The following is a 70,291-nucleotide window of genomic DNA, read 5'->3' as shown; positions in this document are numbered from 1 at the left end:
CCGGCTAATTTTTGTATTTTTAGTAGAGACGGGGTTTCACCATGTTGGCCGGGCTGGTCTCAAACTCTTGACCTTGTGATCTGCCTGCCTTGGCCTCCCAAAGTGCTGGGATTACAGACGTAAGCCACCGTGCCCAGCCCACCACTCTTTCATGATAAAGCAAACAAATGAAAACAAGAACAGAAGAGGACTTCTACCAAAAATAGAAGAGAGCTTCCTCCTCAACACAGTAAAGGGGTTTATGAAAAACCCACAGCTAAAATCATATATGTATATTTTGAGACAAAGTCTCACTCTGTAGCCCAGGCTTGGAGTGCAGTGTTGCTATCCTGGCTCACTGCAGCCTTGACTCCCTGGACCCAAGTGATCCTCCCTCGCCTCAGCCTCCGAAGTAGCTGGGACTACAGACAGGTGCATGCCACCATGCTTTGCTAATTTTTTTTTTTTTTTTGTAGAGACAGGATCTCCTTATGTTGCTTATGCTGGTCTTGAACTCCCGGGCTCAAGTAATCCTTCTGCCTCGGCTTCCAAAAGTGCTGAGATTACAGGTGTGAGTCACCATGTGTGTCCTAAAATCATGTTTAATGACGAAAGACTGTATGCTTTCAGCCTATGATCAGGAGCATGACAAGGATGTCTGCTCTTTCCACTTCTAGTTTCTAACCAGGGACAATAGGCAAGAAAAAGAAAAGGCATCAAGATTGGAAGAAATGAAGTAACACTACCCTCTGTTTGCAGATGACATGGTCTTGTGTACAGAACAGTCTAAGGAATTTCCAAGAAAGCACTGGAATTAACAAGTACAGCAGGATTTTAGGGTACAAGATTAATATGCAAAATTTATTTATGTTTCTATATGCCAGCAGTCATAATCTGAAAAGGAAATTAAGAGAACAATTGCATTTGCAATCATATCAAAAGGAGTAAAATACTTAGGAATGATTTATCTAAAGGAGTACAAGACTTACACTGAAAACCACAAAACATTGTTCAGTGGAATTAAGGAAAATCTAAATAAATGGAAAGACATCCTATGTTAATGGATAAGAATGCTCCTTTATAGTCACACTCACTCCCGTACTGCAACCATTCCCAGTCTCTGGCAACCACTAATCTATTTGTCATCTCTATAATTTTGTCACTTGAAGGATATTATATGAGTAGAATCATACAGTATGTGATCTTTACAGGTTGCCTTTTTTCACTCAGCATAATGCCCTTGAGATATATCTGAGTCGTTGTGTGTATCTTACCCTGCCTTGTTATGTAAGCCTTGAACATTTTTTAGAATTCCGTTTTTACTTATCTATACTGTTTTGGGGGTATATCTGTTTGTATAGATTTTTTGTGGTTGTTCTAAAAAGCCATACATATGTAACTTATGCATAGCCTACTGGTGGCAACATATTACCAGTTCAAATAAAGTGTAGAAAATTTACCTCCTGTTAATTCCCTGTATATAGTCAGGAGTCTCCAGAGAAATGGAACCAATAAGATACGCATATATATAAAAATACAAAAGGAGATTTATCATGAGGAATTGTCTTGTATGACTATGGAGGCCAAGATGTCCCATGATCTGCCACCTGCAAGGGGAAAATACAAGAAAGATGGTATAATTCAGGCTGAGTCAGAAAGGCTGAGAACCAGGGGAGCTGATGGTATAAACCACAATGCAAGGGCAAGAAAAGATGAGATGAGATATCCCAGCTCAAGCAGGCAAGAAGGAAAAAGGATGAATTCCTCCTTCCTCTGCCTTTTGTTCTATACAAGTCCTCAGGGCATTGGATGGTGCCCACCCACGCTGGGGAGGGCAGTGTACTTTGCTGAGTGAGTCCACAGATTCAAATGCTAACCTCACCCAGAAACACAGCAGCAGACACAGCAGAAACAATATTTAATCTGGGCAGACAACGGCCTGTCAAGTTGACATGTAAAATTAGCCAGCACCGTCAATCCGTTTCCCTCTCCCATGTATAATCCTCTTAAATATTTCTTTCCTGGCCCACGACAGTTTCATCACACACACGTGCTTATCAGCATTCAGTGGAATACTTGGGGGAGCCCTCTAGAGATCTGTGTCTGCTCTCTGTGCAGCCTCCTCCTGTCTGGTATCCAGTCCTGTGGCGTCTGGCTGCCTTGGTCTCCCTGTACTCTCAGACCCACAACTCGAGGAGTCTTCTCAGCCCCAACTGGCTTTCCCCTCCCTGGGCGAGGCCTTGGAAGTACTCTCACAGCAGAACGCTGGGGCAATCATGGCTTCCTTTGTTTCCTATCTCTTACAGATCACTGTCCCTTGCTGCCTGATGTTCAGTATCTCAGAAACAATTGTTTCATGTATTTTGTCTGGCTCTTGCTACTCCATCTTGGCTGGATACAGAAGTCTTAGTAATTATTTCTTGTTTTAGAAAACAAAGTTTTTTAAATAAAGATATGTCATTGTATTCATATTGCGTTCATATGTAATAGTTTTCTTATTGATTTGTAAACTAATAATGAAATATTCTTGGCCAGGCACAGTGGCTCACGTCTGCAATCCCAGCACTTTGGGAAGCCGAGGCGGGCAGATCATCTGAGGTCAGGAGTTCGAGACCAGCCTGGCCAATATGGTGAAACCCTGTCTTTACTAAAAATACAAAAATTAGCTGGGTGTGGTGGCACGTGCCTGCAATACCAGCTACTCAGGAGGCTGAGGCAGGAAAATTGCTTGAACCCGGGAGGCAGAGGTTGCAGTGAGCCGAGGTCGCCATTGTACTCCAGCCTGGGCGACAAGAGTGAAACTCTGCCTCAAAAGGAAAAAAAAAAGAAATAGTTTAGTTTATTTATTGTTTTTGAGACAGAGTCTCGCTCTGTTGTCCAAGCTGGAGTGCAGTGGCACCATCTTGGCTCACTGCAACCTCTGCCTCCAGGGTTCAAAAAATTTTCCTGCCTCAGCCTCCTGAGTAGCTGAGACTACAGGTGTCCACCACCATGCCTGACTAATTTTTGTATTTTTAGTAGAGACAGAGTTTCACCATATTGGCCAGGCTGGTCTTGAACTTCTGACCTTAGGTGATCCACCCGCCTCTGCCTCCCAAAGTGCTGGGATTACAGACCTTAGCCACTGTGCCCGGCCATAAATTAATAATGAAATATTCTTAACATGTATCATTTAAATTTCTATTATGGTAAATATTGATAGATATAGCCCATATAAATAAATGCTCTTTGATATAGTCAACACTCCTTAAGAGTATAAGACAGGGGTGTTGAGACCAAAAAGTCTGAGAACCACTTTCACATACGAGTTTTCTTGCCCCTTACAACATTCTTATGAGGAAGGCACTGTTGTCAACCTTATTTTATAGATGAGGAGACTGAAGCCGAGAGAAGTGAAGGAGTGTTGTCCAAGATCATACAGTGAGTGTGAGACAGTATCTGAACCCAAGTAGCCCGGCTCTGTAGTCTACGTTCCAGGATCCACCATGCCACACTGCCTCCATTAGCATATGTTTTCAGACTGTTACAACACTTTTAAGCTTCACAGAGTAAACATCAGATGCAGGCCCAGCCCTGTTCTTCCCCAGCACCTGCACCCACTTCTTGTCCAGCAGAGACCATGGGCTCCAAGTGTCTTTGCATTGCCCACATCTGGCAGAAGGTGTGTGGTTGATCTCCCTCACCCTTTGACCTCACACCAATGGGCTGGATCCACATGGACAGAAGCGCAGTGGGGTTGCAGCTTCTCTTGGGGGTACTTGGCAGAGGCGGTGGGCCTGCCCGTAGCTGGTCAGCTCTGTGCACGTGCACATTTGGCAGAACGTTAGTGCCGGGCCAACTTACTGTGCTGTGGGCTTCCCAGGCTGCCTCTACTGGGGCAGATCTCGGGCTAGTATGCAGCCATAACATCTGGAATATGAAAAATGCGTTTGAGAGTGAATTGGTTTTCAAACAGAGTCTGTTATTATTTTTCTTTCTTTGAAAAAAAATATTTGTATGAGAGACAGGGTGTCGCTCTGACACTCAGGCTGGAGTGCAGTGGTGCAATCATAGCTCTCTGCAGGCTAGATCTCCTGGGCTCAAGCGATTCTTCTGCCTGGGCCTGCCAAGTAGTTAGAGCTACAGGTACTGGTCAAACTGTTTTTTATTTATACAAATCCAGTTCAGGAATAGATATGTTGGGTAAAGTGATATTTGAGATTCTTTGAGCAAAATAGGATGATATACACTCTACATTAGGCAGCTCCTCATATGAGTGTGAAACTTACCAAGAATGTTTACAACAACATGCTGTAAATATTTACTGAGCAGTTTACACTCTGGCGTATAGCATATTTATAACATGCGGATAGGTTATTTTTTAAAATGTAACAATACATGGGGCTGGGCATTGTGGCTCACACCTGTGGTCCCAACTACCCAGGAGGCTGAGGCAGGAGGATTGCTTGAGCCCAGGAGTTTGAGGCTGCAGGGAGCTATAATCAGGCCAGTTTACTCCAGAATGGGAAACAGAGTGAGACTCTGTCTCTAAAAAATCCAAAGTGGCTATAGAGTAATACATCACTGGTTTCAACACATCTTCTGGTGCCTGCTTTATCTCTAGCTGGCTCTCTGTTGGGCTCCGTGTTGTGTAAAAGCAAACAGTTCCACCCCGGAGGGGTGTAAAATTTGACTGAAAATGCAAACCAGTTGTGCTAATAAAAGTTAGACACAGAAATCATGTACACAGTTTACATAAATCCCGGCACTCCTTCTTCCAAATAGCACAAGACCAGGGAGATCCTGGGGTGGGGCACAGCACATTGTGAGTGGTGCCTCTCAGCTACAAGACCCAGGGCAGCCCTGAGGCACACTGATACGATGCAGAGGCAGACAGCTGCCATTTACTTATGAAGAAACTGATATGAAATTGCAAACAGAGGCCAGGTGCTGCCCAGTGGCTCTCACCCATCACCCCAGCACTTTGGGAAGCCAAGGCGGGAAGACGGCTTGAGCCTGGGAGGTCAAGGCTGCAGTGAGCTGTGATCCTGCCACTGCATTCCAGCCTGGGTGACAGAGTAAGACTCTGTTTCAAAAAAAAAAAGAAAGAAAGAAAGAGAGGGAGAGGGAGAAAGAAAAGAAAGAGAGAGAGAGAGAGAAAGAAAGAAAGAAAGAAAGAAAGAAAGAAAGAGAAATAAAGAAAGACAAAGAAAAGAAAGGAAGGAAGAAAGGAAGGAAAGATTGCAAACCACAAAATGATCACAATCAGGCAAAAAATGAATGTACGTGGTTAAAAGTGAACAAAATGTAGCAGTACCCATCTTTTGGAGGTGATTTTCTTCTTTCTTCTTCTGGGCATTTCTAATACAATGACAGTTTTATAGCAGAAAATTATAAAATAATTCATTTATGTTATTTTAATATAAATAATCCTGAGATGTTCCTCTTTTCAGGGAAAATAGTACTTGGCAAGACAGCATCCTAGTAGCTGTTCTTGGGTTATTGACGTAGTTAGTTGTCCGGATTCTTTTCACTGTGGGGCTTCTTTTGCCGTCCGTCCGTGGACACTGTGAACATCAGACTGCCCGGCGGGGCTCCTGCGCTCAGGGCTTCAGGAAATGCTCATTTTGGGGCTGCCCCTCTGCCGGCCTCTCTGGATTCAGAGGGCAGCCGCTGCTCCTTTTGTTCTGTGGGCCTGGCTTTGGGCCCTGAGCAGCACCTCCCCGGGGAGGCCGCCTTTCCTTCCGCGGCTTCTTCCGTCTCCTCCTGACCCCAAAGTGCCTCCGGCCTCTGCCTCCAGCTAAGGACCTCTGGCCAAGCCTCCTGCCCAGGGAGAGGTGAAGCTGCCGTGCCTGGGTGCCCCGTGGTGGCCGGCCACTCCTGGCGGCTGCTCAGTCTTGCACGTGGCTGTGCCAAGCGGGCCAGGCAGCTGCTATTTCCCTCAGAGAAGTTGCTGGCAGCACTCAGGGAAGGAAGCACCCGAGGAGGCGGAGCGGTGTCTCAGCCACCAAGGTAAAGACCCTGTGATGGGCACGGGGCCCCGGGGGGCTCCTTTCTACCTGCCAATCGCTGCGCTGCCCCTGCAATTCCCTGTACTCTGAGTGGTTGTGCTAATGTTGCTCATTTGGGGTCAAGGAACAGCCTTGGAGGGGCTGCCCTCAGTCAGGCGGCATGGGGACGGTGAAGGTTCAGCCCACCGTGGCCGCACGTGGGGCCTTCTGCGGGCGAGGCCAAGTCTGGACAGGCTGGGCTTGGGATGGGCAGCGGCTCTTTCCCCTGGACAGAGTGGGACAAGCTCCAGTGGGAAGGTCACAATGGGAAAAAAGAAGCAAAGTGACCCTCGGTATGTGGAAGAGATACTCTCAGAGGCAGGGAGAGGCAGGGAGAGGCAGGTGCCCCGCAGGTGAGGAACTCTGCACCCAGGAGGCTTCTTGCTGGATACTCCACGGCATGATGTGTTGAGGTGTAAAAATGCAGCATTCCTGGATATGTGGTGGGGGCTGCCCTCGGGTAGTCAAACCCGTGAGATGAATGGAGTCTGTCCCAGAGCAAAGGCAAGAGTGAGATGGCCTTTTCCTCCCAAACTCCAAGGCCAGGTCATCTTTGGAAAATTGTGAAGCTCGATGGTCCACCTCCACTCCTGAGTAAATCAGACTTTCAAGAAGGGCACTGTGTTCCCCTCAGACTGAAAAGAATCCCCGGGTCTCTTGTGTGTTCTGCAAATGTTGAGAGAATTGTGGATCGACATTCCACCAGCTTCTCTCACTGAGCTGCCGTGTGTCACAGGGAGAAGTAAGGCCATTTAGTGCTGGTCAGAGGGTGTGTGTAATGACAGTTCTGAGGACAGACTCATATTTTTATTTTTATTTATTATGATTATTTTTAGAAGACAGGAGATTGCTCTGCTGCCCAGGCTAGAGTGCAGTGATACAATCATAGCTCACCGTAACCTCGAAATCCTGGGCTCAAGCGATCCTCCCACCTCAGCCTCATGAAGAGCTAGGCCCACAGGCACGCACCATCCTGCCCAGCTAGTTGTATGCTCATATTTTTAAAAAGAGACATTTACTTTTCAATGTGTTGTGAAGCCTGTGGGTGCCAGGGGCGGTGTGCTACTCACTATTCTTCCTTTGGCCCAGGGAGCAGCCCGGGAGGGCTCTGGCCATGCAGGTGCTTCCCTGCTCCCTCCCGGAGGGTTCTCACAGCCACTTCCCGAGTTAACTTTGGTCTCGCAGGAGGCGGCTGACGGCTTTGAGCTTTGTGTTGATATTCGGCAGGTCTCTGTTTTACCAGTTCCCAGTGCCCTGAAAGGGACAGGCCTTAATCAGATTTGGGGCAGAGGCCTTGTAGAGTGGCCGTCTGGGTGGCCTCGCATCACACGGGGCCATCCTTAAACAGGCAGGATTAACAGCCTACCTGTTGGGAAGGCATGCTGGCTCCTGCCCCAGGACCTGGGCTGTGGCAGGAGACCCTGAGGCCTCTTGAGAGCTGCAAGGCCTTCTCCATTCCCTGTGGTCACATGGGACGGGGCTGTGGCTCTGGATATTGGAGGAGGCTCCTTGAGGCACTTTGAGACCCTGGGTTCTCCTCAGCCTCCTGCTGCTGATTAGCCACGCTGACCAAGCCCAGCCCCTCTCTTGGCCCTGGGTCCCAGCTCCCATGAGCGCTGGGCCCCGGGCTGTCACAGGTAGCTGTCCCCTGGAGTAGGGAAGGGAGAAAGTAGGGGGTGGAGAAACTCGGGTACTTGCCCAGCAAAGGGGGTGCCCACCTGCCCTGAGCCCCAGAGGGCAGAAGGTCGTGCTGGGAGAGATGCTGCACCTCTTTCACCTTCTAGGACAGCTGTCATGTCACTCTGTGGCCCAGCCTCAGCCTCAGAGCCCCATCTGTCCCCCAATGAAGACTGTGTGTGATTCAAGCCACTCTCTGAATGTCCCTCAGTGACACCATCCTATAAGACCTGGGCATGGACACTGCGTTCTCACCTTTCCTCCCCTTCCCCTCCCCACTTCCAACTGCTGTCCCTTCTCTGCCCCCTTTCAGAGCATTCTCCCCCCAGGGGCACCGTGTGCAGCACTCTGGGGAGACCGTCTGCACAGACCCCAGGGAGGGGTGCTCCTTGGGGAGGCATTGCAGGGGCTCTGCCTGCCCCTCTGCAGCTGGACTCAGGCCCCTCACTCCCATGGACCGGCTCTTGACCCAAACCCAGATGCCTCCCTGGCCTCTGCACGCAGCGGTGTGCACACGGGGCAGTGGCGCACCTCCTCCCTGGAGCTCTTTCCCTCCGGGCTTCTGTGGCACCTCACACTCTCCTTCTCTCCCCATCACTTCCTGCCAGTCCCACCTCTTACCCTTGGAGGGCTCCTGACTGGCACAGACACCCCAGGGTCTCCATGGAGCCCTAGAGTTGAAATTCCATTTGCACCAAGCCTTCCGCATCTACGCCAGAGAATGGACCTCTCTTCCCTGCTCCAGGTTCACAGTGCCCCGCCCACCATCTCCCCTGGGATGCCTGGGGAGGGCCCAGTGCAACGTCACCCCTCGCTGACCTGCCCAGACTGTCCCACTGCCACCAATATCTAGGAAATCAAGGCCACCTGCAAGTCCTATTGACTCCCACAGCTGTACATTCACACCTGCCACACACACACCTGCCCCACAACCACCACACCTGTGCTGACCACGCCCGCACTGGCCACACACACACGTCCAGATTCCCAGCAAATCCTGTTGGTTGTAAAATAGATCCTGTATTTGACGCCTTCTCAACGTCCCTACTGTCGCACGGCCCAAGGCACCAGTCCCTCCTGGAGGCTCACCATAGTCTCTAATCAGACTGTCCCTGAGACCACTCTGTCCCTCACACAGTGGCCACATAGCAGCTAGGGACACTTCCCCCTTTTGCTATGAAAAAGTTCAAGCACTCATCAAAGTTGAAAACCCAGATACCCACCACCTGGATTCTCCCATTAATATCGTCGTACACTCACGTTACCAGCTCTCTGTCCATCCCTTTACCCATCTCCCCATCTTGAGTTCAATTTTTAGAGGCAGAGTCGTGCTATGTTGCTCAAGCTGGTTTTGAATTCCTGGCCTCAAGTGATCCTCCCTCCTCAGCCTCTCCGTAGCTAAGGACTAGCTGGGACTACAGGGATCCACCACACCGGCTCATCTTAATTTAAAGAATGTATTTCAAAGTAAGTTGTAGACATCAGTACCTTTCTACCTAAACACTTCAGCACTGTACGTCATTAACTAGAGTTCAGTATCGTTTACAGTATATTTGTTTTGAGGTAAAATGTACATATAATGAAATGTGCAAATCCTGGCCATATATTCCATGAGTTTTAACAGAGGCATATACACTTGTGTGACCCAAACTCCTACTAAAATATTGCCCATTACCTCCCTCACGTTCCTTCCTAGTCAACCCCTGTCCTGCCGCCCCAGGGCAGTCTGGGATGTAATAGACCAGCCTGAGGCAGCCACTGTTCTGATTTTTTCTACCACAGACAAATGTTGCCTATTCCAGAACTTGATATAGATGGAGAAGGTGCTCTTTTTTCTTTTTTTTTTTTTTTTTTTTGAGACAGAGTCTCGCTCTGTCACCCAGGCTGGAGTGCAGTGGCGCGATCTCAGCTCACTGCAAGCTCCGCCTCCCGGGTTCACGCCATTCTCCTGCCTCAGCCTCTCCGAGTAGCTGGGACTACAGGCGCCCGCCACCACGCCCGGCTAATTTTTTGTATTTGTTTTTTTTTTAGTAGAGACGGGGTTTTACCGTGGTCTCGATCTCCTGACCTCGTGATCCGCCCGCCTCGGCCTCCCAAAGTGCTGGGATTACAAGCGTGAGCCACCGCGCCCGGCTCTTTTTTCATTCAGTCAGTATTTTTGAGATTCACCCCTGCTGATGCTAGAGTGTTGTGTCTGTCTGTGCTTAGAACTCTCCATCTAAGGGTGGAATCCTACTTCTGCTGTGGCCCTGCTGCTCTGCCCTGGGCCCTGTCCTTTATTTCCCGTGCCCCTCCACCTGCCACCTCCCTGTTTTCCAGACCCACTGGTCTTCTTTCTGGCCTTGTGTACCCCAAGCTCATGCCACCTCAGGGCTGTTGCACTTGCTACTCTTCTGCCGGAATGCTTTTCCTGCAGATGGCTGAGGGCTGGCTCTTTCCCTCATTCCGGTTTAGCTTGAACGTCACCTGCTCAGAAACTTTCCCTCACTCTTCACTCTAAAGCAGCCACCACCATTGTCCTTTTCTTTGCAGCACTTACCCTTGTCTAAAATCTAGTTTGCGTATTTATTTGTTTATTGCCCATCCTCCACCCCCTGCTAAATTCCATGAGAGCCTGGTCCATGGCTTCTTGCTCCCCGTAGTACTTCCAGTGGCCATGCGGTATAAATACTCTTGAAGGAATAAGTGGATAAGTGTGTGAATGTGTGATTGCCAGCTCTTTCCTGCAACTCTGCCCTCTTGGCTGAACTGTGGGAGGCTGGCCCTGGCTCCTTGAAGCCTCTGCATCTCCAGCAGGGCTAAGCCATGCCCACAGCCCCTACCAGCTGTCACTGAGCTTGCCCTGGCCCAGGGATGAGGCACACTGGAAGCTGCATAGGGTTCTGGTTTGGCCACATACAGATCCGTGTGTGCTCAGCTATCATATGCAGGGAGGCTTTTGGGCTAAAAGGCAGGAACGTGGTCTCCTCTGTGGAGAGCATGGGCCTCTGGTGTAATGCTTTCAACTTTTCATCCTCTTTGGTTCCCACAGGACCCCGATATTCAATTAACCGTCCAGCAGTGGATTTCTGGTGCACGGCCCCAGCATGCCTATATACCTCTGGGTCAGTAATGGTGGAAAGCCTTTCTCCCTTTATGGGCAGATGAGCCAAGAAATTATCCATACTTATGCTTAATCAACCATCAAATTACAGTTAAGCCGAATCAGCTGAGACACACTTGCACCAAGAAGTAATAACTCGAGGCAGTCGGATCACCTGAGGCAAGGAGTTTGCAACCAGCCTGACCAACATGGTGAAACCCATCTCTATCGAAAATACAAAATTAGCTGGGCGTGGTGGCGTACGCCTGTAATCCCAGCTACTTGGGAGGCTGAGGCAACAGAATCGCTTGAACCTGGGAGGCGGAGGTTGCAGTGAGCCGAGATTGCACCATTGCACTCCAGCCTGGGCAACAAGAGCGAAACTCCGTCTCAAAAAAAAAAAAAAAAAAAAAAAAAGTAACAACTGCAAAGGCACTCCACAATACCAGCCACTTAGGAACAGGTGTCTTTTCCCAGCTTATTTCTGCAGCTGGAACTGCAGGATACTATCAACTCATCTTTCTCAACAGCACCAGTTTATTTGTGGGTTGCTAATTCACACCGTCATTTCTAGATCATCTTTCTCTGCTGCCAAGACTGGAGTAGCACCACATTTACACATCAGGCCGCCCAGCTCCCAACCCTCAGTGTGACATCTGGGCTGCTTCCAAAGATGAGCTGCACGCCACTGTCCAGCTGGAAATATCTGCCTTTAGGCAGGAGGAGGGTTTTTTGTTTTGTTTTGTTTGTTTGAAAATTTCCTCCGAAGAGATTCCCTAAATAGTTTGTATCACCCCTTCATCTTAACGCCTCTAATGGTAGCTTCTCAGCGCTTCATTATATAGAGGAGTGCCTGGTTCCCGTGGAAACCTGGGAGCTGGGCATATGGTTTTGTCGTTTAAGAAATATCTTTCGCCAAGTTAGGGTGATAGCCCCGCATTGGGGGATGAAATGGGAATTTCCCGGGGAAAGCAGCCTTGCGACTGAAGAGGGACGCCTCTCGACTTTAGCCTCCCTGGGGGCGGGACTGCGTGGACTCGGGGGTCCCGGGTGCCTCGGGAGGGAGTCAGTGCCCAGATCCGCGGTGGGAACTCGGGGCTTCGAAAGCCCGGGAGGGAGGTGGTCTCAGCATCGCCCCCACGCCTACCATCTTCTGCACGCGTCTGCGATTGGCGCGGCCCAGGGACTGCAGAGGGGGCGCCGGGCGGGGCGTCCCGGCGGGGCTGTGGGGGTGGGGGTGCTTGTTCGCGTTTATTATAACTTTACTCCCTTTAAAAGGAAAACTATGCCCGGAATCCGGGAGGTGGCGAGCAGAGCCCGGGTGGGAAGGACGTGACCCGCGCCCGCCGCTGGCGGCGTTCGGTGTCCGTGGAGCTGGGGCTGTGCGGGTGGCGGGGCCCACCCTCAACCTTTACCCCGACTTTTACTCCCACTGCCACCCCCACCGCACTCCCACCCCCACCGCACTCTCACGCCTCCAACCCCACCGTCACCCCCACCTCTAACCCCCACTCCTCCAACCCTACCCACCGCCACCCCACCTGCCACCCCCACCCCCACCTCCACCTATACGCTCGCAACCTCCCACCGTCACCTCCCCAACACCCCCACCACCCTTAGCCTTGACGTCCCCATCCCACCCCGCCCCACGGGCCCCACCCTGCCACCCCTGCCCACCCCTCTCGCGGGCGGAGCGGCTCTTGGCCTTTTTTGGGCGTCTCCCTGCTCCGCGGCCCGGGCTGGCGGGCGGGCGCTCGGCTGGCGGCTGCGGCGGCAGAGGGAGACCCGCGGCAACCCCGGCAACCCCGGGCTCGGCGTCGCTGCCACCATGACGGGAAGGTAACGGCCCCCACCCACGTCCCCGGACCGGGGAGGCGGGACTGTGGGACCCCTGGCCGAGGCGCGGCTCGCCCTCGGACAGCCCCGCGGCGCCACGGTCCCCGCTCCGCCCTGGCGCGTCGGATTCTCGCAGCTCCCGGGGCGGCAGCGCCCGTCGGGGCAGGGGTCCCCCAGCCCCCGCGCCTCTTCCTCTGGGCGAGCGCCTGCAGCGGAAGGTGGAGCTCCTGCCCACCCGCCCGCTGCAAGATGGGACAGCCCTCGGCTCACAACCGACTCCCAGGGCTGCGGGAGGGGGTCTTGTCCAAGGTCGGACACCAACCACGGGCAAAAGGTTCAAAGGTTGTGTGCTTCCCCCAACTTCCCCTAGCCCGCGCTGTGCGATCCCCGATCCCCGATCCCGGTGAGTGTCATCTCTGGAGCCTTCCGTTTCCTCCTCTGTAAACCTGGGGTGGTAAAAAATCTTAAAAATGATGAAGGGTATGTGGTGACTTGGCCAGAGCTGCGCCCAAGCACCAGCTGTGCAGGGGTTGGTTGGGGACAGGGCGCTCCCCTGGGCCTGGTCCACCCTCTGCTCTCAGGCCCCTCCTTGCCATTTCACAGATGAGGTCACCAGAGGCCACAGAGGCTGAGCCACTCAGGAGGCCAGTCACAGGTCCACCAGTGTCCGGCCAGTGTTTGTCCCTGCAGCCCTTTTTGGAACCTAGCTGGGTACAAGTGCATGACTCAGGGCTGGGTGGGAGGGGCTGTCCCTGAGGCCCTGGGCTCCCCCAGCCAAGTCCTGGCAGGGGGATGCTCTTCTTCAGGATCCCATGACCTGGGGCTCTGGGGGAGCCCCAGCCTCAAGAGTGACCTGTGGCTTTGCTGGGAAAAGGGGCTTGGAGGGTACAGGGCAGTGTCCAGGGTTGCAGTCCCAAATCCCAGGCCCACAGGGGAGCTGCCTGTGATTGCCATTAAGGCTGTATCCTGGGGTCTCAGGGCAGCCCCAGGAACCAAAAATAGCCTGTAACTTGTCACTTTGTAAGTCCTGCCCTCCAGACACACTTCCCTTTTTTCTCCCCAAGCCTCTCTTCCCAGTCAGCTCCCCTGACTTGGAGTCACCCCTAAGCCTTGGCCCAGGGCCCCAGGAGAGTGGCATCTGCAGGCCCACTGGCTGCCTGTGGTCACCCCCCAGGGTGCTAGCAGGGCTGCCTCCCATTTTCCTCAGAGAGTCCCTGCCAGCTGGCTGGTTCTCACCCTCCGTTTTCTAGGAAAAGAAAGTGGGGAGAGACAGGAACAGGGTCAGGAGCAGCCCCAGCAGCAGCGTTGAGGTGGAGGTGGGTGAGAGGCGGTTCCTTCAGGCAGAGGAGGGATGGCGAGGAGAACAGAGCCGTGAAGGGTGTGGGGCTGGAATGGGAGGCCCCGAGGTGCCACTGCTCCCTGGCAAAGGTCGTCTTGCCCCTGAGTCCCTTGGGCCTTTCCTTGGAGACAGAGGCCGTCAGGTGAGCCCGGCCGGAACCGCTGGGAAGGTAGGTGGTGGCGAGCAGTGGTCAGCCTGCCCTTGCTGCTGTGGGCTCCAAGGGCCCGAGAAACTCATCCTCAAATGACACAGGGATGACAGTCAGCCTTTGGCAGACACTGTGTAGGGCGTTCCTCGTCCAGGCAATACTGCTCGTCTTAGAGAATAAGGAGAAACCTGGAAACATAAAAGATAACAGAAATATAAAGAGAAGGAAACAGCCACAGTTCCACTCCCAAGAGCCTCCCTGTATGCAGTTTGGTGGCTCCCCGCAGTTCCTTTCTCCTGGAGTGTTTGTTTGACACAGCTGTGAGTGATCTGAGTGTAACGCACCTGCTCCTTCAAAGGCGGCCCTGCTGCCCGAAGTGCTGGTGCCTCACCGGCTTCCCTGCCTTCCATACACAGGGATTGGGCCGGGCCAGCCTATGAGGAACAGACATCCAACCCGGCCTTCGGAGTGGGCGAGAGTTTTCCTGTCCCAGAAGCAGTGGAGTTTCATTTCCACCATTTCATGCTGGGTGCCCTTCCCCATGTCCACTGTCCCTGTGTGATCCCAGGCAGCTCCTCGTGCCTGGATCCTGGTTCTCTCAGGATCCCCCATGCTGCCCAGAGCCAGGCCGCTTTTGGAAAACACCCTCTCTGCTCGCATACCTTCAGGGCTTCCCCCTGCCAGCTCTCCTAGGACCTCACCAGGCAAGAGCAGAGGGAGGGCTGTGGGGAGCCACCAAAGTGACCTGGAGTGGCATGTGTGGCCATGCTCTCTGCAGATGAACCCATGGGTGCTGTGTGGAGAAAGGGCTGCGGGGAAGGAGATGGGGAAGGAGACAGAAGGCAGCCACTAGGGAGGCCTCTCCTGGGTGGCTGAGGGGGTGGAGGAGAGGAGGCTGACTCAGGGTTCTGGGAGGTGGAGTGGACAGGACCCAAATGACTGGCTGTGAGGTTGGCCACAGAGGGTGGGGCTGGGGAGGATGCCCCTCCTGTGATGACAGGTGGGGGTGGATGGCATGCTTGGTGTGGTTGTGGAGTGCCCGAAGAGCTGTGGCAAGTCTGAGGGGGAGCCGTGGGAGGCACCTGGGCATGGAGGGGCTGAAGCCCAGGAGTAAGCCAGCTGGGCAGGGAGTGAAGGCAGCCCGGAGCATGGGGTGGCATGCTGTGGGAAGAGAGGAGGCTTGGCCTCAGCAGCAACCCAGGGACTTTGGAACTTACAACCACAAGATCTTTGACCATCACAGCTGAAGGGACCTCTGGCATCACCATTGTTCTACAGGGAGGATATTAAGGCCACCTACCTAGGGACCCAGCTGTCCCTGGCATTCCTGGAAATGGAGCCTGGGATGTTGACACCCACGGCCACGTGAGCTCAGTGACTCACTTTAGTGGAGTCCCACCCACCATGTGACCGTCGTGTGTCACGTGTGAGGCTGTCGTATGCCTGATTGTGTGCTGAGCCCATGCTTAGTACAGCACAGAGTAGGCTGCTAGACCCCTGCCCTCATATCCACCAATCTTGCCCCTTCTCCAGGTGAGGAGTGTGCCCAGTGGTCCCCTAGGCAGAAGGAGTCGGCCAAGGGGCAGCTGAGTGCAGCCAGAGCCCTCAGCACAGCACATGAGGCTGCAGTGGCGTCAGGGGCTTAAGCACACTGTGAAGTAGGTAACAAGTGATGTGGCTTGTGATATGGCACCACTGAGCCCTGAGCCCCAGACTGGGCCAGGTGGGCACTGCCATGATCCCTCACCTCCTTCCTTTTTCTTCTACTTCTGGTGCTGACTGGCCCCTTCTAGCCAGCCAGTGGCATAATAGGGATGAGGGACTGATCTGCAGGGTGTCCGGTCCCGTGGTGTGAATACCCCCGCCTGGGCTCATTTCAAGCCACCAACATGGCATTAACGCTTTACAGAATTCCTGAATAGTTAACAGCCAGCACTTGTGAGCTGGCAAGGGACAGCCCAGGGAGCCACTGGGGAGAGGAGCCCAGGCTTTCCACCCACAGCAGGTCATCCTTCTTCTGTCTGTCCCTATCTGTGCTGTGCTGCATGCAGGCTCTTTTTTTTTTTTTTTTTGAGATGGAGTCTCGCTCTGTCACCCAAGCTGGAGTGCAGTGGCGTGATCTCAGCTCACTGCAACCTCTGCCTCCCAGGTTCAAGCAATTCTCTTGCCTCAGCCTCCCGAGTAACTGGGACTACAGGTGCACACCACCACAACCGGCTATTTTTTTTGTATTTTTAGTGGAGATGGGGTTTTACTGTGTTGGCCAGGGTGGTCTTGATCTTCTGACCTCGTGATCCACCCACCTTGGCCTCCCAAAGTGCTGTGATTACAGGTGTGAGCCACCGTGCGCAGCCTGCGTGCAGGCTTAACCATCCCTTAGGTCTTCATTTCCAGGTGGGGAAGGGGCCAAGGGAGGCACTGTCACTGTCCTCCTTGTTCTGTTTAGGTGTAGCGTGTACATTTCTGAAGGTGAATATTTACCTAGATGACTTAGCAGGATGACCACCCTAGTGAGATACGTCTATGGGTGAATGCATATGTCTTGCTGAGATGAGGTGACTGAGTACACATATGAACGTAAAACCTACTGTGTCCTCACCCATGTCCTTGGAGGAATACACGGGAAACTCATGGAGTTGTCTTCAGCCTCCCAGTGAGGAGTCTGGTGGAGGAGCTGGCTCTGGAGGACAGCCTGTTTGTGGCATCTCTGCCTTTGCCCGTCTCTGCCTCTGCCCACTGGGCTGAGGGCACGTGCGCCAGGGCGTTGGGGAGGCAGCCCTGCCTCATAGCTTGGGGCCTCAGTTCCAGCCTCTAAGAAGCCATGTAGTTGCATTCTTCATTACTTATGTGTTTTTTAAAATTTGAGACGTAGTTCACATATTATTAAATTCACCGTTTTAGATTGTAAAATTCAGTGGTTTTTAGTGCATTCACAAGGTTGTGCAACCATCACCATTAATTCCAGAACATTTTAATCATTCCTATTCCTAAAAAAAACCTTGTACTCATTTGCAGACAACATTTCCCCGTCCTCCCAGCCCTGGCCACCAGTAACCTGCCTTCTGTCTCTACAGATTTGCCTGTTCTGGACATTTCACATAAATGGAACCATATACGGCCTTTTGTGCCTGGCTTCTTTCATTTATTAATAACATATTTCCAAGGTTCATCTATATATTGTAGCATGAATCAGTACTTCATTCCTTTTTCTGGGTAAATAATATTCCATTGTGCCATAGTTTGTTTCTTCATTCATCCGTGGTAGACATTTGAATTGTTTCCACTTTTTGGCTACCGTGAATAATACTGCTATGAACATTCCTATACAAGTTTTTGTGTGAACATACATTTTCTCCTTGAATATATACTCAGGACTGGAATTGCTGGCATATGGTAACTCTATGTTAAAATTTTTGAGGAATTACCAAGCTGTTTTCCAAGTAATTGAACAATTTTACATTTATTAAATTTTACACCAGGAATGTATGAAGGTTCCAATTTCCCGACATCCTTGCTCATGCCTGTTACTGTTGTCTGGTTTAGTAGGTGTGAAGTGGTGTCATATTGTGGTTTTGATTTCCATTTCCCTAATGACTGATAATGTTGAGCATCTTTTCCTGTGTCTGTTGGCCACTTGTAAGTCCTCTTTGGAAAAATGTCCATTCAAACTCTTTGCCCTTTTTTAAATTGGGTTGCCTTTTTATTGTTGAATTGTAAGAGTTCCTTATTTATTTGGATACTAGACACTTCTCAGACATATGATTTGCAAATTTTTTTTTAAGATGGAGTCTCGTTCTGTCACCCAGGCTGGAGTGCAGTGGTGCAATCTCAGCTCACTGCAACCTCCGCCTCCCGGGTTCAAGTGATTCTTCTGCCTCAACCTCCCCAGTAGCTGGGACTACAGGCGTGTGCCACCATGCCTGCCTATTTTTTTTTTTAGTAGAGATGGGGTTTCACCATGTTGGCCAGGCTGGTCTCAAACTCCTGACCTCAGGTGATCCTCCCGCCTCAGCCTCCCAAACTGCTGGGATTACAGGCATGAACCACCATGCCCAGCCGATTTACAAATATTTTTTCCTTTTCTGTGGATCATCTTTTCACTTTCTTGATTGTGTCATTTGATACACGCAAGTTTTAAATTTTAATGAAATGCAATTTATTTCCTTATTCTTTAGTTGCTTGAGTTTTTGTTGTAATGTTTAAGAAACTATTGCCTTATCCTGGCTCATGAAATGAAAACATATGTTTTCTTCTAGGAGTTTTATACTTTTAGCTTTAACATTTAGGTTTTTGATCTATTGTGAGTCAATTTTTTTTATATGGCATGAATTAAGGGTTTAAACTCAATCTTTTGCCTGTAGCTATCCAGTTTTCCTAGCATCATTTGTTGATAAGACTACTCTTTGCCCCATTGAATGGTCTTGGCGATCTTGTCAAAAATCAGTTGACCACAGATATACGGGATTATTTTTGGACTCTTTGGAGACAGGGTTTCACTCTTTCACCCAGGCTGGAGTGCAGTGGCAAGATCTTGGTACATTGCAGTCTCAACCTCCCTGGGCTCAGGTGATCCTCCTACCTGAGCCTCCTGAGTAGCTGGAACCACAGGTACATGCCACCACACCTGGCTACTTTCTGTATTTTTTGTACAGACGAGATTTTGCCATGTTGCCCAGGCTAGTCTTGAACTCCTGGGCTCTGCCCGCCTCAGCCTTCCAAAGTACTGGGATTACAGGCATGAGCCACTGCACCCAGCCTATTTCTGGACTCTTGGTTCTGTTCTATAGGTGTATATGTCTATCCTTACACCACCGCCACACTTGTAATTTTTTAGTAAGGAAATTGTAATTTTTAAGTAAGTTTTTTTTTTTTTTTGAGACAGAGTCTCACTCTGTCACCCAGGGTGGAATGCAGTGGCCTGATCTCAGCTCACCGCAACCTCCACCTCCTGGGTTCAAGCGATTCTCCTGCCTCAGCCTGGGTTCAAGCGGTTCTCCTGCCTCAGCCTTCCGAGTAGCTGGGACTACAGGTATGTGCCACCACACCTGGCTAATTTTTATATTTGTAGTAGAGATGGGGTTTCACCATGTTGGCCAGGGTAGTCTTGAACTCCTGACCTCAAGTGATCCATCTGCCTTGGCCTCCCAAAGTGCTAGGATTACAGGTGTGAGCCACTGCATCTGGCCTCTTTGTTTTTTTTTAAGTTGTTTTGATATTCTGTGTCACTTGCATTTTCATATAAATTTTAGGAATGCCTTGTCTATTTCTTTAAAAAAGGCAGGAATTTTAATGGAGATTGTATTGAATCTATAGGTCAATTTGATGTAGTGTTGTATTGCCATCTTAACAATATTAAGTTTTCCAATCCGTGAACATGGGATATCTTTATCTTTATTTAGGTCTTTTTAAATTTATTTCAATAATGTTTTATAGTTTTCAGTGAATAAGAAGTCTTGCACTTATTTTGTTAAACTTACTCCTAAGTATTTTATTCTTTTTGATGCTGTCCCAGATGGGGTTGTTTTATTTCATATTCAGATTTCTCATTGCTAGTGATTCTTGTATATTGATCGTATACCTTGCAGACTTACTGAACTCATTTCTTAGCTGTAAATAGGGTTTCTTTTTTTTTGAGGGGGGATTCTTCAGGGTTTTCTATATATGAATATGTAATATGCAAATAAAAATAGTTTTACTCTTCCTTCTCAAACTAGATGTCTTTTATTTCTTTTTCTTGTCTAACTGTCCTTGATAGACTCTCCAGTGCAATGTTGAAAACAAATAGCGAGCTGGAAATCCCCCTGACCTTAGGAGGAAAGCATTCATTTTCTCATCACTAAGTATGATGTTAGCTATGGGTTTTTGGTAGATGCCCCTTATCAAATTGAAGAAGTTCCCTTCTATTCCCAGTTTGCTGGGTGCTTTCATTATGAAAAGGTGTTGGATTTTGCCAAATGTGTTTTCTCTATCTATTGAGATGGTCATAGAGTGTCCTGCCTTTATTCTATTGATATGGTATATTACATTGAATTTTGGATGTGAAACCAACCCTATATTCTTGGGATAAACCCCATTTGTTTACAGTGTATAATACTTTATATAGAGTGTTAGATTTAGTTTATTGTATTTTATCGAGGATATTTGCATCTATGTGACCTTCGTGTTTTATTTTGATATCAAGATAATACTTACAGAATGAGTTGTGAAGTGTTCCCTCCTAGTCTTTCTTTTCTTTTTTTTTGGAAAGATTTTGTGAAGCTTTGGTGTTTTGTTTTTTTTTCTCTTTTTGAGACAAGATCTTACTCTGTCACCCAGGCTGGAGTGCAGTGGCGTGATCTCAGCTCACTGCAACCTCCGCCTTCCAGGTTCAAGTGATTTTCCTGCCTCAGCCTCCTGAGTAGCTGGGATTATAGGCATGTGCCACCACCACACTGGTGTTTTGTATGTTTGTTTGAAGGTTTGGTGTTAATTCTAGTTAAACCTTTGATATAATTCACCAGTGAAGCCATGTAGCTCTGGCTTTACTTCGTGGCAAGTTTTTTGGTTACTATCTCAGTCTCTTTACATGTTACTGGCCTTACTTGGTGATTTGGTTAGGCTTTGTGTCCCCACCCAAATCTCATCTTGAATTGTAATCCCTATAATCCCCACATGTCAAGGGAGAGACCAGGTGGAGGTCATTCAATCATGCGGGTGTTTCTCCCCATGCTGTTCTTGTGATAGTGAGTTCTCACAAGATCTGCTGGTTTTATAAAGGGGCTCATCCCCCTTCGCTTGGTATTTCTTCCTGCCACCTTGTGAAGAAGGTGCCTTGATTCCCCTTTGCCTTCTGCCTTGACTATACGTTTCCTGAGTCCTCCCCAGCCCTGTTAAGCTGTGAGTCGATTAAACCTCTTTCCTTTAAAATTTACCGAGTCTCATGCAGCTCTTAATAGCAGTATGAAAATTTAGACTGATACATTTGGATTTTCTATTTCTTCTTGAGTCCGCTTTGGTAGTGTCCTTCTAGGAATCTCTCCATTTCAGGTAGGTTATTTCATTTATTGGCATACAGTTGTTCATAATATTCTATTCTGCTACCTCCTTACTGGGAACACGAGCTATTATTTTTCAAGGCAGCCATGGAGTTACGGAGCAGGAATAAGGGACTAGGATAAGTTAAAACAACGCAAACCTCACTGGTTTGTGTTTGTTTGTTTGTTTGTTTTACCAAGATTCATCTCTTTTTCTTGACCAAATGTTCCTAGGGTTACTGAAAACCTTTGGTGGATTTGCAGAGTTCTTAAAGAGTAGATTCTGATAATTTTTGCTAGGTTTTTCATTGCTTTTATGGAGGGATGAACTTCTAGAGGTCCTTACTCCACCACGTTTTGCTGACATCACTCAATGTTTTTGCAAATGTCTAGAGCCAGAGCACTGACCCAAATCCCATTTGGTCATGGTGTGTAATACTTTGTATAGAGTTCTAGATTCAGTTTACAGTATCTGTGGCTCCCAATCCCATCCCTGCAGCAGGACAGGCTGCAGAATGGGTGGTAAAGTTGTGCAGAGATTTGGGATTTAGGCTCAATCAGACTCTAAGCGTCTCTCAATTTCTAGCCTTCGATGTCTGCTTTTATAGTAAATATTTGTTGAATTGATTAGTACTTGGTAAACTTGTGCTTGAACTTCATTTACAAATTATGTTGTACAAAACACTTGTGGCTGTAGCCTCCTTTCCAGTGCTATATGTGACCCTCGGAGCCCTAAATAAATGTTTCCTCCTTACAGAAAACTGTGGGTCTGCATGAGAGTCCTGGATTCTAGTGTTGAGGATTTCCACATGGATGGGCTGAGTCGGGAGTGGTGAGACAGCCTGGGCCCTATGGCATTGACTTGTAGCTGCTTTAAGAACATTTTCTGCATAAGTTTTCTTAAGCATTCAGCTACCTACATCAGAGAGTCAGCGGTATTCCTTATTCATTTTGGCTCCTCTGGGCTCAGCTTCTCCATGCCCTTTAGCCCCTGGGGCCACCTTTAAAAACTATTTGTTGAATTGATCAGTGTTGGGCAACTTTGGAATTGGGCTACATTTAAAAATTATATTGTACCCAATGCTTGTCGTCACTTGACTGCCAGGGTGCTTCACGAGTACCTCCTTCTGTTGGGTGAGTGTGTTCCTCGGTGGCCTGTGGGCCTGGTATCTGAGTGCCAGTGAGCCCCTCCAAGGCTTTCTCCCACCCTAGTTTGGGAGGATCGGTGCCCTGCTGTCTTTAGTGATGGCTGCCAGCTCTTGCTTTCGGAAGGCAGAAGAAGATACTGCTCAAGCTTTCTGATCTTTCTAGAAAGGTCTTTCAGGGAAACGGAATCAATGCTAAAGATTTCCGTGAGTGCTCCGGATCTTTATTGTACTGCTGACCAGGCTCACCTTGGCCACAGTTTGGATGCCGACCGCGGGTGTTTATGAATCACAAGTAACTTTGCCAGTCTCTCTGGGTAAAAATGTGGGGGACATGGTGCCTTCCTGGTGGTTTCCACCAGGTCCCTCTGCGTCTGCTCCCCTGGAAGCTGGAGGATTGCCTTTTCTCTAAAATATGGACCTCTTTTGGGGTACCTGACCATTTGTTGGCCAGATCCAGAGGATCGGCTCTGCCCTGGTCTGGGTGCCCCAGGGTGATGTTTGTGGCAGAGGCTCTCAGAGAAGGGAGCAAAGCAGAATGTGGGCCTGTGTGGCTCCGGTCCTTGGTTTCCTAACTGTTGGCAGGGATCGTAAAGGCGCCAGGTCCTCGCCGTCCTCCTCAGCTGACTCTGCCCTCCTCAGTGTGTCCACAGGCACAGGCTTTCCTCCTGGCAGGTGGCAGCTGGAGACCTCCTGGGTGTCCTGCCGCCACTGTGGACTTCACCTCAGTGCTGTCTGGGGCCTTCCCAGACCAGTCCCCTCCCAGCGAGACCCTGCCAGCCTCAGCTTTCAGGAGCAGCCTCCGCGGCGCGAACAATATCCTTTCTATTTGGAGTTGACTCCGCTGCCCTTTGGAGATCCCAGCGCGTAACGTGAGCTCGCGACCAGCGCGGGGGAGGCGCCCACACGCCCGTCCCGTCGCGGTGTCTGGCCCGAGGCGGCCGTGCCTCCCCTCCGAGGTGGTCCCACGGCCCCTGCACCAGGCGGCCCGCGCCCGCGCCATGGCGGCCCGGCTGGGTGCGCTGGCCGCGTCGGGGCTGTACCGGCGGCGCCAGCACCGGCAGAGCCCACCGCCCGCCGCGGGGTAGGTGGCCAGGGGCGGGGCGGGTGACGGGGACAATGGCCGGAAAGCTGCGGCGGCAGGGCAGGCCTTCCCTCGGAAACCCGGCCGGGGCCCTCCGACGCCGTGGGCTCTCTCCCCGGGCGTCGGATGGGCCCTGGGTTGGCGACAGGGTGGGCGCGTGCGACTTTATCTAACAGGGTTGGATGTCACCTGTCATCAGCTCTCCTGGCAGGGTGCGCCCAGGGACCTGTGTTAGCGACTAGGGAGCCTGTGTACCCCCGGCACTGCTTTCAGACTGGGGTGATCATACCGCACTTTACAGATGAGCAGACAGGCTCTGAGAGGAGCAGGCAGCTGCTGGACTCACCCACCCAAAACATGGCCAGGCTGTGATTTGAACCCAGGTTAGACTGACTCCAGCAGTGGGGTTGAGGATGGTCCTCAGGGCATCTCAGAGGAGGAGTTGGCTCTGGATGGGGAGGTTGGGAGGGGCACGGGGATGGTGGTGGAGCCACCTCCCCTCACTCTTGGGGTCAGGGGAATGAGGAGGAGCTCCTGGACATTGTTGTCTTTGCAGTGCCGAGGGGCCAGCGGGGAAGAGAGAGCAATAGGGCTGTGAGCTTGGGGTCCTTGGCATCAAAGTGACAGATGGGGACCCTGGGGAAGAGGCCAAGGCTGGGCAGAAGGGCTGGGGGGGCAGGGGGGTAGCCAGGAGCATAAGTCGCAGAGGTAGGGGAGGGCCTGGAGAACCAAGGAGCAGAGGAAGGCCAGTGCCACCCAGGGCAAGCACAGACCACTCTCAGCTCCTTGTGGGTGGTCAGGGAAGACTCCCAGAGTGGCAATTAGAGGACTGGGGCATCAAAGATATCTTCTGCTGAGAACAGAAGAGGAAGGAGGGCACCGAGTGGAGGGCGGGAACTGCAGGCCGGCAGCACCGCCATCTGTGGAGTCCCTGCTGCACGCTGGGCTCCCACTTGTGCTGGCATGGCAGGTCTGGTGCAGCCTGCTATTCAGGTGGGGACCCCCAGACTCAGGAGGCCAAGTCACTCACCTGAGTGTGGCAGAGCTGGAGCAGGCACCCTCCCTGGTCAGCCTCTGGACAGCCCTGGATGCGTGTGGCACAACTGTGGTACCAGGCTGCGAGTGGCCAGGGCACTGATGGCCCCAAGGCCATTCTGGAGAGTGATTTTCACGGTACCGATACCACAGCTGAGATGCAGGCAGGACAGGAACGATGATGAGAGGCTTGGGGCAGCCCTGAGCATGCACGCGCATGTGACTATTCACACTGCTTTTCTTTGAACTTCTGGTTCATGTCCTCTGTCAGTTCTCTGTTGTTAGTGTGACATGTTTCAGGTGTACCTGCTTAAAAGTAAAGCCGCTAGGGCAAAGAAATATGGCAAGGGCTTCAAAAAAAGCTCTAATGTCAGAAAGGTTTCATACTGATTTGGAGTCTGTTTCTGATGGTGTCAATGCATCTCGTGTATAGCAGCCCAAGGCAGCATGTTAATTTTCTAGCGTCCCCATGGTGGGCTGGCTTTGTGTACATTTTTGTTAACCTCGTGTAGCCAGGTGACCTGACACTGGCCTTTGCCTGGCTTCATGGAGGCGGGGCGGGGAGGAGGCCCAGGCAGTGCTGAGGGACTGAAGCTGCTCCCTGGGCTGTGCTGCAGTAGGGTCCCTCCCCAAAACCGTCTGCATCTGGAATAGTGCCTATCAGTGCGGGAGCTCAGTGAAGACTTCGTTGCATGAAGGACAGAAGCATGGGCTGTGCTTGCAGGAATCGCCTCACTGAACCCTCCCAACAGCCCCTGGAGGTAGCTATTCCTGGCCCATTTTATAGATAAGGAATTTGAGGTTCAGAGTCCTCTGCTGCAGGTCACACAGACAGGGGGCGTCCCGGCCAGGGTTGCAGCCTGGTGTGCCTGGCTATAGGGGACACACCCTTGGCCTGAATGCTGCTCAGGCTGATGTGGCCTCAGCAACACTGGCTCATCTTGGGTGTGACCAGACTCCTTGTGGCTGGCCCCCAACCCTTCCCAGATCCTTACACACTCTTCCTAGACTCAGGTATTGGGGAGGCTGGGAAAGAGGAAGGTCTGGGGTTGTTGAAGAAACAGAATGCGGAATGGGGGATGCCAGGAGGATATGAGGGGGAGCATGAGTCCAATCCTGTGTGACCCTCAGCTGGTTACTGACCCTCTCTGTGCTTCAATCTCCTTATCTGGAACCAGCCTTCTCCCCTTACAAAGGCCTGGAACAGAGCAGGCTCCTCTGATCCTACCCCAGACTGAGGGCCATCTTGCAACAAATTGGCTTGTGTTGGCTGTCAAGACAGAGCATTCTGGGGTGCCGGAGAGGGCTGGGGAAGGGCACGAGATGGTGTGCTCTCCCCCAGCTCTGGGGTTTGGCTTCCAGGCTGGGCGTGCGCTGGGCAGTATGTTCTACGTAGTCCAGCTGGGGGGTGGGTAATGGTGTCTCCTGGGGGATAACTGGGCAGACTCTGTGTTCTCTATCTCGAGGGAATGTGCAGAGGAGGACATGGAATGTCCACGTCTCTGACTCTTTGACCTCTCGCAGGGACCGCAGGCAGCCTGCAGGCCTTCCCCTGGGCTGGGCCATGCAGAGGGACTCTGGAAGGCTCCCAGAGTTGCTGGAAAACAACAGTTCTCTTCATCCAGCGCTTTGCCCTCCCTGGCCTGGTGCTCTGTGCTGGACATGTGGGTGCCATTCATTCTTCACTTCAGCTCCTCCATGTGGCTGTTTCTCTGGTGCGCCTCTTTACAGAAGAGAACGCGAGGCCTAGAGAAACGAGCATCTCTCTCCAGGTCCCAGGCTGCTGGCTGGGGCTATCAGGTGTAGAGCTGGGCGGGTGGGCCCAGGCCTCTGCCGGCCTCTCCACGTCACACTGCCTCTCTTCCTCCCCTGCAGGAGCCCGCGTGTTCTCTCATGGTGCTGAGTCTCCGTTGTCTCTGCTGTCTCTGCATTCTTCTGTCTGTCCCGTCTTTGCCCTTGGCTCAGAATGTTCCCTCACAGAGCTGCTGTTAGGGGCTCTGCTGCCTGACTTGGGCTGGGGCACCCCCTGGGCCCAGGAAGGAGGTGGCCACCCTCACCCCCCCACCCCCCACCTATGCCAGGCTTTGTGCAAAGCCTGTCGGCCACAGGCAGCAATGATTCATGGGAGGCGTCCAGGAACCAGCCGTGGAACTGGTTACGGACTGGCTGCCAGGTCTAACTGGAAAATGAGCGGGAAAGTAGTGTGTGTGGGTGGCCAGGCTGCTGTTAGGGCCCTGGTGGTGTTTCCAGCATCGGCTCCTTTTGGTGGGTTCTTGGTCTCGCTGACTTCAAGAATGAAGCTGCAGACCCTCACCGTGTTACAGTTCTTAAAGACTGTATGTCTGGAGTTTGATCTTTCAGATGTTCAGATATGTCTGGAGTTTCTTCCTTCTTGTGGGGTTGTGGTCTTACTGACTTCAGAAGTGAAGGCTCAGACCCTCGCAGTGAGTGTTACAATTCTTAAAAGTGGCACGTCTGGAATCTTTTGTTCCTCCAAACGATTCCTCCCAGTCGGTTCATGGTCTAGCTGGCTTCAGGATTGAAGCTGCCAGACCTTTGCAGTGACCGTTACCGCTCATAAACATAGTGCGGACCCAAAGAGCCACCAGCAGCAAAAGCCACTACAAAGAAACAAAGAGCAAAAAAACAGAGCTTCCGCACCACCAAAAACAACCCCAGCACGTTACTGCTGCAGACGCTGGTGGCCTGCATTTATTCCCTTATTTGGCCCCACCCACATCCTGCTGATTGGTCCATTTTACAGAGTGCTGATTGGTCCGTTTTACAGAGTGCTGATTGGTCAGTTTTTACCAAGTGCTGATCGGTGTGTTTACAAACCTTTAGCTAGACACAGAGCAGTGATTGGTGCATTTACAATCCTTTAGCTAGACAGAAAAGTTCTCCAAGTCCCCATCCGAACCAGAAACCCAGCCAGCTTCCCCTTTCAGTGGGAAGCAAGGTAACTGGGGAGTGCTAACTGACGGTCTGTTTATGAAACGGGGAGGGAGGAAGAGTGGTGAAGCAGCTGGGCTAGCAGGGCAGGAGTGCCCATAACCACAAGGAAAGGCATGGGTCCCAGCAGCACCTGGCCCATGGGATTAGGGTCGTCAGCACACCCGGAAGCCAGATGGGGCAGGCGTGTGGGTGCAGGCCCTAAACAGCAGCTCCTGGGGCAGAGAACAGGAGACTGGAGGGGGTGCGAGGGGTGTGTGCTCACTCACTGGGGTCTAGAGGTCTGGCTTTAAGGTGGAATCTGAAAGGCTGGGGCTGGGTGGAAGTCCTTAATTTGGCTTCGTTTTCTGGGTCCTTGGAGTGAGGAATTCCAGGCCCAGAGTCATGGGATTTCCTGTTGATTTCCGACTTCTCTGAGACTCCCAAGGTCTCGCTCATGGTCAGGCACTGGAACGTCCTCTCTGCCACCTTGGGTGTGTGTTTCCGAAGAGGAGGTTCACAGTGTTCTCCCGGAAGGAAACCAAGCCTATCCTAGTGAAGCCCAGCCCAGCCCTTGAGGGTGGCTTGGGGTGGCCAGCCTCCACCCTGGTGGCCTGCCTGGCCCGCCCCGTGGAGACCAGCAGGGAGCTGGGAGGACTGAGGAGCAGCCGCTGGGTGCCGAGGCCTCCTTTCTTCTTGGTTTCTTCCCAACTCTTGTTGCCATCATCTCCGCTTCCTTGCTCCTCTGGCCTAGATGTGAGCTCACATGGTGGCTTTGGTCTCCTAAGCATCCCAGAGGGCAGGCCAAGGTGGACAGAAGCCCAGCATGCCCAGAAAGCCTCGTTGAACGGCCTTCCAGACAGCCTCTGCCACATGGGTCCCTAAGCAGAGAAGAAAGGACATCAGCCTGGGTGCCCCTTCCAAGTTTCCAGTCCATCTCCATGTGGCAGCAGCCTCCTGTGAGACCCTCTGCCCACAGCCCATGCCCAGACCCTGAGCGCAGCCCTGTCCTCCACCCCTGGGCTCATCCTGTCTAAGGCTCCTCTTCTCTGTGATTGACACTTTTCAGGCTGGCCCTGCCCAGATTGCAGGCCGCAGAACAACCCAACAGGAGCCTCACTCACCAAGCATTTCCCTCATGATGCCATGGCAGTGAGTGACTACTGGGTGGGATTCATCCTGGGAGGCAGAGCAGGCAAAGAGGTATTCCCAAAGGCACTGCACTCGAGTCCTGCCACACCCCGGCTGCAACCAGGCAGACGTTACCAGCTGGTTGCATCACTCCCCAGCGAGCCTGACGATGATCCCTCTCTGCCCAGCCTTCCAGGAATCCACTGGAGTTGACACTTGAGACAGAACCCATGTTCTTCCTTCCTAGCAAAAGGTGTGGGATATCCAGTTCTCTGAAGGTCGTAGAGGCAGTTGGGGTGTTTAGGACTACATTCTAACCCTGTTTTTGAGTCTAAAAGGCCCATCCTGGCCGTGCCGAAGGGCCTTGGGGCTGGACTGACTGTGGGCCTGGCTCTCTGTGGGCTTTTCCCCTGTAGTTTGCATTTCACCCCTCCCAGAAGGAAACCCACCACTGACTCTGGGGACAGGCAGTGCCCAGCATGGATGAGATTTGCTCCCCTCACCGCACTCCCGTCTCGTCTCAAAGATTCATACTCTCGTCTTTTTTTTTTTTATTTTTTATTTTGAGACAGGGTTTTGCTCTGTCACCCAGGCTGGAGTGCAGTGGCATGGTCACAGCTCACTGCAGCCTCGGCCTCCCAGGCTCAAGCCATCCTCCTGCTTCAGCCTCCAGAGTAGCTGGGACTACAGGCTTGCACCACCACACCTGGCTAATTTTTTTGTTTTTTTTTTGTATTTTTATTAGACATCGGTTCTTGCCATATTGCCCAGGCTGGTTTCGAACTCCTGGGCTCAAGGGATCCGCCCACCTTGGCCTCCCACAGTGCTCTGGATGACAGGCTTGAGCCACTGCACGCGCACCTGGCTACCCTCTTGCCTTCTCCGTGGTTGGGTAGTTATGTGTTTATTGGAGGCAGTCGATTTGAAACTAACTCATGGTGCAGAGGATGGAACCATGGAAGACTGAGCAGTCTGGGTTCAAGTGTGGACCCCGCTCTGCTATGTGAGCTTGGGCAAGTTACTCAACCTCTCTGAGGCTTAGGTCCCTTTTCTGGAAGAGGCCGTAATAATAGTAGCTGCAGTATTGCCTTGGGGATTAAATAAGAGTGCGAATACAGAGCCGCTCATCTGTGCTGGGTGGTGTTCTGTGCGTGAGACTCTGGTCCCTGAAGAGGGGGTAATAGGGGCCCAAGTGGGAGTTGACTGGGCCCCTGACACCCCAAGGGGTGGGCACTACAAGCACTGAGCAGCCTGGACCCTGGGTTAGAGCGATTTTCCTGATCCCGTAGAGCGTCTTCACTTTTTAATACGAGGTGTGTCTGTTGGGTGCAGGCCTCCGCGTTTGCCCCATCTGCACCCCTGACCAGCTCTGACTCAACCCTCCTGTCTCCTGCCCCCAGCAATATGTCGGACGCCTTGGCCAACGCCGTGTGCCAGCGCTGCCAGGCCCGCTTCGCCCCTGCCGAGCGCATCGTCAACAGCAATGGGGAGCTGTACCATGAGCACTGCTTCGTGTGTGCCCAGTGCTTCCGGCCCTTCCCCGAGGGGCTCTTCTATGAGGTGAGGACACTACTGAGGGCTTTCTCAGACCCAGCTCGGAGTCTGCCCTCTACGAGTGGGTGGGCCGGGCTCCATGCAGTGGTCCTGACTGGTGACAGGGCCAGGTCTGGAGCCAGCCCAGAACCAGGCTTGAGCTCCTGCACGGGCCCATCCTTCACCTGTGAGATGTGAACAGTGCCCTGGGTGCCCTGGGTGCTAACGGAGAGCCACCTTTCACCAGCCTCGTCTGGGCAGATGCTGGGCAGGCTCTGGGGACAGGAAGAACCTGCCCTGGTGGTGCTTGCCCTCCCTGGGGACCAGACAGTGAGCACAGCAACTGCACGGCCCACCAGCTGGGGCTGATGCCCTGGGGGTCAGGGCTCACGGGGTGGGGTGGGGTGGTGCTCAGGGAAGGTGAGGTTGGGGCACACCTGAGGGGAGGGAGCCATACACATCTCTGAAGGAAGAGCACTGGGCAGAGGGCACAGCACATTCACAGACCCTGTGGTGGGAGAACATGGGGTGTATGGAGAGCAGTAGGGAGGCTGGTGTGATGGAAGCCGAGGGCATGAGAGGGAGAGGGCCAGGAGCTGAGGACAGGGAGGTGGCTGTCCTCCCTGGGCCTCTACAGAGCCGCAGGCTTCCGCTCTGCGAGAGACAGGAGCCACCCCGGGGTGTGGAGCAGAGGAGTCACACTATCTGCTGACATTTGAAAAGGTGCCCTGGCCAGGCGCGGTGGCTCATGCCTGTAACCCCAGCACTTTGGGAGGTGGAGGCGGATGGATCACCTGAGGTCAGGAGTTCAAGACCAGCCTGGCCAACATGGTGAAACCCTGTCTGTACTAAAAATACAAAAAATTAGCCTGGCATGGTGGCAGGTGCCTGTAATCCCAGCTACTCGGGAGGCTGAGGCAGGAGAATCACTTGAACCTGGGAGGCAGAGGTTGCAGTGAGCCAAGATCGCACCATTGCACTCCAGCCTGGGGGACAGAGCAAGACTCCTTCTAAAAAAAAAAGAAAAAAGAAAAAAAAAAGGAGGCTTGTGGCCGCTGTGCTGAGGAGAGGATGTAAGGCGGGGCAGGAACCAGAGGCTGGGCCAGGAGGCCGGGGGGACCAGGAGCTGAATTAGCGCAGTCACCCAGATGAAAGTGAAGGGGCCCCCACCAGCTCACAAGAGCAGTCTTTAAATCATCAACAATCTTGCAAGCTGGCTGGGCAACAGAGTTATTGTTTAAAAATTAAATTATATCAACGTACAATGGGATATAATTTTATTAAAACAGAAGTAACAAATACTCAAAGCATACTACTTGCTAATTATTTTGTTCGACTTTACTATTGTCTATGCTGCTGGGGTTATTTCTGTCCATTGTGCTGGTGTGGCCACTGCACATCTCCCCTCAAGTCCACATCGATGTCATCATGGGAATATTCACACCATGGACACTGGCAAATGCCCCACAGCAGGGCCTGCCTCTGCCCCCTAGAGAGCTGGCTGTCCAACATTTACCAGCACATCACTGGTGGTTGCGGTGGTGGTGGTGGCCAGGGGTCAGATGCTGGCTCTGTTTCAAGGTAGAGCTGATGGGACTGGCTGGTGGATGGATGTGGGGCCTGTGGTCCGCCTGGCAGAGCAAGAGCTGCTGTTCCTCATGGTGCCTTCAGCCTCCTGAGAAATGCTGTCTAAGTGTAGAGGCAGCAGGAGGGGTGGGCAAAGCTCTGGGAGGGGTGGCCATATGCCCAGAAGAAAGCCTCTCACACAGTAGGTGCCCAGAAGATTTTCGTTGCTGAAAGAGTTTAAGCCCTTCCTGCCCCTACAGGTCACTGGGTAGGGCTATATCCAGTTCAGTCTAATAAGACACTCATTTTAGAGAACAGGGAAAAACCAAATTAAAAAATAGAAAATACAATTGTTAGAGGAAAGCAGAGGCAGGCTTTGGCCCCGCTTGTGGCCAGCACAGGGGCCCTCGCTGGCAGCTGCCGCCTGGAAGGTGTGCACACTGGCTCCTGCTGACCACAGTCCTGAGCTCTTCCCACTCCCCCATGCCCAGGCCCTTCCTGCGTTCCCTTCCTTCTGTCTCCCGTACCTGGGTCTTCATGGCCTCTGGGAGAGCTGGACTACTCCCACAGAGAAGGTATAGGAAATAGGACCAAGTGACACTACCCTTCAAACTGGATCTCATCCCTCCTGGCTTAAAACCCCCTCGCCCCCAGCCTGTTCTCTGGACCAACAGGGTCCAGATCCTCAGTAGACACCAGTGGCCCGTTGACAGGTGGCCTTGCCGACCTCTCCAGCTTCCACAGGGGCACCTCCCTTTGCACCCCACCATCCAAAAGGGCCAGTGTCCTCTCTGGCCAGGCCTGGGACCTGCTGCTCCAGCCTCAGCCTGGCATGTCCCTGTCTCAGTGCCTCATCCCCTGCTGTCAGGTCCTGACCCGACAAGGGCCTGGGCAGCTCGTGGGGATGATGGGTGGTTTGCTTGTCCTCTCTCTGCGACCCCTTTGCAGTTTGAAGGCCGGAAGTACTGCGAACACGACTTCCAAATGCTGTTTGCTCCGTGCTGCGGATCCTGCGGTAAGGCTGGTGACAGTACACATCCTGGGCTGCCTGGGAAGTGGGCAGCAGTGGCAGGGGGCAGGGGGCAGGGGGCCGAGGGGGCACACAGAACTGGCCCAGCTCTTTCCTAACTGCCCACCTTGCCTCTCTGAGCGGGAGCCCTCAGGCCCTCTATAGGCATCACCATCCCAGTGGGGGAGCCCATGGGCCAGGCAGAGAGCAGGGAAAGTGCCAGGTGGATAGGGCTTTGGAGGGTCCGAAGAGGGAATGGGCACGCGCCCCCTGGCCAGCAGGGACCTGTCCTTTTCCAGGTGAGTTCATCATTGGCCGCGTCATCAAGGCCATGAACACCAACTGGCACCCGGGCTGCTTCCGCTGCGAGCTGTGTGATGTGGAGCTGGCTGACCTGGGCTTTGTGAAGAATGCCGGCAGGTGAGGTGGCCGCGTCGGGCCAGAGAGGACTGGGCCACAGCCCTTCCCAGCACACCTGCCACCCCTCCTGTGTGCTACCCACTTGCTGAGGGCCCAGCAGGGTCCCGGTGCTGCAGCCTGCACTGATGTAGCTGCCCTCCCTCCAGGTCACCTTGGGGCGGATAGTCCAGCTCCCAGTTTACAGGGTCCCACGCTCAGCGTGCTCCTGGCAGCCTCTCAGGAGCCATGAGAAATCCTCACACTCCACCATAACCCTGGCCACCCCGTCTGCTGACCCCAGCTGTCTACCTTCTCCTGCCTGTACCTGTGCAGCTCAGTGTGGCTGGAGGGAGAGGCCCACATTTACTCTAAATTCAGGGCCACAGACCTCATGGGTACTCCGGAAGTTCCCACCTTCTGCGAACCCTTGGTCTCTCATCCTCCGTTCCCAAGCACTGTCCCTATAGCAGGTGGCCTTGTCTCCCACCTCCCCTGGCCCTAGCTCTGAGATCCCGTGCAGCCCCGCCTCTGTCTGTGAGCCCTGTTCATCCCCATGCTTTCTCCAGGGCTCCCTTCTCCACGCCACTCTCTCGTCCTTTCCGAAGGACTGGGCTGGGGAGCTGGGTTAAAAACACTGCCTGGCCTTCCTCCCCAGCTTCTCCCAGCACACCTGCCGCCCCTCGCTTGTGCTACCCTGGCCTCATCTGCCCAGGGACCCACATCTCCTCTTGACCCCTCAGCAGCCCTCTCTACAGCTGCTGAGGTGCAGAAACGTCCCCCTTCTGGCACCCAGGGCCCTGAGTTCCTGTGGTTCTGCCCGCCCCCACTGCTACACCTGCCCACTCCCCTCCTCTAAGCCACCTTCCTCCCTGTCTCTCCGTGGGGGGTCGTCTGGGGCTCCGTGCCCGGCCCTCATGGCTGCCCTTGCAGACAGAATCCTAGAGCCCTAAATGGCACATTTGTCTGGACAATTCCGGGCTCCACTTCGGGCCCCTCTCTCGCTGTCCTCAGCTGCCCACATGCCACCTCCACTTGGTGTCCACCAGGCATCCCAAACGCAGTGGAGCACAAGCAGTTTGGGATTCTCCTCTGCTGACCACCAAGGCTGCCTCTGCATGCGTCCCCTGTATCAGTGAGAGGCAGCGCCGCCCCCCAGAGGCCATAGCCATGCCTCCCCTGCCACACTCTCTCTGTCCGAGCACTCTGCTCCCTCCCGCAGCTCCTCCGAGATGCTTCCCCGACACTGAACTCTTGTCCGTGTGCTGCCCACGAGAGAGGCACATGGCCTGGTGCCTGGTGTCCAGCCCACTGTCCTCGGAGCCGGGTGGTGCCTGGCATTGAGCAACTTGTCTAAATGAAGGGCTGAGGGGCAGATGGTGCAGTGCAGGGGCCAAGGGACAGCACCAGGGGCTCGTGCTGACCAGCAACGTCACCGACAGGGTGTGTGGAGTGAGCCCAATCTCCTTCCTGAGCCAAGGTTTGCACAGGGCCACTGCCCCAAGGGCTGGTTGGGGAAATCCGAAAGATGCTGGAAACGTTTTGCAAAGTCAGACGTGCTACGAAGCGTATTGCCGTAAGGACGGTGCAGGGCGGCAGCTAGAGTGAGGAATGAGGGCCCCCACTCGGCCCTCCCAGCCCCACGGTGCAGAACCTCAGAATCTGGGCAGATGTGCTGTGAGCTGCCAGAGCCCCAGCAAGAGAGCCCACGAGGCTGCCTCTGCCACTGTACCACCACTTCGCCATTCTTGGGTCAGAGAGAGAAGTTCTGGGAAATGCTTCATGTTGACCAAACACAATAACCTGTGTAGTCTTAAAGCTACAGTTATATTTATGGTCTGTACAAACAAATACAAAAAAGGACATGTTAGGGAAATATCTGCACACTAGCAAGGGAAATAGCTCAGGCAGAGGGAGGCCTCTCTGGAGGAAGTGGGTCTGGGTCAGTGGGAGGCAGGTTCACAGCCCAGCCCTGGCCTGAGCTGAGCTCCCGTGACTGCACAGGACATGCTTGTCCAGGACTGGGAGGCCCAGGAGCCTGTCAAAGAGCTCTGGGGGTTGCAGGCTTGTGCGTGGGGTTACAGCAGGAGAGATCCAGAATCCAGAGCTGTGCTGTGTCCCTGCAGGCTGTGAGTGCTGACGTTCGCTGGCAACCAGCCTGAAATGTGTGGCCTGTGTCCCTTCAACTCAGGCAGTGTGTGTCTGGCAGAGGCACTACAGAGGGGACTCAGAGTACCTTGCACTGCAAAGGAATATTGAGACTCCCTCTCTGCCCCCACCAGGACTCCCAGGTCCCTCTTCTGGGTCATTTGCAGCCTGCCTTCCGGGTCTTTCTGCTGAGCCTCCCTGCTGACCGATTCTGTAGTGGGAAGGAGGCGGGGAGCCTAGCAGGAAAGAAAGGCCTCCATTGTTGAGGGGACGTTCTTCCGGCCTCCTCTCTCCCTGCCACAGATGAAGTCGTTGAGTGTCTAGGAGCCGTTGTAAGCATCACAAGCCCCTGCAGAAGGGTGGCCGATGGATCCCCTTTGTCAGTCCTCCCTTTTTAGGGGTTGAGACTAGGCGATCTAGAGAAATGGTGGGCATCTGCTGAGATTTCAGGTTGCCTTCTGGGGAGGTGGCTGGGGAAAGGGCAGATGCCTCTTGCTGAATCTGCTGAGTCCTAGACAGTCTGCGCTCGGCCTGGATGGTGCCCCCTGCTCACAGCTCTGACTTGGCACTCAGCGAGCTCTCGTTGGTTTTCCCTTCGAAGCTGGGGGGCGGGCCCTTGAGCCTTTTGCCACAGAGCAAGTTGCACAGGGCGTGGCGGAACTTCTCAGCCACGAAGAAATAAATGATGGGGTCGAGCGCCCCGTTGAGGCTGGTGAGGCAGGAGGTGATGCGGTTTCCCAGGGCCAGGATGCGCTGGGTGGCGCAGGAGGCCCCACGGCTGCGGTAGTGCAGCACGTAGACGGAGCGGTTGACGTGGTAGGGCACGAAGCAGACCAGGAAGATGGCCAGCACTATGGCGATCGTGCGCACTGCCTTGGTCTTGAGGCGCTTCTCCACACGCAGGCCCTGCCTCAGGCTGCGGATGATCAGCAGGTAGCAGGTGACTGTGGTGACGAATGGGAAGGTGAAGGCCACGGCCAGGGACACCAGGGCATGGTGGGAGGCCTTCTCCCGGTACAGCTGCAGGCAGACCACCGTGTGGTTGGTCTGCACGGTCTGCGGACTCGCCAGCAGCGGGGCCATGGCCACGGCCACCACCACCCACAGGAAGGCACAGGCCAGGTGTGCGTAGAGGGGCCTGCGGAGCTTGAGGGACTTGACCGGGTGCACGATGGCCAGGAAGCGGTCGGCGCTGATGCAGGTGAGGAAGTAGATGCTGGCGTACATGTTGAGGTAGAAGAGGAAGCCGGTGAGACGGCATGCGATTTCCCCAAACGGCCAGTGGTTCCCAGAGAAGTGGTAGACCAGGCGGGTGGGCAGGACCAGCACGCACGACAAGTCGGCCACGGCCAGATGCATCAGGAACACGTTGGCCGGGGTCCCGGACTTGTGGTCTCGGATGAAAAGCCACAGGGCCAGGGTATTGCCAACGAAAGCCAGGATAAAATCCAGAAGGTAGAAGGAGGCAAACAGCATGTTCTCCAGTGGCGTCTCCTGGCCACATTGCTCTGCCGTGGCCAGGGAGAAGTTGGTGATCAGACCTGGGGGGGCCACTTCAAGGCCATTCATGCTTTGGCTGGAGTCAGAGCCTGGAGGGAACAAGCAAACAGTTCACAATGAGCTTGTGACCTGGGCAGCTTCACGCTCTCCGAAGTCCAGAAGTCAGGCCTCTGATGCCTTCAGAACCTCCCACTTCCAAGCTCAGCACTGCCCACGGGGCTGCTGAGGGGACCTCCTTGTCCATTTGGGGTGCGTGAGCGTCAGAGGCATTCTGAACTTCAGCACAAGGCAAACGCAGAACCAGGGCTTGGAATTTCGCCACTACGCAGCTGCACCTCTGCCACCCGGGAGATCCGCGGCTTCTCTGAGCTGAGAGGATGGGGTCAGTGCCATGGCGGGGAATGGGACGTGAGCCTTGCCTGGGTGAGGCTCTGGGTTTTCTGTTCTGTCCCTGAGGTGTGTTGTCTGAGTGACGGGTGGTGAGGGGCGGGGGCAGTGTGTCTCCGGGATTCCAGCTCCTCCTCAGCCCAAGCCTTGGCAGGTGAGTTCTGCTCATCCTGAGTGCCTGGACCCTCCCTGAGCCACCTGCCCACAGGTGCAGTGGCCGGGGTGTCACCACTTTCTGCTTCCCCTGACCATGGCTTCCCCGGCACTTAGGAGGGTGTCCCCAGGATGGCAGCAAGGGCTGTGCCCTGGGACGTCAGAGGTCTGCTCTTTTTACCCACCTGAGAGTCTCAGCATCTCTCTTGGGGGCTTTCTGGACCCAGCCCATCAACTCCGTTTGGACATCCTGACAGGTGGGGAGACCTGTGTTTAGGAGAAGCCTGTGTCTGGGTATCAGGCCAGCTGGGAGTATTTTCTCTCCCAGAGTAGATCCACCACCAGGGGGCAGCATCTCTTCCAGGAGGGGAAGACCCCTTTTACCCAGAGTCAGAGACACTGACCAGCGCTGTTCAGGTCAGATCTGCAGCCCCAGAGAGGCCTGGAGGCCCCGTGGCTTGCCCACGTTTGAAGGCCAAGTACAGAGCCCTGTGACAGTCCTGGGTAAGAAGTCATGTCCATCTGGTGAACCCTAGGTCTGGATAGGGTTCTCCCCACCCTCAGCAGACACAAAATCACACCTGTTTTGATTTTAGTCAACTCAGAAGATTCAAGAAGGAGAGTGAGGGGCCCAAACACCCCTTTTTCCCAACCCAGGCCTGCGAGTGGGGGTGTGGGCAGGAGGTGGGGCCAGAGCAGCCCACAGCCTGGAACCAGGGCAGGACAGCGGGCCTGGCCTGCCTTTGAATTGGGGTCACCAGTGGGCTTTGGCCAGGTGGGTGCTGATGATGGCACAGCTTCTGGGGCTCCTTTGGTTACCCGGCTTCCCAGTATCCACAATCCCCACCCTGCACAGCCAGGCTGAAGCAGAGGCTGGAGAGGGGTTTGCAGAAGAGAAGCTGGCATCCCGCCTGTGCCCATTGCAGGATGGCAGCAGGAGGGGATGAGGCACGGGACACAGCCCTGGCAGGGTCTTCATCCTGGGCGAGCCTCGCTCTGCACTGAGCAGCTGGGGTCCTGCCTGCAGCAAGTTCACTCTGCACACTTCTTCCCGCCTGTTTCTCCCTTCCTTCCTTCCTTCCTTCCTTCCTTCCTTCCTTCCTTCCTTCCTTCCTTCCTTCCTTCCTTCCTCTCCTTCCTTCCTTTCTTCTCTCTTTCTCTCGCTTTCACTTTCTTTCTTTCTTTCTTTCTTTCTTTCTTCCTAATTTCTTCCCCTTCCCTCCCCTCCCCTCCCCTCCCTCCTCCCCACCCCTCCCCACCTCTCTTTTTCTTTCTTTTTTTCAGGGTCTCGCTCTGTCACCCAGGCTGGAGTGCAGTGGTGCAATTATCTCACTGCAGCTTCAACCTCCAGGGCTCAAGTAATCCTCCCACCTCAGCCTCCTGAGTAGCTGGGACTACAGGCGCACACCACCACACCCGGCTAATTTTTGTATTTTTTGGTAGAGACGGGGTTTTGCCATGTTGCCCAGGCTGGTCTCAAACTCCTGGGCTCAAGTGATCCTCGCTCCTTGGCCTCCCAAAGTGCTGGGATTATAGGCATGAGTCACTATGCCCAGCTCCTCTCCTCTTACTCCACAGGGCTGTGTCAGGATGCTGGTGGCACAGGCAGAGAGGGCATGGTGACTGTTCATGGGCACAGCAGCCCCTCGAGGAGGAGGTTAGAACCATCCTCACATGGAGGAAAAGCAGGCATGGTGGTGGCCCTAGCCCTAGGGAAGGGTGGGCTGCACCCTTCCTTCAGGAGAGCGAGTGGCCAGCTGCTGTGGCCCTCACACGGAGGGTGAGAGCTGGCCCGAGCACCTGGCCATCAGTGTCCTCAAGCAAAGGGGAGGGCAACTCTAGCTATTTCTCTAGGCGGGTTCCCCTACCTGAAAAGATTGCCCCTGGCTTCAGAGTGTTTCAAGATGCCTGAAGTTCTAACACCAGAGATGGCTTCCTGCTGCTTCCAGGAACAGGGTCTGTTCTTAGTCCAATGTGGACTTCCTCATGGAGACCCCATTCCCCAGGAATCCAGGTTCCACAGCCCTCTGACTTGGGCTGGATGGTCTCGGCTGGTGCTTTCCCTAGGACTGCTAAAACCACGGTGAGGGCGGAGAACTAAGGGCCAAAGAAGGCGGGGTGAGTGATCCTTGGGAGAGGGAGACAGGCTTGGCTGGAGCCCTGGGGAAGGGCTGAGGGCTCTGAAGGGGGCTGTGGAGGAGAGGTAAAAGGAGGGAGGGACACAGCCCTTGACAGGGCCTGTGAGGCAGGGGAGGACAGGGAGCAGGTGTCAGTGGGACGGTGGGGGGGAGGGGGGCCCATGACTTTGAGGGTGTCATGTTGCGTGTGCTGGGGGTGAGGACCCGGAGACTGGAGGAACAGGGCTCCAGGGCAGGCGCATGGGCAAGCAGAGAGGACAGCCCATGGTAGACGGGAGGGGCACACAAGTGTGCTATTTTCAGGTTGGCAGGAGAGGAGGAAGGTGTGTGCGGGGAGGCCCTGGAGACTGGAAGAGGAGAGGGGGCCCAGTGAGTGAGGGGCCCTTGTTAGAACCTGGGGATGGGAAGGGGCCAAGGTGGGTGCCCTCCACCCCAGGCTGTCTATCGGGCCTGTACTGTGCCCCACAGCACAGGCATCACCTGGCCCCATGAGAGAGCAGCTCATAGGTACGACTGACCACTCTGCCTGGCATGGTGGGGGCCTGCCTGTGCTGGCTCAAACCAGTTTTAGCCCCATGTTACAGGTTAGGGAATCAAGGCTGAGTGTCTGCTAACTTGCTCTAGGTCACTTGACCAGAGGACATTGGCCCTGGACCTGGAAGTGAGACCAGGGAAACCGTCTCACTTCCTGGAAGACCGCCAGGGCGCCTCGGCCAGGGCAGGGAGTGTGAGTCTCAGAGCTTGCCATGGAGTTGTCTCCCAGGCTCAGCACCTCCTGGCCTGAGACCCCTCCCTAATTTTAGGGGCCCATGTGTGAAATGAGAATGTGCAGCCGCTTGCTCAAAAAGGAAGAGTTTCAGGACAGTGACAGCAGAGCGTTACTGGGCTCAGGGTCCTGAGTGACAGCAGGGGTAGCATATCTCATGGCACTAGGTGGGCCTGTGGTGCCTCCTGGGGTCCAGCCTGGGGGCCTCAGCCTGGGCACTGCCCTCTGCTTCCTGCCCGGGCCGAAGGGCGTGCCCCTCGCTCTCTCTGGGACTGAGACTCCATTTTAAACCGCTTTCTGGTTTGTTTCAGGTTTGCTGAGGTTTCTCCTCCCTTTCTATCCCCCGTTTGAGGAGTTCTCATACTGATTGTTGCAGTTTGGTCTGAGATGGACCTCGCTTCGCTCTCCATTGCCCTTTAGAAACAAATTTCAGCCTAGACTCGCTAGTTCCTCATGGCTCACTGCTCAGATGGCCACCGAACGGGTGTCCCTAAGAGGAAAGGGTGTGGAATGGGCCGGGGCCTGGGCAGTGTTGGGTCCTGTGGCTGTGGGTGAGTTGAGCATCTAGGACAGGTCTTAGGCCTCTGTAGAGGTGGCAGGTGGGCATGCATGGCCTCAGGGAGGGCCTGTGGTGGCAGCACCATGGCCAGGTGGTGGCAGTTTCCTTTGCATTAGCGCCACTCCATCCCTGGCCTGAGCCCTCTCCCAGGCATCTGGCTCCTCTATGGGTCAAGGCTGCCTAATGGTTAGGGGCAGGGGTGCTGTCATTGCAGCCTGGACTGCGGGCAAGCCACTTCCGCTCTGCAAGCCCCCATCAGAGGGACAAAACACCACTTTGTGGGCTGCTGTGAGGTCAGCCTTCAATGCACAGGTCAGACCATCACCAAAGAGATGGGACGAGACAGGCTGCTGCCTGTCTCCCTGAGCAGGGTTCCCCGCTGAGTGTTTACTCTGCTTAGCCCCGGGCTCCCAGTCCACCCCACCCAGCCTGCCCCTTACCTCTAGCTGCTGGTCCGGGAGGAAGGGACAGGGGTCTGTGGGGCAGCAGGTGATCTCCGCCCGTGGGTGTCAGTGGTGGCAGGGGGCTCCGTGCCGCTGTGGGTGGAACGCTGGCTATTTAAGGAGAGGAAGGGAGACCACAGCCCCTCTGGCCCTGAAAGGCTGCTTCATTCCTGAGGGGTCCCTTGTGTGTCGAGCCTCTCCTCTGGCTGCTGCTGCTGCCACCGGAGCGTGAATATTCTAGTGTGTCCCTAGCCTGTGCCCCCTGCCCCCAGCTTGGCCACAGAGGCTGAGTGTGTGACTGTCTCAGAGACTCAGAGCAGGCGGGGGCTGGGTGGGGGGCTTGGGCTGGAGCTGAGGGACACAACAGGACGTTTCAGAAGGGGATGATTTCCTACTGATGGGGGGCAGGGAGGGGCCGGCTGCCATGGCAACAGGCAGCGCTCCCAGGCCTGTGCCCGCAGACAGTGGAGGGGGCCTGTGAACGGAGGGTGGGAGGCTGAGGAGTCTTGCTCACCAAGTGAGAGGCAACTCTTTGAGGACACTTGCTGTAGGGTCCTTGTGTCCTGCCCTGTATAATGAGGCCCCATTTGGGCACACAGAATAAATCATGGCCTTTATCTAGAGCAAGGCACAGCTGCAGGAGCCTCATAATGGGGCGCTGTCCTGTCCGTGGGGATGCGGTTCAGCTCAGGGGCCGGGTGCCCGCCGGTGCAGCTCCCCTTCTGCACGGGAGCCCATGAATCCGACCGCTGGCCCTGGGGCTCCTCCCTGGGGTGGCCCCGGGCTGGGGTGCCTTTGAATGCTGCTGGCGGCCGCCTCTGAGACTGAGTGAACAAAGTTCATTTCTCTCTTTCTAAAAATGATACATCCAGCAACATGGGAAACCAGATCACCCTTCCTGGTTTCGAAAGACTTTAAATTTTGTTGTTTAAACATTGAAAACTGTATGTATGTGGCTAGCATTTAAGGGGCAGTATCTTAAATTTGTTCACGTCACCCTGTGCAGCTGGGATTATTGCCCCATTTTACAGACAAGGAAACTGAGGCTCAGGCAAATGAAGAAACGCACCCATCAGCAAACAGTAGGAAGCAACAGAGCCAGGATTTGAACCCAAGCACGCGTCACTCCAGAACTTAGGCTTCGTGTGTGTTTGTTTTGTTTTTGTGCTGCATTTTGAATTTAGAATTCTTAGATTTGATCCTAATTCAACCTGAAAAAGAATTCTGAAGGTCACCTTTAGATCTGGAGCTGTGATCTGGTCTGTTGAGAAGCTGTTTCCCATTTGGACTTCCTTCAAGAGAGATGGGCTTCCCAGTTTGTCTGGCCTGAGAGCCAGCCGGGTGTGAGGTGTCTGAGCTGGGGCACAGGTCTCTTTCTTGTTGTGCCCGCAGGCGGCTATCTGGAAGAATTGGCCCAGGCTGGTTGAAAAGGTGGCGGCTTGAAGCTAACCACCCTGAGCAGGGCATTTCTGGGCTCACAGACCTTCTGTTATTGGGGTGATCACTGTCGATGGCTTCAAGGGCATTGACCGTGGTGATGGAGTTTTGAGGCATTGAGCTGATTCCTGTATCTTTGAAACAGAAGTAATTCCTCGTGGGTTGAGTGTTGTCCTGACTCTCAGGAGGAGTCACCAGAATGTGGAGTGGGATCATGAGGCCTAAATGCCGAGTCTGGGACAGAGGCACCGCAGGGGGCATGGGCTGTCCGCCATAGGCGCCAGCTAGGGCAGCTCAGCCCCAGACCTGCTGAGGAGGTGGCCTGGGGTTGGGCCTGGGGCATAGGTGTCTGGGCAAGGGTGGGCTTCAGGGATTGTGGTGATGAAGACTGAAGTTACAGGCCACAATTGCTTCCCATCGCTGGGGCGTAAGAGCCAGGGCCCTGGCCAGTTGTCGAGGGGAGATGATGCCCATCGTGGCTCCCTTCCTCTCTTGCACAATCATTCATTCACCCAGGCATTCAATCAACTGCCCCTGAGCTGCTGCCCCCTGCTGGGCACATAGGGTCTTGAGGAGGCACAGAGAGCCAGTCGGCAGCTTAGCAAGTGGCGGCTGGGCCTTTGCTTGGGCCCTTTGCCCTGCACACAGCTGAGGCACCCCAGGGCAGATGGAGCACAGTGCTGTGCAGGATGGAGTCTAGACCCAGCAGTAGCAGGTCCTGGGGTCCAGGGAGGGATGCTGAACGGGTGGCCCTGGCATCTGGGGTCTGCCCACCATAACCTGGGTGGGGATCTTGGGTCTGAGATTGGATCTCTTCAATATCCTCCCTGACCAGCCTGTCAGAGGGGCCAACAATGGGCGTCGGGCAGCTGTGGAGGCTGGTGAGGGGTGGAGAGGGCCCCTGGGGCTGGGGGGCCTGGGAAGGGAGGCCTGGGTGCAGCAGGAGCACCAGAGAGAGATTTGGGTGGCAGGTGGAGACAGGGACCAGGGGTGTTGGATTGGGGCCTTTGTGTATCTTTGCCTGGGGACTCTGAATCTAGATTCCTGCCACCTTTGAGGTCCAGGGAAACAGAAACCATGTTGATTTGTCTCTCCGTTGAGAACACAGCTGTCATCCAACACAGCGAGTAGCATCAGAAATTATTCTGAGGTCTTCACAAAAAGACTCTGTAGCGACAGTTCCTGGGTTTGGGGGCCTCCATCTGACATAGCTGTGCTTGTCTTTGGGGACAGAAATCGCCTGTACGTGTTTGGGCCCTTCTTCATCCGGCAAACCCCGAAGGAAGGGGGTGAGTGGGCCTCCCGGGACACTCACGGGCCATTCTGCTGGGCACAGTGACACTCACTATAACTCGTGTGTGTTAAATACATTGGGAAAATAATGCTTTCAGCAGATATCAATTAAATGTCTACTGTATTCCGCAGCATGTCGCAGGCTTAGAGAAAGTTAGAAAGAGGAAAAATACCATCCAGAGACAGTAACCTCGAGCATTCTGGCGTCTTTCCTGCTGAGCATGACTCCCATTTCCAGGACACACTTGTGGCCTTCTGGGCCTTGTGACAGGGCAGCCTGCTTTTCCGTACCCTGGGCTGAGCCCCTTTGAAGCCCCCAGCTGCTCAGCGAAGTTGCAGGGGTCCGGGCTCTCTTCTCCTGGAGGTGGTCGGGCTGTGGGAGTGGGGGGTCTGCCCCTAACCGCCCCCCCGCCCCGCAGGCATCTCTGCCGGCCTTGCCACAACCGTGAGAAGGCCAAGGGCCTGGGCAAGTACATCTGCCAGCGGTGCCACTTGGTCATCGACGAGCAGCCCCTCATGTTCAGGAGCGACGCCTACCACCCTGACCACTTCAACTGCACCCACTGTGGGTAGGTGCGCGGCCCAGCCCTGCAATGGGGGGGGCGGGGAGCCAGGGCTGGCCCAGGGTAGGGCGGTGGGGCCTCCACCTGGGGAAGTGTTGAGGAGGGAGAGGTGAGCAGGGTGGGCAGAGAGAGGGGTCCCGAGAGCAAGGCTGCAGGGCAGAGGTGGGCCGGGGGCCGGGAAGCAGCCATGGCAGGAAGCTTCTCTCTCCAGGGTTCTGTTCAGGGGGCACTTGAGACTCAGGAGGCGGGTGGGCTGGGCCCCTAGACTGCAGACGAGAGTTGAGATGGAGCAGCAGAAGGGACCTGAGGGGTAGAGGGGCAGGGCAAGAGACCGGAAGTGGGCTTGGTGTTGGTGTTGGAGAGAGGAGTTGCACAGGCAGCCCCTCAGCCCCCGTCCTCACCCACCCTCACTGTCCCCTCCAGTCCTCTCCGTGCCTATCGAGACACCCAGTCTGGTTTGGAGGAGGAGGGGGGCCCGAGAACAGACCTGCTTCTCAGAGGCCTGGTTGCAGAACACAGGCCACTCTTCTGGGCTGTGCGGGAAGTCTGTGCTCCAGGGCCTGTCTGTGGCACAGGAAGTCTTCAAAGGGCCCAGAGATCAGAAGGCGCTGCCGCCTCGGCTCTGCGGGGACAGAATGGGCCCCTCGGGGAGCTGTGCCCCGGGGTGGAGGCGCTGCTGGCATGACTCTGCAGAAGGGCAGGGACGGCACCTGGGGGCTGCACGCTGTCTTCCAGGAAGGAGCTGACGGCCGAGGCCCGCGAGCTGAAGGGTGAGCTCTACTGCCTGCCCTGCCATGACAAGATGGGCGTCCCTATCTGCGGGGCCTGCCGCCGGCCCATTGAGGGCCGAGTGGTCAACGCGCTGGGCAAGCAGTGGCACGTGGAGGTGAGCCAGGCTGGTGGACACGTGGCCTCAGGTTGGGGGGTGCCCCAGCTCAGGGTCACGGTCAGAGCCCTGAAGCCCCTCCACACTCCCAGCCCAGGGCGGGTGGCTGGCTCCCAATGAGGCTCTTCCTCTGGGGTACTGCCCCTCCCTGTGCTCAGCCAGGGACCCCAGCCTGCCCACTGGAGCCAGGAGACCCGAGTACACACACATGGTTGGGCAGCTGTGCTCACCTCTCCTCTTCCCCCTGCTGGCATTTTAAGAGACTCCAAGGTCAGGAGAAAACCTTGGGGGCAGTCTGCCCAGGGTGCCTGGGGGTTGTGGTTGACAGAACCCACTGCATGGACAGCCCTGTGCAAACACGGAGTTGAAGAGTTCCTCAGGTGTGAGCACTGGGTCACCTGGAGTGCCCCTGCTGGGTAGTAGGCTCTCATGTTCTCATGGGTACACTGGAAACAGTGAGCCCACCACCTTCCCTGATGACTTGGCCAGCGCTGTGTCCAGAAGCTGTGCCTTGGGTGGCAGCTTGGGTGGGAGGCCATGCCATCCTGCCCTGATGCAGGCCCCAGCCCCCAGCACCCAGCCCTCATCCTCACATGCAGATCCCTGGGGGAATGCAAGGTGCTGCTCAGTGAACCCAGGCTTGCAGGGGATGCCTGCAGGAGGCCCCACGTGGACAGGCAGGGCTGCCTCTGCCTGTGAGGGCCCACCATGCCGCAGCACTGGGCCGGCACCTGACTCCTGGGGCTAAGGCTGCCGAGGGGGAGGCCAGACTGGGAGGGGATGGTGACTCGAAAAGTGACCATCAGTGCCTTAGAGGAGGGGTAGGGTCTGCTGACCCCAGGGTATTCAGAGAGGTGTCAGCCCCCTCTGCCCAGGGTGAATCCTGAAAGGCCTCCACCTGCCCAGACTCTGCTTCCTGTCCTCTTCTGTCACCGCTGCCTCCTGGGGCCACTGCAGTCCCCTGGAGTCACCACTGGCTCCTGGGGTCACTGTTGTCCGTGGGTCACCACTGTCCCTCGGGGTCACTGCTCTAGCCCTGATGCCGCCTGGCCTGCCCTCTGTCCTCGCAGCACTTTGTCTGCGCCAAGTGTGAGAAGCCATTCCTGGGGCACCGGCACTATGAGAAGAAGGGCCTGGCCTACTGTGAGACTCACTACAACCAGGTGAGCCCAGTGCAGAGCCTTCAGGGATGTGGGTCTGGAGGGGTGGCCAGGAGAGCTGCCGTGAGCAAGGGAGGCTGTGGGCACCCCCTCAGGAGCTCTGCCAGGTGCTGAGCCCAGGCCTGCATCCTCAGCCCTGGCTCTTGGCCTGGGGTCTCAAGACCCGGGCAGCTCTCTCAGCCTCAGTGTCTTCCTTTGAAGAATGTTCTGGGGCTGGTGTGAGGTCCTGGGCACATGGGGCTGACAGTGCCAGCAACCCCTTCCCTCCCGTGCTCTGGTACAGAAGGCAGGGGGCGATGATGGGATGTGGTCACCACCTGGGCCCACCTCCTCGCAGGACAGCAGCAGCCAGAGCAAAGGGGCCTTCTGGGGAGCAATGCCCCAGCCTGTTGTCTTTCCTGAGGGAGTGGTTCTAATGGGTTGCAGTGCCCTCAACCCAGCCTTGGAGCTGGGCCCTGGGAGGCAGGGCCTGGGAGATGCCTGAGAGGGGCCACGTTGGAGGGCCAGGCTGGCTGCATGATGGCCCTGGGCTGGGGTGTGACTGCCTGCAGCCGCTCTGACAGCCTGCTCGGCCCACAGCTCTTCGGGGACGTCTGCTACAACTGCAGCCATGTGATTGAAGGCGATGGTGAGGCCCTGTGTTCCCTCCCCCACCCCACCTGCTCTCCTGGGGCCTGGGTGCTGCAGCTGTGAGCCCAGCTGGGCCTGCGGCAGCCAAGCCAGGCCTGCTGAGACCCACGCTTCCCTCACAGTGGTGTCGGCCCTCAACAAGGCCTGGTGTGTGAGCTGCTTCTCCTGCTCCACCTGCAACAGCAAGCTCACCCTGAAGTGAGTCCCTGTGATCGTGGGATGGGGCTCAGGGTGGAGGGGGCTGCTGCAGGTCCTTCCTCTCAGCAGCCCTCCTGCACACCAGCTGGTTCTGTCCTGGGGATATGGTGGGGACAAGGGGCAGCCCAGCCTCATGCCACCCAGGGAGATGGGGGCAGGTCCAGGGGGTCTAGGGGGTCCAGGGACCCCAGGGCACAGTGAGAGGAGGAGGAACACTCGTGCCTCCAACACACCTGCCAGAAGCCTGGGCTCTGGGGAGGGAAGGGCATTCCATCCCAGGGAACAGCATATGCAAAAGCAGCAGTGTCAGCTGCTCATCCAGGAAGCCTCGAGGGGCATGGGATGGCTGGAGCTGGGAGAGGAGAGATGTCGTCCAGGTTTCCAAGGGCTGTGGGGAGGCACAGAGGGTTCTGGGGTGTCAGAACCTGAGAGAAGCCTCTGGGAGAGAAGGGAAGCCTCAAGGCCCTTCTCATCCCTATGCTCTCTGGCCAGCTCACCCTAGGGCCTGGCCTGCTGGCTAGGAGAGGCTGGTGTGGGGAGGCTGGGGGCTGAGGGAAGCCCACTCCACGGTCACCTGTCCGGGGCTAAAGGGGTGGGCGTGGGGCTCTGCTGACAGCCCAGCTTCCTCCCCAGGAACAAGTTTGTGGAGTTCGACATGAAGCCCGTGTGTAAGAGGTGCTACGAGAAGTTCCCGCTGGAGCTGAAGAAGCGCCTGAAGAAGCTGTCGGAGCTGACCTCCCGCAAGGCCCAGCCCAAGGCCGCGGACCTCAACTCTGCCTGAAGGCCCTCTTGCGCAGCCACCTCTTGGCCCCTCCGCCTTCTCCCCTCCCGCTGTCCATGCTTGGCCCCCTCATCCCCGTCCACCTGCGCCCTCCGCATCTTACCCTCCCCTTCTCTTTCCTCATTGCCTCCTCCCTTCCTGTTCCCTCATCTGTGCCTTCCCCATGTCTCTCTTCTCCTTGGCTGTGGCTTCTGCCTGTGAGGAGGCAGGAGCTGGGGAGTGGGAGCCCTTAAGCAATTTTATAAGGCTTTCAATTTTGTATCATCAACATGCTTTCCAGAAATGAGCCAAAGAATAGGCCAGCCCCACAAGAGTAATATAATGGGCTTTGGGGACTTGGCCGGGGGAAGGTTGGGAGTGGGGTGAGGGATAATAGACTCCATATTGGGTACAGTGTACACCGCTTGGGTAATGAGTGCACTAAAATTTTAGCAATCACCACTACAGAACTTCACCAAAACCACCTGTACCCCAAAACCAATTTTTTTTAATTTTTATTTTTTAAAAAAAGAATAGCCAGCCATGGCATATGATAATACTTATCATCAACCCTTTCACATCTCTGGCGGTTATAAACATTTTAATATTTACAAATCTCAGAAGTGAAAGTGGCATATTAGTGTTTAATCTGCATGTCTTTGATTACTGTTGGTGTTGGACATGTTTATTAGCTTTTTTTTTTTTTTTTGAGTTGGAGTCTCGCTCTGTCGCCCAGGCTGGAGTGCAGTGGCGCGATTTTGGCTCACTGCAAGCTCTGCCTCCCAGGTTCATGCCATTCTCCTGCCTCAGCCTCCCAAGTAGCTGGGACTACAGGCACCCGCCACCACACCCAGCTACTTTTTTGTATTTTTATACAAAAGACACTAACGAAGATTTCATTTCACTGTGTTAGCCAGGATGGTCTCAATCTCCTGACCTCATGATCCACCCGCCTCGGCCTCCCAAAGTGCTGGGATTACAGGCATGAGCCACCGCACCCCGCCATTTATTAGCTTTTTGTCTTCTTTTATGGAAGTCTCCTTGTATCTTTTACCTATTTTTTTTAATAAGCTATATTTCAGTTGCTTAGTAAAATGTCATGTTATGTAGGAAATACATTATAAGATTTTTCTCCAGTTGTTTTTAATCTCCTCTGTTTTTATATGTATATGTACACATAGACAGCTTTATAGTGTCAGTTCTCTTTTTTCCTGTGTGGTTTCATTCAATGCTTTCTTTTTTCTTAAATTTTTTTCAAACCAAGATTAGGTTATGTTTGCCTACTTTTTATTTTAGCAGCCTTAAAAATTTCTGGAGTGGTTTCATATTGTTTTTACATCTATCTGTTTAATGTACGACAACTTATTCCAGTGCGTGGTATGAGTTAAGTCTCCAATTAGACTTCTTTCCTGAATTAAATAGATGACTTTCCACGTACTCTTTGGTAAGAAAGCCTATCCCTTACATGGCTTTAGGATGCTTCGCTATGAAATGTTAAATCATGTTTCTGTTTTAAGATCATCGTGCTCAGCGGTTTATCTGTGAATTCTAGAGTCTGTGCAGCTTTCTATGAACACTTTGTTTCATACATAGCATTTCACAGGGAGCGTCCACAACTCTGCTTCCTTTTTTCCCCCTAATCTCAACTGTTCCTTTCTCCAGACGAACTTTGAAATTATTTTGTCAAATTGCAAAGAAAATCCTTTTGGGATTGGAATTAGATATTTTTAACCCTTATATTCAATTGAAAAAACCATATTTCTGTAAACTATTTAGTAGATAGATTTAAAAATTGGTTAAAAATCATTACGTACTGCTGTGCATTTATAAAGCGTATGTATTTTTTTAAGTAGAGGTTTCACAAATGTAAGGATTATTCCTAACATTCTGTTTTCCTAATGATGGTGTAAATATAATTTTTTGTTTTTATTTCTAATTATTTCTGGTATTTAGGAAACTATTGATTTTTAAAATATTTATCTTCAAATTTTTTTCTGTCTAAGCAGATGCTCACATGAGTAGCAAGATGCTAGTTTCACCAGAGGACAGACAAACATACTCAGTTTCATGAGTAGAGTGGGCCAGGGATGGCAGATCTGCTGTTGGGAAGCTGTGCACACCCAGTGAGACTTCTCCCTTCACGGACCTTGGCTTACAGGAAGAGGGAGGAGACATATGCAGGAGTTAGTGGTAGAGCCAAATCTTCATTAGTGCCTTTCAGTAAAAGCAAGATGTGGCTGGTCTCCTTGGCTTTGAGCCATGAAAGCAGAAAAAAATCTGTTTGATACTCTATTACATAGCATCACAGACAGACACAAGCATGAACACATACACATTATTTCATAATTAATAAACTTTTCTCCATAGTTCTAATAGCACACACACACACATTAGTCCACTAGATACTAGATTGAGAGGTTTCCTCCTGCCACTGTTATCTAGTTTTCTGAATATTATGTAAATAGAATCATGACCAACACTGGACTGGATTTCGTCAACTCCTCCTTCCTCCCTCACCTTCCACAGTTAATCCGTCAACAAGTCCCACTGACTCTTCTTCCAAACATATCCTGACCTCTCGCTTTCTCTCTCACACCCCTACCATCCATTCCCACACAACAGGTAGGAGGATCTTGTAAAATATAAATCAGATCTTGTGAGTCATCACTGAAAACCTTCCAATGACTTCCCATTGGCCTTAGAAAAAGATCAGACTCACTGTGGACGCTCCAGCATGTGAGGTCTGGCCCTCCCTGGTCTCTTTTGCCTCATCTGGATCCACTCTCTTTGAAGGTCTCAGCCACCAAGCTCCATCTACTTGGCCTGTACAGTTCCTCAAACAAGATGAACTCCTTGCAGCCTCAGCCTTTGCTTCAACTATTCCCTCTACCTAGAAATGTGACCCACTGGAACTTCTCCTGACCAGCTTCTTCCCGATGTTAGAACCTCAAATTAAAAGGCACCTCCTCAAAGAGGCCTTCCCTGACTATTCTCGTCATAAGGAACTATTTATTCACTCCATTCCATCCACCCATTCTCTGGGTAGTTCTTGTCACTCTCTGGTTTTTTAAATTGTCTGTGTGTTGTCTGTCTACCCCTCAGCAGAATGCAGGCTCCCTGAAGGGAAGACTTTGTCCTTGACTGTATCCCCAGTGCCTAGAAGAACATTTTGCATGTAGGAGGGCCTCAGTAATAATGCTCAATAAATGAGTGGGTTCCTGATCATTTGGAGCCAGTGATACTTCTTTAGCCTGAAAACTACAATCCTCAGATCTTTTTCTCTCTTTTGCAGACTTCATGAACTGTTAACAATGGCCCCATTACCTGTCCTATTCCACTCTTGGATGCTGCCACAATTTGTATTATCTGACACTGATTCAGGGAAAGAGGTGCTGTTGAAGAGGAGTGGGGTGAAAACTGAGGATAAAGGGGTGGCTTCAGCTGCCATGAATACAACTCTCAGTAAAGGAGATAACTGCTGGCTTTCTGATGGAAAGACTTTTGGCAGAAGTGGGTGGCAGACTTTCTGATGCCAGACTTTTGGCAGAAGTGGGTGGCAACATTTTTCTACCTTACTCCTGCTTGCCCTGGAACCTCTTAAAGCCTGGAATTGGAATGGTCATGACCTTGTTGATGACTTTTGATGGCCAGTGACTGATAATTCTTGCACAGGTTGGCAAACTGCTGATGGGCATTTCTTATTCCCAGTGCCAAAAAATAACTTTATATATTGTGACTTTATACCTTTTTTGTGCTTAAATGGAAGTATGACCATGAAGTTTGGGTAGAGATAAGGTTTCATCATAGCCTCAAAGCCCACAGGCATTGCTGGCAATACAACAAAGGTGAAACTGAAATAGTTTTATTCTCAGCTCATAGCATTCAACATCAGTTTTAGAGAAATGTGTTTTAACAGATTCCTCAGTCTTTTCTTCACTTAGTCAACATGACTTCTATAAGTAATGCACAAATAGCATGTACCCAGTAAATAAAATCATAGTTGAAAATTATCGACCAGCATGACCAACATGGAGAAAACCCATCTCTACTAAAAATACAAAAATTAGTTGGGTGTGGTGGTGCATGTCTGTAATTTCAGCTACTCGGGAGGCTGAGACAGGAGAATCGCTTGAACCCGGGATACAAAGGTTGCATGAGCTGAGATCTCACCATTGCACTCCAGCCTGGGCAACAAGAGTAAAACTCCATCTCAAAAAAGAAAAAAGAAAATTATCAATTACCCTTCCAAGTCAAGGCCATTTGATATGGACTTCTGTCTTCTAATCTATGAGACAGGCATAATAATGATAGTATCTAATTCAAAGGCGGTTGCTGTGCTTGAATAAAAAAACTCTGGAAAGAACCCGACACAAAACAAGTGCTCATTGATGTAGACTGAGGTTGAGGCTACTTTTATTTTCTTCTGTGTTTAAAATGTTATGTGCAAAATGCCAGGGCTCATGAGAGGTATATTTACTAAGGGGAAGTTACTGCTTTTTTAAAAAACTACATGTATATCATACCTGATGTTGCCTGAGTGTGGCTAGGGGTGGGTGCATGTTTCTGCACATGGGTGTGAGCAATGAGGAACAGACAGAGACACCTTAGGGGATGGTCCAGCTGATGGGTCCAGGGGAGCCCATAGAGGGCACTGCCTTTGTAGGCATCCAGGACCCAGCTTTAATCCATAGCAGATGCATACAGTCATACAGGTTTGATTTTTGTTGGTCCATGGAGGATTTGTCAGGATCTCAGGGGAAAGCCAGAGGTAGAAGGCATCTAACATTTTGAGCATTTATTGCTTGGAAACCTGTGTGCTACACACTATAAATGTTATTTCATTTAACCCTAACAACCCCCATACACTGCCTGTTTGTAAGAAGTGGAGAAAACTTAGGCTCATAGACTGTTCAAATGACTTGAAGCTCACCCAATGCTATTAAGGGATTGAATCACATTTGAACTCAGATACATATGATTTCAAACCCTCATTCTTTCTACTACATGGCACAGCCTTCCTCACAGGCTGACATGCACTAAGCAATGTAATTTAGGAGACTGGGAAGTAAATCAGAAAAGCCATGTATTATTTCACAATGTGTTTCAAACCTTTCCAGTGAGTGGAATACCTAAATCTGCCATTTTGGATATTCAGTTATGATTTAAAAATTACTCAAAAAGTAAAATTTCCAATCAGAAGAAAATCCACCTAGTCTGGAGGGATCATTCTGAGTTTATTGGATTCGGCCTGGCTAAATCTCTCTGTCTCTGTTAGGTGTTCCTCTCATGCAGGTCGGCTACTGCTCTGACCAGCCAAGCTCTGGGGAAGGCAGCACCGGGCACCAAGGCACAAACTTCCTTCCTTGTCCTTGCTCCTTTTCCTCTGTTGCCGGTGGGTCTACTCTGTGTGCCCTTTTGCTGAACTGGGAGTGGTAAAATCTACCCGTGTTGGGACTTGCAGTAGAATGGACAGAACTAGTAATTTCGCCCACTCTGGCCTGCGGCTACTTTGGCCTCCACTTCCTCCACTTGGTCTAGCCTGATTGACCAAAGGTCCGCAGAAGTGCTCGGGCCAGAGCTCCAGCTTAGTAATGGTGATGACTTGCTTTGCTTTGTCTCCTGAGCTTGCTCCGTTGTGGATCCTTGACAGGGAGAGGGAAGTGAAATATTCCTAAATCTCAGCCAAAATAACAACACATCACTTTAATCTCCTAATTGTCCCAAATATTCTGAGTGTGACTGCCAGATTCCATATCTTCCTCTCCTGGACACAGTTAGATAAACACTGCCAAATCCTTGGTTTTAGATTCCCTAACTAAACTCCATGTAAACCAACTTCCTTCTGCTAAAACACCGTCTTCAGACAAAATGACAGCATTCCAGTATTTTTTTACATCTGCCCAACTCTGATGAAACTGATGAGGCTGCATTTCAATGGCAATCTTGCCTTCATTGGACTTCATAATTTCTCCAGTTTTTTAGCCCAAAACGTGAAGACCCTTTCTTTCTGTGGTGTATATCTCTAAATCGCTAATTTATTCATTCATTAGGTATTGTTCTTATATTTCCAATCACAGAGCTTAATCTTATTTCCAAGTTTGGGGCACCTAAATTTAGCCCATTTATGTCTGACTTTGTTAAGTAGATTTGCTGCTCCACTATTCTAGAGACACATGGATTCATCTAAATGGAAAATTTAACAAACTTTTTTTTTTTTTTTTGAGATGGAGTCTCACCCTGTCACTCAGGCCGGAGTGCAGTAGTGCCATCTCTGCTCACCGCAACCTCCGCCTCCCTGATTCAAGTGATTCTCCTGCCTCAGCCTCCTGAGTAGCTGGGATTACAGACATGCGCCACCACGGCTGGCTAATTTTTGGATTTTTAGTAGAGACGGGGCTTCACGATATTGGCCAGGCTGGTCTCAAACTCCTGACTTCATGATCCACCTGCCTTGGCCTCCCAAAGTGCTGGGACTGCCCCCTGCCAACAAACTTATTTTTGAGCAGACTGGTTGTACTAAATGATTACATATGGCAGGAGTCTGGGGAAAATTTTTACTTATCTCTATTCCAGGAACATCTACTGCAAATGCCATAATAGACTAGCGTTCTTGTATTATCTGAGCTATTTGAATTATCTCAGTAAAGCTGTTTCTGTTCTTCTTGACTCAGGAAATACAGAATTCTAATGACTGAACTGGGAAGGTAAGGGTTGGGTTTAGAAAGAATAAGATGGACTTGACAGCTTTCAAAATTACTTGATAATCCATTATTATCCAATGACTGCCTGCATAATAATATAATTTCCATACAAAGTTAAACTTAAAGAGTCCTTTGAGGTTCAATTTCTACACACTTGAATATACCACAATACAAAACTTTAGTTGTCATGAGTAGACAAAATAAAACTCAACTTAAATTTATTTAACTGAAAAAGCAGAGAAATTATTCCCGAAACCAGCAGGCTTTCTCTTTAAGGCTATTTTTCTTTCTCACTGAACAGCAGCATCTACTGTGAGGTGCACAGGCAGGGAATAGCTCTAAGTTTCTGATAGAAGGGGCCAGTGGTTCATGGTTCAGGAAAGAACGGTTAGTCTGGAAATTCTCTAATTTAGAGAAACGTAAAGGGGAGGCATCTGAACTGAAATTCTCTAAAGTGCTGCTTCCTTATGGCTTACACCGTTCTCGTGTTTATTCATCAGTATGTATCAACAGCCCTTTGGACTGAGAATTTATGCTGATAAATGCTTTCTCCTCCTCCCCTACATTCTTCTTTTTTTCTTCTTCCATTCCTCCTCCTTTTCTTTCTTCTTCTTCTTTTTCTCCTCCTCTTCCTTCTCTTCTTCCTATTCTTTTCATTCTCCTCCTCCCCTGCCTTCTCCACATCTTTTTGCTGCTTAGGATATAGTTAGACAGTTTGAGCTAGAAAGGATTCTAGGATTGCTATCACCATGATATGTGTTGGTATTAAAGATAAGACATATATGGATCTAAGTAATGTCTTCAGTGCCAAGATATTAGAAGTTTTGAAATCCGTCTTAAACATCTTTGCAGCACTATTAGATATTTTTTATGTGACAACAGTTATGGTGATAGGAACATGTGCTTTCTGGGAGGAAATTATGAAAGGTGTTAAGTACAGGGAGGTTTAAGTTATAAGAAACAACATAAAAGCATACTTCTTTTTTTTTTTTTTTTTGAGAGGGAGTCTCAGTCTTTCACCCAGGCTGGAGTGCAGTGGCACTATCTTGGCTCACTGCAATCTCTGCCTCCTGGGTTCAAGTGCTTCTCCTGTCTCAGCCTCCCAGGTAGCTGAGAATACAGGCACACGACACCAACCCCAGCTAATTTTTGTATTTTTAGTAGAGGCGGGGTTTTGCTATGTTGGTCAGGCCGGTCTTGAATTCCTGACCTCAGGTGATCCATCCGTCTTGGCCTCCCAAAGTGCTGGGATTACAGCATGAGCCACTGCGCCGGCCAAAAGCATACACTTACGCTGGGCTTGAGATGTCACACTTTGCCTACTCCCATTATTCTAATGTCCACTTTAAGGTTATTAAAATGTCCTAAGAGGATTCAAGACAGACCAGTCTACATCTTCACTTTATTATCCCCAAGCCCTCAGAGATGCCACAGCTACTGAGAAAAGGTCACCTAACACCTCAGAATCAGAAAGTTCTGCAAAAGCCAAGGGCTCTTCTAAAAAGAGACCACATTGCAACTGCTTCCCGTACATGCCCGTCAACTAATGTGATCACAGAAGTGTTTCAGAAACAGCTTTTATCTTACTTGGTTTTCTCTTCATCAAAGGTTTTCAATTTAGTTTTTAGACATTTTAATTTTTCTTGAAAAAGAATCCCCCATTTTATAATTGAATCCTGGCTCTGTCATTTGCCAGTTCTGTGGTGTTCTGCAAATAACCTGTGTGTTTCCTGCCCCTGCCAATGGTGCCTATGAGACTTCTGTTTCAATGAAATGAACGTATGTGGAAAACTTCATCACTGGGTTGCCCGGCGGGCCGGTAACCGGGTCTGCGCGCGAGCCGGGCGGTGGGCGCGGACAGGGCCGAGGGCGCCCGGGAGCCGTGTCAGGCGGCGGCGAGGAGCGGGCGCGCCGGGCACGGGGAGCCGTCGGCGGCCGCTCGCTGCGGGGACACCCCGGTGGATAGGCTCTCGCCACCAGGCGCACGGCGTAGGGGGCCTCGTAGGCGGCGGCGGCGGCCTTCTCTCACGCGCCCCCCGAGCCAGCGCCCTTCTCCCGCGCCCGTCTCGCTTCTCCCGTCGGCCCAGACCATCCGCTTCCACCGCGCCCCCGGCCCACCTGGTGGCCCCGGCCCAGGCCGCCGCCCCCGCGGCGGTTCCCGGGGCTCGTCCGGGACGCTCGCCGGGCGGCGGGGGCTCGGCGGCCACCGCTGCCTCGGGCGAGCGATGGCGGGAGGCTGTGTGTGGGCGCTGTGAGCAGGGGTGCCGGCGGAGCTGCAGCGGAGGCACTTTGGAAGAATGACTCTGGAGTCCATCATGGCGTGCTGCCTGAGCGAGGAGGCCAAGGAAACCCGGCGGATCAACGACGAGATCGAGCGGCAGCTCCGCAGAGACAAGCGGGACCCCCGCCGGGAGCTCAAGCTGCTGCTGCTCGGGACAGGAGACAGTGGCAAGAGTACGTTTATCAAGCAGCTGAGAATCATCCATGGGTCAGGATACTCTGATGAAGATAAAAGGGGCTTCACCAAGCTGGTGTATCAGAACATCTTCACGGCCATGCAGGCCATGAACAGAGCCATGGACACACTCAAGATCTCATACAAGTATGAGCACAATAAGGCTCATGCACCATTAGTTTGAGAAGTTGATGTGGAGAAGGTGTCTGCTTTTGAGAATCCATATGTAGATGCAATGAAGAGTTTATGGAATGATCCTGGAATCAGGAATGCTATGATAGACGACGAGAATATCAATTATCTGACTCTACCAAATACTATCTTAATGACTTGGACCGCGTAGCTGACCCTGCCTACCTGCCTACTCAACAAGATGTGCTTAGAGTTCGAGTCCCCACCACAGGGATCATCGAATACCCCTTTCACTTACAAAGTGTCATTTTCAGAATGGTCGATGTAGGGGGCCGAAGGTCAGAGAGAAGAAAATGGATACACTGCTTTGAAAATGTCACCTTTATCATGTTTCTAGTAGCGCTTAGTGAATATGATCAAGTTCTGGTGGAGTCAGACAATGAGAACCGAATGGAGGAAAGCAAGGCTCTCTTTAGAACAATTATCACATATCCCTGGTTCCAGAACTCCTCGGTTATTCTGTTCTTGAACAAGAAAGATCTTCCAGAGGAGAAAATCATGTATTCCCATCTAGTCGACTACTTCACAGAATATGATGGACCCCAGAGACATGCCCAGGCAGCCTGAGAATTCATTCTGAAGATGTTCGTGTACCTGAACCCAGACAGTGACAAAATTATCTACTCCCACTTCACATGCGCCACAGACACCGAGAATATCCGCTTTGTCTTTGCTGCCGTCAAGGACACCATCTTCCAGTTGAACCTGAAGGACTACAATCTGGTCTAATTATGCCTCCTAGACACCCGCCCTGCCCTGCCCTGGTGGGCTATTGAAGATATACAAGAGGGACTGTATTTCTGTGGAAAACAATTTGCATAATACTAATTTATTGCCGTCCTGGACTCTGTGTGAGCGTGTCCACAGAGTTTGTAGTAAATATTATGATTTTGTTTAAACTATTCAGAGGAAAAACAGAGGATGCTGAAGTACAGTTCCAGCACATTTCCTCTCTGTCTTTTTTTTGGCAAAACCTCGTGACTCAATGTATTTTAAATTCTCAGTCATGCACTCACAAAGATAAGACTTGTTTCTTTCTCTCTCTGTCTTTCTCTCTTTTTCTTTTCTATGGAGCAAAACAAAGCTGATTTCCCCTTTTTTTCCCCCCTAATTCATACCTCCCTCCTGATTTTTTCCCCAGGTTACAATGGCCTTTATCCTAGTTCCATTCTTGGTCAAGTTTTTCTCTCAAATGATACAGTCAGGACACATCGTTCGATTTAAGCCATCATCGGCTTAATGTAAGTTTGTAGTTTTTGCTGAAGGATTATATGTATTAATACTATGGTTTTAAATGTGTTGCTCTGGATACACACATAGTTTCTTTTTTAATAGAATATACTGTCTTGTCTCACTTTGGACTGGGACAATGGATGCCTGTCTAACAGTTAAGTGTCATTTTTTTTTTTTTTTTTTTTTTGAGACGGAGTCTCGCTCTGTCGCCCAGGCTGGAGTGCAGTGGCGCAATCTCGGCTCACTGCAAGCTCCGCCTCCCGGGTTCACGCCATTCTCCTGCCTCAGCCTCTCCGAGTAGCTGGGACTACAGGCGCCCGCCGCCAAGCCCGGCTAATTTTTTGTATTTTTAGTAGAGACGGGGTTTCACCATGGTCTCGATCTCCTGACCTCGTGATCCGCCCGCCTCGGCCTCCCAAAGTGCTGGGATTACAAGCGTGAGCCACCGCGCCCGGCCTTTTCTTTTAGATGTTTACCTTCAGCCATAGCTTGATTGCTCAGAGAAATATGCAGAAGGCAGGATCAAAGACACGCAGGAGTCCTTTCTTTTGAAATGCCGCGTCATTGTCTTTCCTCCCTTCTTTGCTTCTTTTTGTTACCTTCTCTTTCAATTGCAGATGCCAAAAAAGATGCCAACAGACACTACATGACCCTAATGGCTGCTACCCAGAATCTTTTTATAGGTTCTTCTTAATTTTTGTTGTTGTTCAAGCTTTTCCTCTCCTTTTTTTCCTTAGTGTTTGGGCCACAATTTTAAAATGACTTTTATTATGGGTAGGTGTTGCCAAAGCTGGCTTTTTGTCAAATAAAATGAATAAGAACTTAAAAAATAAAAGCTGGTATCTTAAAATGTGAGAGAGTAAGACTGTGAAGCCCAAAATGACTGGCTGAGAATGAACCAGAAACGCCAATTGCCAAACTGTTGTAACTGTAAATTTGATTCTCACGGTCCATTGTTTTCTTTGTCCTTAAGATGACATTGTTAGTGTTCACGTCCCATGTGCAGTGTCCAAACCGGCAATGTAAAAAGTATCCTGTGTGGTTTAGCAGGAAATCTGTTTATGTCTCTTTATTTGAAACCAGTTTTACTCTCAATGTTTCTTTCAGTTCAATTAAGTCTGCCAGGAACATTGGTTGATAGTATTATTCTGACACCTTTGATTTCCAAAATCTGAAGTTCCTGCTAGTTTACCACCTTCAAGATCTTCTTGAACTGGTAACTGATTAGGTTGAACTTACGGAAGATTTGTGGACTTAAAAGTAACCTCTCAGTGTTCTATAGAACATGTGTTTGTGTAACTGAACCTACCAGGAGAAATGTTTGGAATTCTATATGTGCAATTTTTCAACAAATGCAAAAAAAATACAGCACATGTATTGACAAGCTTCTGTCAAGCAGCTTGAGTTGAAATTTGATTTAAGAAAATAAATCATGATTGTTTAAAGCTGCTGGGACGTTAGAATTAGGCCATGATACTGGTCTCATTTTAACTATAGTGGTATTTGGCACTAGTCTAAACTTCCATATAAATCACTCTTTTGGAACAACAAAGAAGGGAGGGAGAAAAATCACGGCCTGTTAGATGAGTACCAAAGCCACCAAACAGTAATGAGATGTTCTCATTCTTGATTCTCCCAGCCTCAAACAACGCAGGTTACTTTTTTTTCCCTTGCTCAGAAAGCACCTGTAATTTAACAAACAGACTGTCTGTAGGTATAGTGCAATTACAAATGCTCTAATCATTGTACATACATCTCTCTTGATATTGCAGCATCCATACTGGCTTTGTAATCATTAATTTTTTGGCAGATTGAATGTGCTGTATTGATATGTATCTATGTAATTGTATGTCTATAGCTAATTCACATTTTGAATAATGTTGTTTTATTTACTTTTTTAAGAGAGGAGTATGTAAATTTGTCAGTTCATTTCTGACTAGGGTTATTTTCTTTCCATTTAGAAAAGAAGAAAAAAAAACCTTATTGTCGTACAGAGCGGTACTAGCGTCGTGCTGTATAAAATCATTAGCACGTTCCTGAGTAGAGGTATACTGATTATAAGACCCAAAGGTAATTTCATAGCAAAATACATAAAATCAGTCGGAGCTTTTATACAAACATGGAAACCAACTTTGTAGAACTTTTGCCATTTGATCTAGGATTATAATATGAGCTTTTATACAATTCATATTCTTATTTGGCAAATGCACAGTTTAGTATTATCTCTCTGATGGCCTTTACTAGAAAGGCAGTTTTAGAAGCTATTGTGATCCACTAAGGAAATGTTTTAACAGCTAGAGACCACTGCTTGCCTGAAAGGGCGTTCTTAAATTTGTTGCAGAAAAAAAAACAAAAAATTAAACAACAACATTTGAAGGCCTACAGTGTGTACAGAGAAAACATCATCACAAGATCATAAGTGTTACAGTTTTAGGGAATCAAGATATTCTATTTAATAGAGCTATAGTAGATGTAGTCAAACCTGTTTGAGCAAAACAGGGAAAGATTGTTATATTTGTCTTTATGAAATTGGGATGGAATTTGCTATGCAGAATTGAGGTTTGTTTGTGGCTTCACTGTTCCTGTAGGGTGCACGACAAGATGACAAGATCCCTTCTCTTGAGAAAGGAAAAAATTGATCACCCTAGCAGCAGTGATGCATAGAAACCTAATTTTAGCCACACCAGTCAATCGAAGCTAAAGGATTTTCTTTTTTGTTTCTTTGTGGTTTTATTGAAGGGGCTAGGGGCGGGACGGGATTCTTTTCAGTTTTGTATAAAAACAAAGTTTACTCATGCTTTATATTATATTGTGATTGCAAGCGTTATAAGCGTGTGCCACTGGCCTCCTATTGTTGATGCTTAGGTAATGGAGGCCTGTGGTGAGTTTTATGGTGACTTGGGCGTGTCTTATTCAAAAACAAAAACATAAAACACAGAAACCTTTCTTCAGCATACCAAGGCCAGCAGCCATTTCATGACTCACTTAACACATTGCAGTGTACCAGTTTACAGATGATTTTTCCCTTTTTGCATGACATGGCAGTTCTAACCCCCAGAGAATTCCTTATTTGTAAATTGGAAGTTTCTACTATGCCTTACAGAGCTTAAATTCAGAAGTTTGTGCCTCATATCTGAAACAAAGGGAAATAACACACCCATTCAAAAGTAAATAAATCTCCTAGAAGTTTTTGTTTTTAATATTTCCATATAAAGAGCTCTGTTGAATGTTATGAATAGACCGGGCAAAAAAAATTTTAGGAACCTGCATGTGTTGTTTACTAGCAGATGACAACTACAAAAGAAATTTGAAGAACACGTGAAACTTGTATTTTTTTTTTGGTAGATTAACTAGCAGGCCTATTTTTAAAAGGTAATTCAGCTAAAGGGCAATTTACTTTTTTGTACTTCAGACTATCTTGATTATCAAAGTGTAATTTTAAAATGTATACTGCCACATGATTGTAAATTTTAGTTGTCTTAAGTTAGGAATTGGTGAAAAGCTATTTATGCTGGATTTGGGTCAAAATGACTTATTTGCAAAAAAATAAATAAACAATGGGAAGAAAGGGCTGTATAATGAAAAAAAAAAAAACTTCATCACATACTGAGGACTTTCCCAGTCACCTGGTACATGATAAGTGCTTGACATAGGGTAGCTGTTACAATTGTTGTCGATATTAGTACATTACAGTAAAAAACTTGCTTTAATTCTCATATTAGCTGAACAGCATAAAGGGTAAGATGATTTGATAGTCATGTTTACAAATTGCTTTCCAGCAGTGGGAAGGGAGGCTGCAGGAACAGCAAAGAACAATTTGGGACAAGAAGAAAAAAGCAGGGTGCACCAGATGTAGTAATCCCCTAAAACCAAAGGGAAAGCCGCCCGCTCCCACACAGTAAAACTAGGAGTATCCAGGAATGAACAAACCCGAAAAGAATGTGAGCTGTTTTCCAAAACGGAGACCTCCTCAGAGGATGAGGCCGGGCATTCCCTGGGACAGCCTTTGTAAGGCCATGTGCCCCTTGCCCTAACAACTCACTGCAGTACTCTTCATAGACACATCTTGCAGCATTTGTCTTAATGTTATGCTCGTTTTTCTTTTTAAGCCACCACAAGCCATAGTGGTAGGTTTGCCCTTTGGTACAAAAGGTGCATTAAAACTGGTGGAAAAGGCTATTGCATTCCAGATAACCTGTGTGCATACTTTATGAAATCTCTGTGTGGGGAAAAAAATGCTTTTTACAATTTGACCTAATTATATGCATTGTAAAATAAACACCATTATTTCAAACAAAACAGCTATCTTTTTACAATATGTTTTATTTCCATTTGAATTCTGTTGTTACAATGTTAGTGTTTTAAAATGTGATCGAAAATATAATGCTTCTAAGGAGGAAAGCTAGTGGAATGAATATTTAAAAGATCTTCTGTGTTTACGGTCTGCAGAAGGATTTTTGTGATGAGAGGGGATTTTTTGAAAAATCTAGACAAGTAGCATATGGAAAATTATAATGTGTTTGTGTGTGTGTGTGTGTGTGTGTTTTACAAAGACTTCTGCTCTGTTTTTAGCTAGAAACTCTAAAAATAAAATAATAACAAAGAAAAATAAATAAAAGAGAGACAGAAGTGTCTGGATTCCTGTTTCCTGGTTACACTGCCATGGTAGACATTCTTTGATTTCATGATCATGATGCTTCTTGTCAACATCGTCTTGAGCAGCACCAGAAAGTGACTTTGTCCCATTAGGACTCAGGTACTAATTAGTCGGCCAACTCTCAAGTATAAGAATAGCCAGCCAGGTGCAGTGGCTCACACCTGTAATCCCAGCACTTTGGGAGGCCGAGGCAGACAGCTCACGTGAGGTCAGGAGTTCGAGACCAGCCTGACCAACATGGAGAAACCCCGTCTCTATCAAAAATACAAAATTAGCTGGGTGTGGTGGTGGGCACCTGTAATCCCAGCTACTTGGAGGGCTGAGGCAGGAGAATTGCTTGAACCCGGGAGGCGGAGGTTGCAGTGAGCCGAGATCATGCCATTGAACTCCAGCCTAGGCAACACGAGCGAAACTCCATCTCAAAAAAAAAAAAAAAAAAAAATGTATTGGCTTTTTGCTAACACAGTAAGCATGTATTCTCTATAAAGCATTCAATAAACGCACAATGTCAAGAGGAATTAAAATCCTATCTAATCCCACTCACCACTACACAGAGGTAATCGCTATCAGTATTTTGACATATAATTCTCCAAGCGTTTCTTATGCACTTATAAAATGATTTGAACAAATAAAATTAGGAGCCTACTATACATGTGTTTCATAACCTGCCTCCTTCTCTCGGTCCTTATTGAGATCAGTTTTCATGTCAAGAAAGCGGATACCACCTCATTTCTAACAGCTGTGTTATATTCCATAGTAGGCATTACTCAACAAACCCTTTGCTCTTGGATACTTAGTTTATTTCTTCACTGACCATACTGAATAAACATCTCAATAGCCAAACATCTGTGCACATCCTTCATCAGTGCCTTGGGATAAGTTTGTTTAAATAGCATTGTTAGGCCAAGGAGTATGCTCAGTAAGGAAAATTATTCATCATGTTGTCAATTATGCCCCAGAATGCTTGGACCATCGGTGTGTGGAAATGCTGACTTTCAACCCCTAAGATTGTTTCTCCCTCCCCATATTTTGTTATTTAAAGTTGGAACTGGTGACCACCTTGGGCAAGCCGCCTCCCTTCATCTGTGAGCCAACAGCTAACAACATTCTCAGCACTTCCAACACTCCTGGCAGCTGGGAAAATGAGTGATTTGAGCATCTCAAAGTATATAGCTAAATGGATGGATGGATAGATGATTGATTTCTTAATTGCCGGAAACGCCTATGCAACCTCCTCTATTTTTTAATGACTCACACTTAATAACAATAATCACACTTAATAATAATATAAATCACACTTAATAATAATCACACTTAATAATAATTATTATTACTTAATAATAATGTAACTGATTAACTAGAGAAACTGAAGAATTAATAGCAGAGCAGCCAATAGATCTTCTCTGCCTTGCCTCCTTTTAAGATACATGAGAACTTACAGAAATAGTCTTAGCTCTTACTTTCCAGTCCTAAACCAATGCAGACTGACCATACTTTTGGTTTCTTTCCTTCGATACCTATAACATTATCCTATTCTTACAACAGAACCCCTGGACTTGTACTAGCTTGAGGGTGTTTCCTGTTGGGGGAGCCAGTCCCTGAGTGAAAAAGAAGGGCACTTTTTTTTTTTTTGAGACAGAGTCTCACTCTGTAGCCCAGGCTGGAGTACAGTGGCACAATCTTGGCTCACTGCAACCTCTGCCTCCCAGGTCCCTGTTCAAGCAATTCTCCTGCCTCAGCCTGCCGAGTAGCTGGGATTGCAGGAACGCACCACCATGCCCAGCTAAGTTTTGTATTTTTAGTAGAGACGGGGTTTCACCATGTTGGCCAGGCTGGTCTTGAACTCCTGATCTTGTAATCTGCCCACCTTGGCCTCCCAAAGTGCTGGGATTACAGGCATGAGCCACCATACCCGGCCGAAGGGCCTATTTTTACCACGTTTCTACCTGCCATTATCACCAATTCAAAAAGCAAAAATGGTTATTTGGAATCATGGAATGAAACGGTTGAATGAGACCTCAGAAGTCATAATCTTGCTTGTTGGAGAAAGGCTTTGTGAAAGTTCATCTGACTTCTCACACTTAGTTAGAGACAGATCTGGGCCCTCGAGTCTTCTGAATTTTAATTTGACAAACCAAAGTGTACTGATTTTTTGGTAACATAAATCTGGGCTGCTAGGGGGACTACTTATTTAGCATCATAAAAAGAGCAATGGGATAACAAAATTTCTGTTTCTTGTTATAGCCTGATATATGCCAATACTAATGATATTTCCTAATGGAAAATACTTTTGAAAAGCATTGTTCCCTGAAATATGTATTACATCATAGTCAAAGACATGTCAACCAACAATATCAGTTGCCAACTTTGTGACTTAACTGGTAAGGAAGCATGCCATGTTCTCCAGATGAATGAAGCACCCAAGATAAGAGTATCTACTTTAAACTACCCTAAAGAAGATGCTTAAGCCTAGGATAGCAATGAAATATCCACCTTTATTATTCAAACAACAGAGATAAGCAAGAAAATAAAACAAAAACACCCCAAATCTCAAAGTAGCTAAATGTCAAAGTTAGCATTTTGGTGTGAATCCTCCCGGGCTTTCTTTCTGTTTTAGTGTTTAAACTTAGTATGGCAGCATGAAAATTTCTCCATGTAAAGAAACGTAACAGTATGTTTATATTGCACAGTTGCATAGTGTAGATGTATGAGTTTATTTTACCAATAATTTATGAAAACTGACTTTTAAATGTGGTTCCGAAGACATGCCAGGGTAAGACAGGTTGCTGTGACACAAATAAATTTCCACCATTATTGAATACTCAAGATCATAAAAAACAATGGCATAAAAAAGTGCAAGGCTTACTACATGTTTTCTGTATTTTGTCTAATGAACATGTGTTACTTTTGTAATTATCAGATACTACAAAAATATTATCAGAGATAGATATAGAATGTAGTTTGGTTTAAAGTCATTTAGACATGCTAACTTGAAAACTATACCCTTGATCATATGTGTTTTCATCTGGGTCCTCGGAGAAGCAAATGCCAAAACAGAATTAAATGTGCAAAATGCCCATGAGAGAGAATGGGGGGCGGATCTGGGTAGGGCTGGGAGAGCTGTCAGAGCACAATGGATGTCCACCATGACTGAATGAGGGAGGGAAGAGAGAAGGAATGCTGGGTGGAAGCATTCCGGGTTGCTGCAATGTCTAAGAAGGTTTGGCAAGGCTGTTTGGGAGTCTTGAGCCAGTCATGTGTCAAAGGAATCCCTCATCTCCCAGGGGCAGCTCTAAGTATCTTGTTGTGCTCAGTCACTGACTGGGAGCAACCCATAGGTAGAGCGGTCTTGCTGCAAAGGTGGCAATGAATTTCAGAGTGCAGGGATATAATAGAACCCTCAATTATGGCTCCTGTCCTGTAGTTGGAGGTTGTGATTCTCATTCTCACAGTCATCACAGCATGACAATCATAAAAACATTAAAATTTGACCACTACATTTTCTAGCACAATCTATAAAGTAGTATCAAGCAACAAAATGTCTCTGTCAATTTCTGTAATTGGCAGCCAGACACGATTTAATCCCTAAACCTTGAACTTTTGTCTTCATGCCTTTTCATGTCTTTTTTATTTCAAATTTATTGAAGACAGAATATGTTGGTCACACTATAGATCTTACAATATTTATTTGCTCTGCTACCTGAGAGAAATCTTTTTCTACTAGAATGTAATAAAATATTTTCAAAAAGGTAATTAATGGCAAGAACAAAGCCATGGTGTGTAATTTTGCCTTTACAGCATAGGTCTAATATATTAGTCGTGATATTTGTATGAGAACAATTTTATAACCAAAACATGCACCTGCAGTATCTCAATGAGAACTACTTTATAGTGGCCAGTATGGCTCACTTTAAAGACATAATATGAAAAGGGAAAAGAAGCCGGGCGCCATGGCTCACTCTTGTAATCCCAGCACTTTGGGAGGCCAAGGCTGAGGTCAGGACTTCCAGACCAGCCTGACCAACATGGAGAAACCCTGTCTTTACGAAAAATACAAAAAATTAGCTGGGTGTGGTGGCACACACCTGTAATCCCAGCTACTCAGGAGGCTGAAGCAGGAGAATCACTCGAACCTGGGAGGCAGAGGTTGCAGTGAGCCGAGATCGTACCATTGCACTCCAGTCTGGGTGACAAGAGCGAAACTCTGTCTCAAAGAAAAAAAAAAGAAAGAAAAAGAAAAGGGAAAAGATATACTACACTAACAATTAAATTTAGCTAACAGAGAGGACTCATAATCGGAGAACTATTTCTAAATTTCATAAAATTATAAAATTATGAGAACGTGAATAATATAACAAGATGTAAAGACCTTAAGTTAAGCAAAAAAAAAAAAAAAACGGTATTATAAATAAAATTTCATCATGGTACCAAAAGAAATCTAAAATAACATTGTTAATTCCAACTGATGGATTTTTAAAGTTCATTAACATTTTCATAATAACTCTAATCATTTAAAATATTTATTATATCATTGAAGTATTTCAGGAGCTGAAAATCATGTGGACAATTCCTGAGTCAATTTTCTCCCTTTTTGGAAAGCATAAAATGTCCCGCTTTGGAGGTCATCCAAAGTAGCTTCCAATGGGTCAGCAGGTTGAGACATAGTACCGATAGGTGTCAGTGTCAGAGATCCCCTTCAGTGTGCAGAAAGGGGACCAAGACAGTCCAGCTAGAGGGCTGCAAATAGAGGATAGCATATTTTACAAAATCTGTCCATTTTCCACAGGGCATGCCAGGAAGGTGCTGGAGAGCATTAGGCTTGAATCAAGAATGCTTTGGGTGTCCTGTCATGGAACAGGGCTGGAGGGACTGAGTGGGGCCATCAGAGACTCGCTTTAGGGTCAAGGTGCATGACTGAGCCAGTACTAAAGAATAGGGACTGTTCTGTCTGGGGGATTTCATACAGACATTGACCTCATCCCAGCAAGATCCTCCTAATCTGTTTGGCTGTTGGGATAGAGGTGCTTCCTGCACAGGTGTCCCATTGCCTACTTACTGAGCCTGTCCCTGAATTCAGACCCACATCCCACCAAATGGGTATCTCATCTCTTGACAGTTCTCAGCCCCAAGCTCCAAGTTTTTCCACTGATTTTTCAGTCTTTACTTGCCTCAGCCACAATGGCCCAGGACATGATTTTACTGCCTAAAGTCCAGCTAAATTTCAAGACCAGCCCACTAAGCTGAGGCCCTGGTGACTTTCTAGCCTTTTAAAATCTTTCTTCCCCAGGGGGAAGAAGATATTTCCAGGTACTGCCAACCCCAGTCCTTGCATGTCTGCCTCTTGTTGCTGTGTTCCACCCACTAAATTCAATCCCCTTGAGACCCAGATGAACTCAAATTAAAGCTTAATTGGATAGATCTCTTTAGATATTATTAGATTTCTGGCTACTTACTTCAATTCGAAAGAAATGACCTTTATGTCTTGCGTACGAAATCTTTGTACAGAATTAGTCACATATAGGCACAACTGAGTGTAGCTTGCCCTCTGCTGGTGAAATACAGTATCACGTTTAAGAGAGTGTTTTTTTTTTTTTTTTTTTTTTTTTTTTTCCAACGCATTCAAAGAGCCAGACCACTGTTGAAGCAATAGCAGTGCACAATTATATTGTTAATACCCAAATACTATCAGGCCATGTAAAGCAGCAGATAATAATATTCAGCCTGCAGGAGCAGGGAAGGTTAAGGAAGTGAGGGAAGTGAGATATTTACTGTACTTATTTCTCTACACAATCTAAAGGAAGCCAATAATTGATTTACTTTTTTTTTTAATGCATTCTGGAGAAAAACTGAGAAATATCCTTACTGATAACTCCCATGTACATAACTAGATTTTGTATAATTTAACGCTGTTCACAAACATTATGCTTCTCAAACATTATGTTGGAATATGAAAATACTGGAGTAATCTGTTACTAATGCTGAAGGATCAAAGTTTGTGAGTCTTTTTTTTTTTTTTTTTTTTGAGATGGAGTTTCACTCTTGTTGCCCAGGCTGAGTGCAATGGTGCGATCTTGGCTCACTGCAAGCTCCACCTCCTGGGTTCAAGCAATTCTCTTGCCTCAGCCTCCCAAGTAGCTGGGTTTACAGGCATGCGCCACCATGCCTGGCTAATTTTGTTTTTTTTTTTTAGTAGAGATGGAGTTTCTCTATGTTGGTCAGGCTGGTCTCGAACTCTCGACCTCCAGTGATCTGCCTGCCTCTGCCTCCCAAAGCGCTGGGATTACAGGCGTGAGCCACTGCACCCGGCTGTGAGTCTTAATTTTATTAATGTTAGAGTTAAGAAATTACTTTAGAAAGTTAATCATTCAACATTATTCTCACTCGTCTGTAATCCAGTATGTTCTCCTGAGTGGAATGGAAAGGAGGGTGTCACAGCTAACATGCTGGGAACTGCATATTACTCTGGCTATGGGCTTAAGAGCATACCACTGCAGAAAACATCGTTCAGAATACATCGTTACAGAGGAAACAAAAACAAAATTGGCTTACTACCTCCTATCACTGGGGACATCTGCATTATCTTACCATAAGGGAGTTAGGCACACACCCTGCATTGTCCTGCAGCTTGCAAATTATATAAATGTATATGCCAGCTTTTCAGAGTTTTCTGCAAGAAAGTTTAGAGTCAAAATTTTGACCCATTTTAAATAGGTAGTATATGCATTTGTATTTAACTCCACTCCTGGCTTTATTTGATCTCTCCTACTGTCTTCTTCTTCACATTCCATGCTCCTCCCCGAATTATCTTGTTGTATGTTTTGTGCATTTATATACATTAAACCTTTTCTGAAAGATCAGGTAAATATAAACATTAAGACTTGTTTGGGGATTACATTTTTATTGTTATGATGCACAGCCATGCATTTTTCTGTCTTGAGGTGAGTTTTCCTCCAAAGCATGTTTTTCTTATTATCTCTCCCAGGAAGCTGTGCCAAATGATTATATGTTGATATGAACTTATGTATTATCTTCTCAAAGTTATAGAAAAATAAAGATTGCATAATAAAATAAATGACAGTGCAGTATATTAATCTTTAAG

General features: G+C 50.3%; 2 protein-coding genes and 1 pseudogene across 3 annotated transcripts; 2 read left to right on the top strand and 1 right to left on the bottom strand.

Moving 5' to 3' along the window:
* The first annotated feature begins 12,435 nt into the window (after window positions 1-12,435).
* On the top strand, window positions 12,436-48,205 carry LIMS2 (LIM zinc finger domain containing 2). Its single transcript, XM_030800916.1, has 10 exons — window positions 12,436-12,606; window positions 29,830-29,989; window positions 32,477-32,543; window positions 32,837-32,957; window positions 44,177-44,326; window positions 45,056-45,206; window positions 46,277-46,369; window positions 46,946-46,994; window positions 47,119-47,194; window positions 47,828-48,205. The coding sequence occupies exons 1-10, from the start codon at window positions 12,596-12,598 to the stop codon at window positions 47,973-47,975; spliced, it is 1,026 nt and encodes a 341-aa protein (XP_030656776.1). The 5' UTR covers window positions 12,436-12,595; the 3' UTR covers window positions 47,976-48,205.
* Window positions 34,740-41,380, bottom strand: GPR17 (G protein-coupled receptor 17). Of its 2 annotated transcripts, none has more exons than XM_030800917.1 (2): window positions 41,025-41,260; window positions 34,740-36,657 (listed from the first exon to the last, which is right to left on the bottom strand). In XM_030800917.1, the coding sequence occupies exon 2, from the start codon at window positions 36,648-36,650 to the stop codon at window positions 35,631-35,633; it is 1,020 nt and encodes a 339-aa protein (XP_030656777.1). In that variant the 5' UTR covers window positions 36,651-36,657; window positions 41,025-41,260; the 3' UTR covers window positions 34,740-35,630. The 2 variants fall into 2 exon arrangements, with proteins under 2 accessions (XP_030656777.1, XP_003278183.1); XM_003278135.4 differs by having other exon boundaries at window positions 34,742-36,670; window positions 41,025-41,380.
* An 8,747-nt stretch (window positions 48,206-56,952) lies between the features above and the next one.
* LOC100593641 lies at window positions 56,953-58,031 on the top strand (annotated as a pseudogene).
* Window positions 58,032-70,291: the final 12,260 nt, after the last annotated feature.

The sequence above is a fragment of the Nomascus leucogenys genome, chromosome 20, assembly GCF_006542625.1.
Source record: "Nomascus leucogenys isolate Asia chromosome 20, Asia_NLE_v1, whole genome shotgun sequence".
Classification (NCBI taxonomy): Eukaryota; Metazoa; Chordata; class Mammalia; order Primates; family Hylobatidae; genus Nomascus; species Nomascus leucogenys.
The sequence above is the reverse complement of the archived record's forward strand: the minus strand, read 5'-3'. Positions and strand labels throughout refer to the sequence as shown.

Bases quoted from the DNA above. Each gene is read 5' to 3' on its own strand.
- LIMS2 (XM_030800916.1), top strand. The intron at 44,327-45,055 runs GTAGGTGCGCGG...GCTGTCTTCCAG, and splicing joins TTCAACTGCACCCACTGTGG to GAAGGAGCTGACGGCCGAGG. The intron at 46,370-46,945 runs GTGAGCCCAGTG...CTCGGCCCACAG, and splicing joins GTGAGACTCACTACAACCAG to CTCTTCGGGGACGTCTGCTA.
- GPR17 (XM_003278135.4), bottom strand. From the start codon at position 36,650: ATGAATGGCCTTGAAGTGGCCCCCCCAGGTCTGATCACCAACTTCTCC.